We start from the raw sequence: 72089 nt of genomic DNA, 5'->3' as shown, positions 1-72089 counted from the left end.
GGAAAGGGAAAGGGGTAAGGAATCAAAGAGAAAATAAAATGGTAAAGGACAAAACTGTGGGGAGAAAGAAGGAAAAAAGTAGAGAAAGAAATAAGATGAGGAAAGAAGAAATAAAAAATAAAAAATTGTGACTTTCTCGTCTACTTTTATTTACTTTCATATAAATAGAAATCTGGTTCTTTCTTTTTCCTCAACCCCTGCTCCCAGTTCCTGAGCTAAGAAAAAACAGTTATTCATCTCTTCAGGTAAAAATCTTTCTCTAGTTCATACTCAGACATTGAAAAGATTTGCTTGATTGCTTTTTTTAAAAAAAAATTCTTCTTCAATGTGTTTTATAAGCAAGTCAATATTTATTTTGCTTTTCTTTCTGTCACTGAATAATGCCAGAGATGTTAGCATCCTGTAAGTCTTCTCTTGAACAGATATAGATAATTGAGATCCTGCGTCAGCAAGTTCATAGATTTAACTTAAAACATATGCTCAGATTCACCCCTATGCAGCAAAGTCCTGAAACTCCCTAGGTCATCCACTGCTGAATCAGAGTCACACAACTCCATGAGGCATACCAGGATTTCAAATTATTCACATCAATGCACATCATTTTGTATTTGTCAGCTTAGAAACACACCTGTTAAAAAATAAAGAAAGAAATCCCCCAGCTTTGCCTCAGTAATGTAAATGATTCTGGGGGGATTTTTTTAACAGTATATATGCTTTATTATTTCTTCTTATAAAATATACATTAAGAAAGTGGGATATAGAAAACAGAACTCTGTTGGTCTACCTCTTACCCCTCTTAAATCGGTGGTAAAATCTATCCCAGCTTCAATAGGAGTTATGGGGGCAACATAAAGTGTCTTTGAGACTTTCACTTGAAAAGACAGATCTGCAAGGGATTTTCGTTACACATTACAGCACCCATCTGAAAGATATATTTTTTGTAGTAGAAGATGCATTCCTAAGCTAGATATCTGCTTGCTTATAAAATGCACAAGAAAGATGGGATCCCCAGAGGCATGCTGAGCAACCACTTCAGGAAATGTCAAGGTAGAGCATATGTCTTAAGCTCTAGGACTCTAGGACTTATTTGGGGTTAGAGGAGATGACTACTTCTGCTTGGGATTCACCACTCTAAAACCCTGAGTTCCAAGCACCTTCTACCGACTAATGAAAGGAGGTTCCTCTTCTGGCTGTCGGTAATAAAGAACCTGAGAAACGTGCATCTAGTTTTCTTTGCCACATGGAGCTACAATCTCCGGCCTCCCAGGGGAGATCTCCATGCTCCCCGGTTAGGCTTTCCATTCTGCCTCAATAATTAAGCAATCATTGGGACAGAGAGAAACTGAGAAGTACTTGATAGTCATCCCCCCACTGAGAAAGAAGAAGCTGGGTTCCAGCTCGTGAACCAGTGTATGTATTTAATACTAAGCAATCATTACAGCAGTGACTGGAATCCAGATCTCCCTTTTTCCCAGGTGACTGCCTTAAGTACCAGACTCTTTCTCTCTACTGAAAAGCTTGTTCTTTCACCAGCTTAATGAATATTTAATCACTCTCTGTGAAGTGGAACATCACATCTCACAAGGAGAGACTGTGAGCAGCCAACCCCAGAAAATCTACTAGCCTGATGCTTAGAACATTTTGGTGAGAGATGCAGTTTCAAATCCCTAACAAAAAGGAATGAACTGAATCACAGTTTTCTACCTTAAATGAAAGCAACTTCACAGACTTGACTTAAAGCATATGTGCAATTCTACTGCTATGCAACCAGCTCTGAAGGACTGTCACAGGACCACAAAACTCTGCAGCAAATCAGGAGTTAAAATTAGTTCCATCAATATACATCGTTTTGCATATACAATAAATGGGTTGGACAAAATAAGTTTAAAATATAAAAGCATAAAATAAATAACATAAATCCAGCCAGGATTTGTTTGACATTTTTGAGATAACTTGCTGGATAAGCCCCAATAGCTAAAGGAACACGTTCTCTAAGAAATCAAAAATTGCATAGGTATGTGCCACACATATAGTGGATCAAGATTTAGAGAACTATCAGACTGTCCAGAAGTATATTTTAGACTCTTGGACAATTTTAATAATGAAATATTATTCTACTTGGGCTACTTGGGCACAGACTCAAGGAAGTATATCATCTCCTAATTCTTTTTAGCAACTAGGAAAATTAAGAACGTTAATTAGGCAGTCACAGACTACTTAAATTGGATGCTTAGGCTTCCTAATTGAGTAGTGAGAGAGAGCTAGGCACTCCTAAAGAGCAGTCCAGAGAGTTTACCTGCTGGGAGCAGATTCTCCTAGAGCTAGTTGTTAGGAAACTTTAGCCACAGAATATATCTATATCACTCTCTCTCTCTCAAGCTTGGGCATTGACATTCAGAGCTTAATTCAGTTGCCTGAACATAGGCATCTAAAGCTATCTGAGATGTTGTAGGGTAGCCGTCCTACCCTCCAGCTGCCGCACAAGAGGAATGAAGGTTTCTCTTGCATCCTGTTTCAGGCTTACCAGCTCCATAGCCCAGTAAACCTAGGGTTTTTCAAACTGTGCTAGGGACTTAGGTGTGGACAACAAAATCAAGCCTTGAGCAAGGGATTCAGCACCAGACCATAGGCAGAAACATAAATTTAGATGACTACAAGTCAGCTAGGTGCCCACATGAATGGAGTTCATGGGCTACTGCATGAGCTCCACATTGGTCTCGCTTTGGAGTCACGTCATATCTGAGAGACCGTATCTTCAATAAGCTGGAGTGTCTCAGAGAGCACTTGATGTCAACAAGTGGAAAAGTGAATCCAGCATCTACCCAATACAGGCAATATAGTCTGGAGAACTATTCAGGAAACCAAATAAAGCAAGAATTCAAAATTTTTAGCTGAGGAAAAACACTTGAAAGAGCAGCTTTGATATGATGATGATGACTGCAATCAGTTATAGTGGAATAACACTACACAGCAGAATATCTGAGGAATCAGAAAGAAGGCAGGCCTGAGGACCTGCTCCTCAGCCCTGATGGTTACGGTACTCTGCTGGAAGGAAAGAAAACCTGGAAAGTGAATCTGCCAACATTCTTTTTGTAAAATACTTGCCTATTTTCTTTTAGATAACTATTGAGTAAAATTCATAAACAATCCCAAAAGAAGAGACCGTTTTCTGAGGAATTCCCAGTTCCCAAGGAGCATCCCCGCTATCTTTGCACTCCCAGTGATGAATGAGTAATGAGTGTTACACAGTGGTTCATGTGTAACCATGAGAAAAAGGAAGGACTTTAATCCATTCTGACCTGACAGTGTAATAGATAGGATATTCCTCAGGATGTAGGAGATGAGGTTCAAGTCATTTCAAGCTGAAGCAGATCATAAACACAAATCTTGAACAAGTACCTGTTTTTTCTTCCTTCGAAAAAAAAAGAGTAGCATCAGCTCCAGCTATCTTTCAATGATCATACTTGACACCTGCAAACCAATAAGGTCCCTTGTTTCTGTGGCCTGGCATGAAGAAACTTTGTTGAGTTTGAGGCCCAGGAGCAGTGGTACCTCCAATCATGTCTATCAGTTTATGCTTCTAAATCCTAATTAAGTTCCCTACCTTCCCAGTGAAATCCTGAGGATGAATAGGAGTCAGGAATGTAAATATTTTGTGGGCCTTCCAGGATGAGGTAGCAGCTGAGCAAAAGGTTAAAGCATGAAATATTGAACTTGGTCCCCAAAGGTAGGATTCAGCTTACTTAACTTTAGTTCTACAGCATAAATGTCCACAGACGGGCCAGTCGCCCTGGGTTTTCTTTATAGATAGCAAAGAGAAACAGGCACTTCAGGGGTACAAGTCGTCTCTCTGTAAAATCAATGTCTAGAGCTGGTTAGCTAGGGACATTTTCTCCTAAATGTATCATTTAGTGCCATTCCAGATGCCACAGGATATCATGCCTGGCCTCAGCTGCACTTTGGGAAGTTTTGGGGTCTGGTTTCGTATATACAGGTCCCACACATCTTATAGTATCTTGGATACCCTATAGCCTGACCAGTGGCACTTGGCAGCCCTATAAGAAATGCAACCAAGCTCTCTGAGTCTCCTAACCTAATGAACATAATCACCTGTCATGGTTTAGTCTGAGATTTCCACATTGCCACCCATGAAGGACCTTTGTAAGGCAGGAATAATGACATATTTAGCAGTATCACCTGGTGTAATTAAGGAAGAATTCTTCCCTGAAGAAGTAAAGTCATATGTATTTCATCACAAAATGTTTTAAAATTTAACATTTAAAACTCAGCTCTTCAGTCATTTTGAAAAATAAGCATTTTACAAAGCTCTTTCAAAAAGGGAAACAAAAATCATCTGTATACTCATTAAGTATTAATATTGAAATGTAAACCTCATAAACACACAGTTTTACCTTAAATCAACAATGTTGTATTTTTTTCATTTTTGTGATAACTGTGCAATAGTATTATGGATAAGCAACTACTATAAATATTTCACCTTAAAGTGATTATCAAATAATATTTTAGATGTATTATTCTCTATTACCTTTAAAATAGGTAAAGAAATAAAAATGTGTGTTAAATATATAAGCGATACATAAAGGAACTTCAGCAATTAATGGGTTAGGGTTAAGGTTTATGTATTGTAGTGACGTATCCTTCTTGTTTGATATGAATATTTATTTGTTCATTATAAGGGAAAACTAGGATAAAAGATATCCTGTATTACTTCTGTTCTTCTATTTAAGAGCATTATGTTTATAAACAGTGTGATGGTAGAAACATGTTCTTGTTTTGAAAACTTGACTCCTTTTTAAAGTATTTGTTTCTGGAGATAGCATCATTGTTTTTGTTGTTAAAACTCTTAATGTCCTTTATATTCATACACACTACATCTTTTATTAATAGTACAGTTTAACCAATAGTTATTATAATTCTCCTTTGCAAGAACTTGCAAAGTGTTGCTTGGTGTTAATTAGCTATGGAAATAACTTCTACATTCTCCAAACTACCAGTTTCTCCGGAGTCTGACAAAGTAGATTTTCCAGTTTCTGACAAGGCTACAGGACTAGAAATCTTCTCCAACAAAGGAATAAAATTTTGAGTTTAAAGATTCTCCACTGAAACTGTTTGATATAGTTCCCCTTCCAAACAAAATAGTTCAAGCCTCTCTACTGTATCTGGCTCCTGGAGCCATATGAACATGCATATATGCATGTACAGAGTTTTGTACACTATATTTGTACTCCTGCCTGCCTTTTTTTTTCTGGTCAGGTGACTAATGAAATCACAATAAAGTTTCACAAGAGGGAAGGCTTCATCCTCCCTAGCTATAATCCTCTAGAATAGGAGAGAGATCCACACATGTCAGATCAGTGATTCATCCTACCTGCATGAGATACCAGACCAAAGATGGACTGAATTCCCCTCAGATTTTATCTCTTTCCATCTCCATTTCATCTCTTTCCATTGACGACTAGCTCAGATTCAATGCCTACTTTTGGCATGTCTAAAGGTAACTGAAGCAAATCCCCACCTAACAAATTATTCTGGCCTAAAGGAGAATATCAATATAACTGCATCTACGCAAAAGAATTGGTTACATCAGCGTAGTTAGTGCAGTATAATTTCTTAGAATAGTGCTGCACTCCCATCCACTTTCTGTTGCTGTTTCCTCGCTACCTCTCATCAAGAGCTATCTATCACGACCTCTGTCAGCTACTTCTACTTTGCTAATGTGTCCACTCCCAGAAACCACCCCTAACTCGCAGGCCCAATGGCACAGCATACTACCACAGTACCGTGCTGATCGGGTCTAGCCTTCTCAAGCACTACATGGCACCTGGCCCTCACTCTTGTCTGGGCCTTGTGTGGTGTCCATCAAAGCTTAAGTCAAATTCTGGAGTGAGGAAGGGTGAGAAGAGAAGGCACACTCTGTTTAATGTATCTGAAATGTAATATGAGGAGTGCCCATCAAAGTCATTTTTTATGGAAACATAAGTAGTAAAGATTAAAAAATGCTAAAGAGATATTCTTACCAAAGATATTTTGCTATTGATTGCGGGGGAAATGGGACACTTCTCCTTTCTGTCTATCTTTTCTCTTCTCCTTCCCTCAAGGCAAAGAAAACAAGCTGAGTCTTTGAAAAGACAATGAAAACTCCCAGCACACCATACCCAGCCCACTATTGTGCTGTTTTTTGTTTCAAATGAATCACTATGAAGTCATTTATGAATTCCCATCGCTATACATATGTAGCCAAAATAAATTCCTGAATGAATGGACTCTGTTTTTTAGAGACATAGCTGAAAGCCATGTAGACCTGGTCACAACGGATGAGATAAGGTTGACAAGCTCTTCATAACTAGCCTAAGTTTGCTGTCTATTCTTCCAGTAAGGCCAGCAAAAAAGATAGGCAGCTCCAGAGAGCTATTCAGCTCAGCTATCATAACCAGCTCTCTCCAGATTAAACAAATCACAATCCAGAAATGCCTACATATGTATTCACAGACAGTAACAAGAACCTAGCTGTTAGCTTAAATGAGACAACTTTCTTTTTTGATTAAACCTAGATGAGATGAATAGTACCCTTGAGTGTATAACTTATTGACCATTTTCTCTGGTCGCAAGGTTCACTCTGTGGTGACTGATGTACCTAGCACTGATACCCAGCATGACAGATGTGCATTTGAAATCAGTCAACACATGGATTCCATCAGATTTGCATTTGGGCCATTAATTGCAACATGTTCCTTGGGGTCTCAAACCTGCAGATGCCTTAGTAGTGGTGGTAATTACACCTAGTGTGATGGTGGGTGAGAAACACTTATTCAATCACATACAAAGCACTGAATAGAGCAGCACCCAACCTAAGAGATAAAACACAGGATAGAGAAAAAAAACACTGAAAGATATAGACAAAGGGATTTCTGTGATGGCAGTAAATACGATGTTTACTCCATTAACAAATGAGGGATGGGACAGGAGGAATGACCTGAGTTAAAAGAGTAAGATACACATGGAAAGACAAGGTGAAGTGACTGAAGGTCAGAGAGGGTAAGGAGGATATTTTCCTTATATCACCTCTAGGCAGTATCACAGAAACATTTTTCTTTGAGATCATTGGGCATTTCCATGTGCTGCTTTTAAACTGAATTTGAAAGAAAACTGCAGTTTGATACTGTTGATTATTGTCCATTAGAGACTGTGTAGAGACCGCCAAGCTCATTGCACTTCAAATTGTGGAATGAACTGAAACTGAGATCCTGAACATGAAAGGCTAGGTTTTTATCCACTATGCTAAAGAAATAATTTATTTCACACGATTAAGCAACTGTGAATGGAATGACTATGCAATGACTAGAAATACATTGTAAATATCAGAGTTGCCAAAAATCACCGAGAAACCTTTCAAATAATCTGAACTGGAGATAGAAAAAGCAATACTGAATTTGTATTGATGAAACAATCATTAACCCTAAAAACTTCACTTTTATTTGCATTGAAGAAGCAGCTGACTATATTTTTGTGATTGTCATTATTTTTACCTTACCAAAACTGTTTAGCAGGTTGGCAAGTTTGCCATCTAGGAATATACAGCTACACGTATGTATCTGTGTGCGTTAAAGCATGTGTGCTGGGAAATATGCTTTACACTTTAGGTTCCCTGTGTTGTAAAATACTGTCCATATATTAATCAAATATTTTAAATACATATTTTAAAAGACCACATGCCACATTAGCAGCTTCTAAGGACTATTACTTTGAGTAGTCCTAACTGAAATCTGTAAGACTCTCAGAGAATGAATTAAATATTCAGAATCTGACCCAAACTGCTATTTCCACAGATCACTGTAAAATATTATTTGCATTTCAGTATCGTGAAAGGCTGTTATGACTTCTATTGCCTATGTATTCTGTGGCTTGTCCTAGCCTTTATAGATGAGCTATAAAGCTAGATAAAGCTAGTTCCTTGGAAGTTTAACTTCATTAGCCACATAAAACTGGAACTATTCACATCATTTTCCAATATCAATGGTCTGAAATTCTATACTGGGCAGGCAACTTTAACTGGAAAACTGAGAGAGGCTATTTAATACTGAAATAAATAAGCTGGAAGCAAGTAACTGTGAATCATTAGGATGGTTGAGAAAAAATAAACAGAAAACAAGTAACTGAAAAAGCAAGGATAAAATTAAACAGTAATGATGATTTATAGTAAGATACTCTGAGACATGACAGAAGTCTCAGTACACCAAAAGGAAAATCTTGTTTGCTCAAATTATTTGTTTCTTCTGTCTAATGAATGTAATTCTAATATACAAGTGATAACACTGGCATTTCTTTGAAATGTTGATTCAGTTTAATTATGAAAATCACCAAGGTATTTTCTGGCTGCTGCATCACTCCCTGTACTAAGATTAATCACATCAACATCATTCATTTAATCTTCAAAGAGGAAGCAGTTGTCCACAAAAGCCTTCAAATAGCTTCATTAGTGCAATTTTTCAGACTCAAACACTTAGCTGGCAGCATATGATTGAGAGTAAGGAAGGTCATTATATTCATCTGTTTCCTAATTCAATTTATTTTTTTAGCATTTCTACATTTTTATATGGATATGTATAAGCTCTGCATTCTTGCCCTTTGTTTTGGACAACCAAATCATACACAGTTCAAATACAGACAAAATTATTGCTGGCCCTCATTCTTTACTTGGTTTGCAACAGGATGAGTTTGAACCAGAATATGTTCCTCTCCAGAGCCCAGGACAGATTTAACATACAGATTGTTGTTCTCACCAATCACTAACACAGAAGATGTTAAGGTATGTTTACTTAAACATGCAATCAGGGTTAAATAGGTGAGACACAGAGCAATGTACCTAATGTTGTCAGTGGCAGACTGAGACCTATTAACAATGTTTCAGAGCATAAAAATAAGGCCAATCTCTATCTTATATTAATATTTAATTATATGCTAAGAGAATCATCCCCTTTAGTCTCCCACGTATGCTGAAAAGGCCTTCCCTGTTACTGCTTCATGTTACTTAAAAACTTCTCTAACACAAGTCTTTACAATTTCATAAAATCATAATATCCAGTGTCCAATTAGCTGATTTTGTGGCACAGTCTTCGTGCAGTTTAAATTTTCAAAAAATGCAGTATCACAATCCAACATATTCACGCAGAGTATGGCAACTTACCACCAAGACTGTGATCACATCATGGTCAGGCATAATTATCCTATTTGCATCGCTCTAAAATGAGCCACTGATCAAAATGTGCTTAGTTCTATTGCTTAGGAGCAAAACTGTCGGTTTAGTTTTGAAGCTTTATAAACCAAAGACTTTATTAAAGTTTCCACTAAGTTTCAACTACTGCTGCTAAGCCTGTAGTTGTCACTGACTTGTGCAAAAATCAGTCAGAAAAAATGAAGCCTTGAAAGGTGAGGCAGCAAGTGCACATATTTTTATCAAATAAATCATTTAAAGGAATTTTTAAAATTCTTCCTTTTTATTTTAGGTAAGAAGAAAGATCAATTTTATGTTCAATAAAAACACTTGCACAAAAAATTTAAAGAACTGGTCTTAAGGCTGTGGTGAAATGCCATGATTGCAAAAGTGCTAAGCATTCAGAAGCTCCATAAAAGGATGGGAAAATGTATTTGAACCACAAATGCGTTAACTATTGGATTTAGTTTAAAGAGGGGAGTGCAGGATAGTTTCTCACTTAAGTACTTGCATTCCTTTCCATGGTATATAAATGGCACTCATGCGCCATCCTTAGATTACAGCGCTAAAATTAATTACTGTATAAAAGTACAGTATAAAACTTAGACTGCATGTAATTCTCAGTCTAACCACTCACACAGTGCATAGGGGAGGCTTTTATAATAACGTACTCCCTACATAGGGATGGATTTACTTCATGCTTATACTTAAAAAAAAGTAAAATCAATATTCTCAAAAGTAATCTTACTAGCTACTGTGTATGTCACACCTGCACCTCTCTGTAGGTCTGAGTCCCCTAACTCCTGTGTGGGATCAAGACCATAGGGGGCCATCGTATTTTTGCCAGGTAAAATCAACTGTATAACAAAGGGACTTTACAAACAGGGCTTCTGTCTGTGAGTCATTCTACGAAAACCGGTGGACAACTTTCCCTGGTGAGGTCCTTGAGTAAGGAAGAGTCACACAAGGGGACGTCTCATTCCTGACCAGGGCTATATTCCTGACCAGCTATAGCTGTGGAGATCATTCCACTTAGGGCAAAGGACTGGATGTGATACTGGAGCTACGGAACAGGATAGTCACAGTAGCAGATACCACAGCTGAAGTGACATAGGAGTGACAAGATTGCATCTTCATTGGCATTTATAAGGCAGTTGTCATCTAGATATTTTAAACCATGATACCCCAGGCTTAGTTCAAGGTGTTGACTACAGTATATTTATTGCTATTCCAATATATTTGTTAGAATTTTCCTTTCAGGAGCTGCTGATTTCTGTGAAAGATTCTTCCTAAGACAAACAGCAAGCGTGAAGTGTGATCCTCTGCACTTTCTAAATACTTTCCATAAATTGCTTTCAGATCTTACAACTGGATCTTGGCAGTACGATGCCACATTGTTTCAAGCTATGAGTAACACAGGGAATGACCAGGGTGATCCTGCAAATTATCCTACTTCACTGGAAAACTTAGGAATTGATACATACAGTAGGCTCATTTCTACCTGTACCTTCCCTCTGCAGGATATGGGGAAAAAATACAATTATTCTACTGTGCACTTTTAAGCAGAAGTCTCTTAAAGAGGAACAACTGTATATCCCTGTAATCATTCCATCCACAGAAGCATCTACTGCCATAGTTTGGTATTTTAAAATCAGTATGTTTCTAATAACTTTGCCTTTAAAAGATTATACTCCTTGGCTGACATTTAGTCTCTGCCCTTCACACTTTCTTTACTCTTATATTCAGACCGTGTTTCCCTAGGGAATCCCAAAACTTCTAGGTGTCAATCAAGCCTTAAAAGAATGAAAACTCTTCAAATAGGTCTTGCTGTGGCAAAGGCGGTTATTAGGCACTACTCTTGCTCTCCTCAAATCTCAGTTTCCCTAATTATACCCTCATTCCTAATAGAATTAAATGCTGAGGCCAGCCAAGTTGTATGTTGCAAGTGCTGCTTCAGTTAATAGGCAAAGATATGAAAATAAAGCTAATCATGGAAAGTATTTTCACTGATATCCACTGATATTAATATCCAGCTCATATCATCCACTTACATGCATGTATTCATTCATTTTGCTTGCTTTTCGTCTTAACACTAACTGAGTCTTTACTATTAAACTAGGAACAGGCCCCTGAGTGAGTGACAATGTGCAGTGTGAACCAAGAATCAAGCAGAGGTGTATTTATGTCTGAAAAGTTAACTGCACAAATACAGATAATCTGGAACTGGTAAAGGCTGCTATGAATACAAATGTGTTTAGATCACCACTGAAAACACATTGGGATTCACCCCTTCAGGGGTCTTTTTTTTTTTTTTTTTTTTTTTTTTTTTTTTTTTTGTATTAACAATACACAGGGTTTCAATCAGAACTGGTACCAAGTGAAAAACCTTCTTCACAGAGCATGAAGAAGTAGAGATTCACCTTTCTGACCACCTTCTTTCCTGTCTTCTATATATCCTCATAAAATATTTACTCTGCTTCTGAATGACCACTCTGATTATCCTTAGACTCCTTTTCAGATTCCCTGATGATGTCATGGAAATGTTAAACCCATTATGCTAAGCTAGGACCTCCATCTACTGTGACCTCTTGGCACAAGCTTCTAAGGACAGCATGATACTTTTACATAAAAGTTAGTCTTCCTTCAGGTCATCAATAGATGGACTGATAATACATCAGCACTTCAGTCAACACTAATAAAATTTAAGCAAGACCATGCAAAAAGTACAAGTCCGTTCTGCATTTGCAATAAAGTGATTAAAGTGTCTATTATACACTACAATTATTTTCTATTGGAAAATAAGCATTTATAACATTTCACAGGTCCACCCCATAGGTAATATATGGCATTCCTTTTCTTTAAGCTATTAGGGAAGTGATTAGTGACTAGCACCCTGCTCTAATTATCTTTAATGTAGTGTTTCAAATTGATCATGCATAATGCAATTAGAAATCATAATTAAATTAATTTATATTGATTTAAGCCTTTACAAGTTGTTAATAACTATGGCCCATTACATTAATTCCTACAAGCCAACATTAATATTTTCAATATGCTGAAATATTTCACATTTTCTCCCCTTCCTTGTGTTGGGCATTTCATTAAAGAGTTTGCAAGGGATAACTGCCCTGTGCAGCTGCCTGACAAGTTCCGGCGGCGGCGGCGGGACCCCGGCTCCTCCCCGGTGCCTGCGCAGCAGACAGGGCCCCTCGTGAGTCGATATTTGGGGGCACTAATCGATAGGTTATTTTAATACGGAAATAACGACCGGTGCTCTGATTGAAAACGACCGTTTCTATTTCCACGGAGACTTAAAGATCTCCCGGCAGCCGGTGAAGAGGGAAGCTCAAGGGAAAGGAGTCAAACGGCGAGTGGGAATGGACGGGTATTTATTAAACAAAAGAATTAAAAGAGAGAGAGAGGAGAGAGAAGAAAAGAAGAGAAAAGAAAAGCAGCCAAAGCGGGAGCTCCCGGGCAGCCTTGGCTCTGCCCCGGGAAGGCGCGGGCGGCTCCCCGGCCCTCGGGGCCGCCCCACGGCGCCCCGGCCGCCGGGGGCGCCCGGCCGCGGAGGCGGGCGCGGGGCGGGGCGCAGGCGCGGGCGGCCCCGCGCAGCCGCCGCGGCCCCGGCGCGGAGGGCGGCGCGGGGCGGGCGCAGCTTGCGGGATCCCCGGCGGGGCCAAGGCCGCCCGTCGGCGGGATCCGACCCGTCCGTGTGAAACCGGCCTCTCACCCACCGAAACAACTGATTCCTCCCTTTCCGACCTTATTTCTTCTGCCCCCCACCCCCCACCACCACCATCACGTACCCCCCCACTCAAAACGAAAGGGCCCTAGTGAAAGTTATTTCCCCTCACTCCAATTAAACTTCTGCGGCGTGGCCCCCTTTTCGAAAGAATTATGCACGAAAATAAAGGCAGGAAATCCTCCCGTGCAGGATATCACGGGCTAGACAACTCTCTCCAGCGGGTAATAGCCCGATCCTATTCCCGGTCTGACACCCTTCAGTCAAAAACGTTCCAGGATCAACATAAGTTTTCCAATGAGAGATATCCCACTATTAGAAAATCTTGCAGCGGGGAGCTGACAAATTATATATTAAAAAAACCCACAATTTATGCTTAAATAGCATTTCTTTCAAAATAAAATCAGGGTTTGTAAGCCAGGATGTGGTTTGAGAGATATGAATTCTATTATGTGTACAATTTAATCACGGGGTATTTAAAATAGACATTTCCATCTAAAATCCAATCAGAAATCAACACAGCACCTCGAGGCATTAAGATGATCATCTCCATTTTGCATTTGTAAACTGGTAGAAATAAATGTGGCTTGTGGATACCAAGAGGTCAAGTACGGCTGCTCAAATATTTTTCTTACAAAATGACGGATTTATTAGACAAATAAGTAGCCCGGCTGATGCAAAACCCCCAGTGATTGAATTTTGACGTTGAGTCAACAACAACTCGAACTACATCAGTGCTCCAAGATTTAGTTATGATGGTAGAGATTACTGAACAAATAGGAGGCAGAAATGAATACAGATTTCCTAGGATCTGCCCCTGGCACCCTCTTCTTGACATTCCCCTCCATATGCTATCCCTATTCACACTGTATTCTAATTAGAGGACGGGGCTGTGTCTTCTAATTTTACAAGAACTTTTAAATAATTAGTCTGGTGTGTGTTAAAAGGGAGAGCTTCAGACATAAGGGGATTTCAGTCCCTTCAGGATCTCTCCCCGGCTTTGCAGTTATCACAGTCCCTTCCGTGAGGAAGGGTGGAAAACGCCTCTGATTTAATTGCCAAAAGATAGGAACTCTGATCAAAATGCTCTAGGTTGATACACGCTTCCTCCGGTCATTTCCAGCCCATTCAAACAGGGGGGCTTCGGTGTCTTTTTCTTTCTTTCTTTCTTTCTTTGAGGGGGGTCCTTTTGGATTTTTCCCCCTTTCCACTGGAAAGGACGTGAGGGTCCAGCATCCTTGGGAAAATCTTTTCGCAGAGCCAAACCTCCTGCGAAACGAGGTAGGGCTGCAGCCTGCCCAGCCTCGGCAGCGGGTTTTTTTTCAGGCTGAACGTGCCCCCTGCCTGCTTCTCCCCTGGCTGCCCTGCGGGTGCTCCCGGTGCAGGGTGCGAAGTGGGTGCCGGACCGCCGACGTGAGCTGCCGGAGAGCAGCTTCATTTCTTCAGCGTTTGGGAGCGTTACTTTGACTTGCTAATCACGAAGGGGCGCTTAAATAATTGAGAGTACGTTTAAGCATAAAGCAGTCAGTTTCTAATCTTTTCAGGGGGGAAAGGACTAATCTGCACCTGCTGTGAGAGCCTTTTCGTTTCTTTTCTTTTTATTATTATTTTTCCTTATTTATTCTGTATATTACTTCCACACCAAGCTGAACCTGATGGCTTCAATTACAGTTGAACCTTGTGGAATCCATAGCATCCTTTTTTTTTTTTTTTTTTGTCTGGTTCACTGGTCTCCGCAGGTATAAACTTCTTTCTCCATGGAACAGAAGGAGAGGAATCTTGGTAGACACCGTTTAGCTGAATTTATATGTGTGTGTGTGTTATTTTTAAGAGAAGCACTTTATAATTCCCAGAATCTGCAGATTTGTCTTCTTTCCATTGTCTCTGCTATATCTCGCATATGTTTACAGAAAAACATATGTATGTTTATACATTGACTGCCACGATGATCTGAATTCTAATTTAGTCAAGGATTTCTCGAAAGTGGGATTTTCATGTAGTTTCTCTCTCATTTAGCATTTGGGGAGAAATTGTTTAATTAGCTGTTATCCCAGTACTTATTTTCACGGCCGATTTTTTACGCTGGATAGATGCTTCTCAGAGTATTGACAAAGTTAATTCCAGATTTATATTTCTGTAACCTACTTAGGATGAAAAAAAAAAATCTGTCAAATTAAAGTGAGTCCTCCTGTCTTGCCTGCTCCCAGCAAATAACTTGCAGCACCTAATAAATCCAGATGGAGTTCCTCATATAGCCCGGTGCAGAAATAATTATTGTCCTGGCTTGTTTCATGTCAGAGGCCTCTTCGGCTCATCTGTCATGAAACCAATTTCACTTTATTTACATCCATTTGCTAGTTTAATTACTGTGCTGATGAATAGCCTGAAGGAATTAAGTTACGAGTCTTTGGAAACCTAAAACGACAGATATATGGGTTACCTTTTAAATAGAAGAAGAAAATGATGGGTGTTGTACGCACCAAAATTTAAAGGTAATAAGAGTCTTTCCCTAGCTAGGTGGAAATACAGAATCAACTGACATTCAGCCTGTGCATTTACCTCTGTCTTGATATAAAGTATTGCTTGGGAAGGTTTTCCTGTTTTTGCAGGTTAAATGCCATCTGTATTAAAGAAAACCTCCCTGAAGGTGGTTGCCAGCTTTAGATCTAAGCACAGATGCGCACGCTATTTCTCCATCCCCTGAAAGGGGGGAGGGGGAGAGGTCAGAAAATAAGCCTGTCTTTAAAACTGACTTCAACATAAGCTATTTAATGTAGTGTACAACAAAATCGATAGGCTTACTGTACTATACTTGCCGTCTCAGAAATTGTCTCAAGAACTTCTTCGCTCTAACTTGTCTCTCTGTGATATGACTGCACTAACAGAGGGAATTTTAATGAGCTAGGATGATCTTATGTGTTTGTGTGTGTTTTTTAATGTAAACAAAACAAAACAAAACAAAACAAAACAAAACAAAAAAAAAAAAAGAGTTTCTCTGCATGTTGCGGGTCCTTGAACAGCCCATGTCCTAGTCCGGCGTTTTTCATCCATTTTCAGGGAACATGGGAGGCCCTTTTTGAACAGAGATAAGTGGGATGCAGCACGATGGGATGGACCCAACCTCCCCACACATTCCCCACGGAGCATCCAGCTGTAAGATTTTGGTGCCCCGAAGTTATGTCCTGTACTCCTCCCCCTCTTCCTCCTCTTCTTCCACCAAACGCTTTGCTCATCCGCTGTATCTGTATTAAAAAAAAAAAAAAAAAAAAAAAAAAAAAAAAAAAAGCTAATCTAAAGTTTCAAAACTTCACGAGGTACATGTCAGAGGGAAATGTCGGTCTGTTTAATGCTGCCTCTCATTCATCACCAAAGGTGAAAAAAAAATGTCCGGCAGCCTCGGGATTTCGCTGGGGTATTGCTTGCCCGAGCAGGGTCCCGACCTGCCAGCTAGGCACAGGCCAACAGGAACCAGGTGTGACCCGGGCGTGTACGGTTGTTCATGCTAACCTTGAAAGGGGGGAAAAAAATCTCAGACGTCAAATATCCTAAGCAAAGAGCAGACATCGGTACCAAGAGCATCTTCCCAGGCGCAAAGCCTTCGCCTTAGATCCGCCGGCATATCTTTATTCGCCCCGAACCGCGGAAGTTTGGATGGGCCCGCAGGTCCCGTCTTAAGCGCTGCTGAAAGAGTCTGCAAAATTCATGCACGCAAGCGATTTCCCAGCGCTCTCCTACGCTGGCTGCTCCTCCCTCCCCCCCACCACCACTCGCGGGATTTGCGCGGATGTCTCGGAGGAGCCCGCAAAGCTCCGTGAAGACCTGGCGTGCTGCAGCAGCTAACGGGGCACCCGCGACCCCAGCTGCCGGGCTGGAGAAACACTTCCCCGCAGAGGCACCTTCGGCGAGGCTGCAGCCCCAGGGCCGGACGGGGATGCTCCTTGTCACAGAAGTCGACTTTAAAACTAAAGCAATTTAAAACTAAATCCTTTGCTGAGGAAACGCAGCGCATTTCCCTCTCCTGCCCCGGCTCTAGCTATCGGCTGGCCTGAGCTGCTTACACCAGGGTATGAAAGAGCGGATCAAAAGAGAATCACAGCTGTGTGTTGGAGGTACTCTGGGTCTTTATGTCTAAGAGAAATGAAAGGAGAAAGTATCCAGGAAAATAGGGTGGGGTATTAGAAGCTCGCTTTTCCCTTCTCCCCCCCCCCCCACCCCCTTTGATTAATAGATCCATGTGGCTAACGGCCTGACATATGGTGTGCGAAGCAGCTTGAGATGGTACCTTAGGCATACCCTACGGCCATTAACATATTAGAGGCTTCTGTGCAGCCAGACAGGCAGGCTTCGCCCCGCGCCCGGCGCGCAGAGCCCGCGCCCCCGAGCTGTCTGATGCGCCCGTTCAATAATGCATCGGCCCTCCGCTCCCAGGGAGCCGCTGCGGGCGCTGCGGGCCGCGCACGCACCGCCCGGGCCTCCGCGCCCTCCCCCCCCCCCCCCACACACACACACCGCCCCTGCCCCCGGCGCCGCGCCGCTCCGCTCCGCGGGCGCGCACGGCCGCCCGCCGCCGCGGGGAAGTCCGCTTGGCGGCATTAACCGGCGGAGCCGCGCTGCTTGCGAGCGAAGACGAGCCAAAAACTGCTCCATAGCGCACGGATTTCTTCCCCCCCCCCTCTTTTTTCTTTCCTCCATCTAACCAGAAAAAAAAATGTTGCTATAAATAAAAGCTTTGCAACGGAGAACGCTGAAATTACCGTGCGTGAAAGGCGGTCACATTTAAAATGCAGTGCCAGCTCGGAGAGCAGAAAAGACAGCTTTCTGCAAATAACCGGAAAGTTGGGAGACTCTTCCCACAACAGAATGGCATCTCCGGCACCCGGCAGCGGAGCGGAGAAGCCAGTCCCTGCCGTGTTGTTTGGGGACGAGGATTGTAGTGCACAATACAGCGGCTGAGAATACAGCAAAACATAAGGTTTATTTAATCCGTTTCGAGGAGGTTGACAGAAACATAAATCACTCCCTGCACTTTGCCTTTTAGTCTCCTGTAGATAACTGCCCCAGCTCTTTTGAACTTTGCTCTGTCTGTTTTGTTGGGAAATAAGCGCTAACACTAGATTAAACGTTTCAGGTAGCTTCTCCTTCTGATTTCAGGAAAATAGTGTTAATAAGGAGCTTTGATGTTGTTTTACTTTCAGACTGTATGCCTTAAGGCGGAAAAACGCATAAAGGTAGCTGGGAAAGTAAACTGCCAGGAGCGAAGAGCACCCTCTCTTTCAAAATCCTGTAAGTACTCCTCTCTCCTACATCAAACCGATCCTATGCAGAGCAGGACTAGCTGGCTTGAGATTTCCTCGCTTTTACAAACATCTCTCATTTCAATGCACATACGGCTGTATGTGTGCCTGTGTTTGCATGGGTGCACTCTAGTACTACCAGTTGGTAATGAGTCTGAAGACTATAAGGGAGGATGCGAATGCTTCATTGCAATAGCTGCTTTCCCACTCACTCTCCTTACTAAAAATATAAAATTCCGTAAAGGGAGGAACTGGAGATTTGCAATGAGGAGTAAAGCCGGTGCGACTGCAGACCTCCACCACATTGAAGTAGCCCGGAATAAAAAGTTTTGCACACTGCACATTTGAGGTCTTTCTAGCTATTCCGCCAGTAGCTCCTTTCTATCCTTTCGGGAGCACCCAGCACATCAGCATAGCAGATTCCTTGCATACGATCAATACATTTTGCATAGCAAGCGTCTCCCTCTCGCTCGCTCTATTTTTGTTTGCCTCTCGCAGGCGGAGGGGTTTCTACACGGGGCATTTCTTTAGGAAATTAGCGCTGACGCTACAGAGTCTCAAAAGCAAGTGTGCACGGGAGCTGGTGCTAGTCACCGCTTCCACAGGGCAGAAATTTCACGGGAGCGCACCCCAGAAGCCTTTCAGCATGCGGTTCGCTTTCAGACACACACAGCTTGCCTCTCGCCAGCCTCCTCTTTTGCCTCCCCTCTGCTCTCTCTCGCTCGCTCGCTCTCCATCCCTTTTCCAGCGCCGCTTTAATAAAGTCACATAAGTGATTGAAATTAACATAAATCATTATTAGTTATTAGGATTTGCTCTAAATTACTCTGCGAATATAACACCAAACCCCATCTGCCACTCCTGCTCTCGCAGCAATAGATTGCAGATAAAATAAATGTCCTTACCCCATTAGAATGTTCCTGTCTCTGTAGCCAAAAGCCAAACAAAAGCAATAAATACCGAGCTTTTTTCTCTCCACTATTCAGCTGTGACTGTTTTCATCAGCTCTTCCTCTAGAAAAGCTCGATAGCTGCCTGAAAATATTGCATTTTATATCACCAAAGGGCGATTAATATTGCATTAACTGTATTTAACATTTTTTAAGCGCGAGTAATCTGAAATGAGTAAGTTTCTGTTACTAAATACAGGGAATGTCAGAGCTGGTGAAAACAGCTTAAAATATCTGTATAAACAGATTATTTGTTTCATACTTTGTATTTTTATAATGTTATGGTATAGTGTGCTCTGTTTGAAGTAGCAGAAGCCATGCTAATGGTCTGTTTAAAGTATTCTGACACTGTCTGGAGACATCCAAGTCTCTGCCTTCATTAAATGTTTATTGTCAACACTTCAGTGAAAAAAAAGTCTTGTGTAAGTGAATTTCCACTGCTGGATGCTGTCAACACTTTGTTTTATTCTGATCCGCGTGTACAAAAGTTTGTATACATTATGCTGAAGTGAGGAGAGGCAGAGATTTAGTGAGATATAATTAGTTACCAAACAAACTTTTGTTAGTAATTCGGTTTACATAATGACCATAATCAAGGACTAAGTTATGTATATCGGCGCCTTGTCTTCTTTCTACGCAGCCTGCACAGAGATGTGTTCGTGTTGACATGCTATCCTCTCGTCAGGAAACATCTTTTTAAAATAAATACATAAAAAAACGAGAACAACAACACAGCTTTTACATATTTTAGCTTTGCCTTACACCTTTTAAGTTGCTCGCTTTAATCCGGGCGAGGGCTGAACGTATGTCTCTACCCCTCTTTGCATCTCGGTATTTGCAGTGTGAACCGTGTGTTTGCTAACGTTCCCACTGTTTTAGAGCGTTTTGCCCCCGCACCGGAAACGGATCCAGGCGACAACCTCTGTAACCAGAAGGGTCGGTCAGCGTTTCCACGGAAAGAGTCTATTTTGAGACTTGTAAGACTCTGTTGCCAAAATCAATGCGAAGTTACCATTTTTCTTCAACTTATCAGCGCAGTGACTTTTTTTGGGGGGGGGGTATTTAATTTTGATATACGGGCTTTTAAATACTGCGCTCCTCCGAGCTATAAACGTCTGCATGACATCAGGGTTTTTTGTAAGTCGTCTCCCCCTCGCCCCCCGCCAACATATGTTTTAACCGAGAAACGCTCAGTGACCTTCCCCGCGGAGGGAGCGCAGCGGCTGCCGCACTGAAGGACTCGCTGCGCGGCCGCCCGCGGAGCCGCAACCGCAGCCGGGCCCGGCGCGGAGCAGACCCGCCGCTGCTCCCCCCCCCCCCCCCCCCCACACACACACACCGTCGCGTTAAGGGTGAGGAGAGCGGCGCCCTCCGCGGAGGCGCAAAGTCCCCCGCACCCCCCCCCCCGAGCCGCCGCTGCTGCGCGGGCGCGCAAAGCGCGCGCCAGAGCCCGCGCAGGCGGTCGCGGCCCCGCGTGTGCGGAGCCGCTTCTTCTTTGCCGGGGCTTTCTGCGCTTCGGCAAAGGTGGCGAGACGCTTGTTTGATACGTGCGACCCTATTTTAAATCAACTTTCGAGCCGCAGATTTCGCTCATCCAACCATCTATCCATCCAGCCATCCCTTCATCCACCTGCTCTGCCACGGAATAAAGAGACTTGTTCGCAGTTTCACCACCTGGGTCCCATCTCTGCTACAACTGACCTATATATACATATACATATACATATATATATATATGTATATGTATGTGTATATGTATCTTCATCCACCATCAACCCCGCTCTTCTCCCAAACGCAGTCTCCTTCAGGTGCGAAGGGGTTGCAAAGAGGAAAAATAATATTTCCCAAAAGCGGAAGGGGATGGGGGGAGTGGGAAGGAGGGGAAACGAGGAGGGGGGCTGGTGCAGCAGCACGCCTCCCATCAAGCTGTCTTGACAACAATTACTAAAGTTTTTAATTAGCCTCTTGTTATAATTCATTTTATTAATTTTCTAAATCTCAGCCCATGAATTATTAAAGGCGGCTCTGTAATTGTATTTGCAGCAATCCTTTCGCAATGCACGTGATCGAAGCGGCTCTGCAGAACCATTGCTCTCCTGGCAGAGGTCCCATTTATACTGAGGCTGGAAAAGGGGCCTAGGCAGCAACGAGCTCTAATATTTTATCAACTCTTAAATAACATAATTACTGATAATAATATGCTTGTCTTGCAGGTGGAAATAGGTTCCCATGCGGACTGGAATTCTGCCGCTGATCTTTTAAAATCAATTAGGCTTTTCTCCTCTTTGGAATCAGCAGGTAAATATAATAAAGCCTTAAAAAATAGCATCGCCTGGAAAGCAAGACATAAATAACTGGAGGGATTTAAAATCGTTTGGGAAATGCCTGAATAACACAGGGCAGCAGCGGTGGTATCAAGCTTTCCGCGATCAAGTCCGTCAGAGTTAAAATAATTATCTTTCGACAAATCTATCTCTCTTTGGAGGAAAGAGGGGCGGGGAGGAGAGCAAGGCGTATAAACCGTAAAATCTGTGCTGTAGGACACTTCATTCCCCTTCTGGGGAGCCTTTTTACTTGTTGAAGCAGGACCGAATTAGTCTTAATATCACAGGAGAGTAAAAATCAATACGATCATGGCAGTGGGTGTCTGTTATTCACTTATGATGGCCTAATCTAAGTTGAAAGCAATTGGAGAGCAAGTGTTAAAGAGAAATTCCAGGAGTCAGTCCGCGTCTTACGGGCTTAGGACTCGGGAATCACAAGAGTAAAGCGGCAAGACGCATCAGATGTGGGGTGGAGGGGGAAGGAGAGGCAAGCGACGGCGGTACCGAAGTTTCCCTGGGAAGCGGCTGCAGGTTCTGAAGGTACCAGAGGTCGCAGCCTCCATCCAGCAAAGGCCTTTCCCACCATTGTGAGGAAAATATTCTATATCTTTTTTTTTCTTTCTTTTTTTTTTTTTTTTTTTTAGCAACTCATTGGACTTCTGTGTGCGGGCGACTGCATACTGCTGGGAAATAAATGCGAATGAATTTTCTGCCTCTTCGTTTTTTCTTTCTCACTTTCTCTCTTGGAAGCTAAACTTTTAACAGTTGCTAGGTTAGTCCTTATAAACACTTATCTTATATACACTTATCTTTTTTTTTTTTCTGAGCTGTTTTTAATGAGGCATTTATTAAAAAGGCCTCATCGATATTTTTATGAAATACTCAGATTCATCCAACAGAAAGCAGAACATTCCGGTTTTGCACAGTTTCCTACCATAAAAAATAGGAAACTCTGCAAAGCTTTTATTTTCATGATCTGTTTTATTAACATATTATTTTTTTCTTTGTACTCGATAAGATTGTAATTATTACAAAACAAAACTCCTTAACTTTTCGATACATACATTGGTCATTATTGTATAATACAAATGTGTTGTCGCTTGTAACATTTCCGTTGTTTGGGGCAGATGAAAAAAACCCAACATTTGTAACTAATTTTATTTGTTCATTCCTGACTCTCCAAAAATGATATCCGGTAATACTTTTCTATAAAATAATATTTTTACAAATGCATTTATTAAAAATTCTGATGACATTTCAAGTTAATAACAACAAAAACAAGTCAATTTCCGGTGGACGAGATCTATGCTTTTAAAAATACCTTTAGTGCTTATTTTTTAACATCAACAGTTGTTTAAAATCACAGCTTTTTGAACGTATTATTCTTTTCTGAACATCACGTGTCTTGATTCACAGATTTACCGGCGAAACTAAAAAGATTTGGCTAAAATATGTCTACAGAAGAAATAATCCCAGCTATTAAGTAACTTTTTACATTTGGCATCTGATCTAGTCACAGGTCATCAGAAAATAGAAAGAGGTTCTTTGATCACTTGAAGCAGTAGGTGGCATCCTATACGTTCCTAACGAACAATTGCATTTACAACATAAGGAGAGATCAGTTTATGATTTTCATATTTATTAACCCAAAATAAAAATATTTTGTTACATAATTAAGTGCAATTAGGCCAGTCAGAACAACATATAAACCTGAAACCACCCAAGCTTTTTTTTTCTTTATACATATTTTGTAGGTGCATAATCCTTTCCAGCAAACTGAAAAGAAATACTTCAGAAGTCCTTTTTTAAAAATTTTACTTTGATTTATATTCTGCAGTTATAGAATAAACTCCAAGAAACACACGCAGCTAATATATAGTTAATTTTATTCAGAGCACCGATTTTCACATAAGAGCTATCTCAAAGTAATGATTTCTGGATTTAGCAGAAAAATACATCTCTCACTATTTTCTTTTTGGTAGAATTAGTCTTATCGTCTAACGGCTATAGCTTGAATTTACCAGCCGTGTCTCGGAAATAGATTTTTCTAAATGCACCCAATAATAATAACTAGTCTGTTTTCACGTTTGCTTTATTTGTAAGTATGCTGGGACGCATCTCCCTGTTGTATTTTGGCGTAGAGAAATATTTCTGATAGAAATAAAAGTAATTGAGTAAAGACACAACCCAGGAGAAAGCTCAGCAAACATACATGGACAGGTAGATTATTCAGTGAGACATTTCAGGATCCACACGTGGTTGCAGTTTGTAACCTTTTTTTGTGCATTAAAGAAAATATTTACAATCGTCTTTCTTCTTTTTTTTTTCTCTTTTTTTTTTCTCTTTAAATCTAAATACAAGAACGTGACAAGAATGCTTGTGTTTTCGGTGAAAACAGGCAGTTAAACTGTGAAATTACACCATCCACAAAAGATTCTACCAGAAGCTAGTCTATTTAGTGCTCAATTTCAAAATGCATAGAATGTTTGCGCTGCAAACAATGATACACAAAATAATAATATTATTAATAATAATAATAAAATAAATAGTTAAATAAATAAATAATATCGAGACTTTATCACGGATCTTTCTATGCCTTTCCCACCCTCCCCCCCTTTTCTTTTAGGTCATGCATAATTTCAGTCTATTGTTTGTTTTGTTTTAAACAGGAGGGTATTTTCTGTTCAGAAATTCCTTGTTACTTAAAAGCATTGACAGTCATTCAGTAACAGCCAGACCCAGGCAATGTCTTCTGCACGTAGCTGGTATTTTACCAAATGAGCTCTGATCATCTTTTTATTTATTTTCAATCCGTGAGACATATAATGCACCTTGATTACTGTTAGCATCGTTATTAGGGAATATCATCATCGCTTCCAACCCGGGAGACTGTGATAGTGCAAACTGAACCACCCCCCCAACACACACTCCCCAAAGCCGTCCTCTACCTAACGTTTATTATTTACAATAAACGAGTTTCAAACCCGAGCGGGTCTCCTTTTTCTTTTCTTTTCTTTTTTTTTTCCCCTCCTTCCCCCTCCCCCTTTTCCTCCGTGCGGCTCGGGGGAGTCTGCGGGAGCCCTGCGCGGGGACCGGGCGGAGCGCTGCCCCGAGCCGCGGCGGGGCCGGCGCGGGCGGGCGGCGCGGGGCCGCCGCCCGGGACACCCCGGACACCCCCTCCAGGGCTAAGCGGGGCAGCCCGCTGCTGGAGTGGCATCTGCCTCCTGACACAGCTCTGCAGAGACAGCGGCTTGTCTGTAGACGTGGATAGAAGCGCAAACCACGAGCAGGGAGGAGCGGAAACAAAGGGGCCAAGTAACTTTATTTTTTCTGCCCCTCTTTAGCTCCCTAAGATTATTGAGGCAGCAGCGGAGAGCAAAGAGATTGCTCGGGTCTGGCTGTCCCAGCTGTGCCTGGGGAAGAAGGGCAGGCTCTGCCCCCCCCCGGGACCGCCGCCTGCGCTGCCCCCGGCCCCGCTCCCAGTCCTGACCCGGCTCGCACCGCTCCCCTCAACACAGACAAGACCCATCGCCAAAGCCTCGTGAAAATAATAATAACAATTTTCAAAAAGCATTCAAGGAAATAAAACAAATGCACACACACGCAAAAAATATAAATAAATAAATAAATAAATAAATAATAAATCTCCGCACCAAACCATCGTGGTCCTCATTATCAATCAAGAGAAAAGCAAGAAAAAAAAAGAAATAAAAGAAAAGCTACAGGAAAGTAATGGAGAGACCCAAACCGAAACAAATGTAGCATCTTCACCAAGAGTTTCACCTTCCGGGTTCGGTGGTTGGTTTTGTTTTCCTTCTGAAAGTTGTGATTTAGGTTTCTTGGTTTGTGGTTGTTGCTGTCACGGCATTTACTGGTGTGTGTCTGTGTGTGTTTACGCTTTCAGTTGCTCTTTCTGCAGCGGGGGGGAAGAAGGGGGGTATCAGGCTGCAGGAGTGACCCCCACGGGCTTCTAGAGCATTTTTACCTTCTCTCCCTCCTCCTCCTCCTCGTGGATGTCCCGGTGTCTTTTCGTTTCAATAATTGATAGCGCCCCCCCGCCCCCCGCTCATCGACGAGTTCGTGGATATTTCGACACCGTCCCTCGGTCCGCGGGCGCCCCGCGGCTCCGGCCCCACCGGCGGCGGCGGCAGCGGGCCCAGGCCGCCCCCCTCCCCGCTCCCTCCCCACAGCCCCCACCCCCCAACCTAGTAGGTGGCGGAAAATTTCATCCGTTTCTGCTTCTGTCTCTGGTTGCAAAACCAAACCCGCACCACGTTCTTTTTGAGGTCCAATTTCTCGGCGATGGCGGCGATCTTCTCGGAGGAGGGCCGGGGCTGCACTGCGAAGTAGGCCTCGAGGGAGCGCTTCTCCGGGGCGGCGATGGAAGTCCGCTTGCGCTTCTTCTCGCCCCCGTTGAAGAGCTCGGGCTTGTTCATTTTTTCCCGCTGGGCGCCCTCGGCCTCCTCCAGCCAGGCCTGCAGGATGGGCTTGAGGGCGATCATGTTGTTGTGGGAGAGGGTGAGCGACTCGAAGCGGCAGATGGTGCTCTGGCTCAGCGAGCCCACGCCCGGGATCTTCAGGTTGGCCAGCGCCGAGCCCACGTCGGCCTGGGTCACCCCCAGCTTGATGCGGCGCTGCTTGAAGCGCTCGGCGAAGGCCTCCAGCTCCCGCGGGTCCGTGTCCGAGTCGCAGATGGAGGCCAAACCGGCCGCCCCCACCACGGCCGCCGCCGAAGCCACCTGCCCCGCGGCGCCGTGGTGCGCGGCCACCAGCCCCGGGTGCGGCAGCCCCGACGGCATGTTCATGGCGGCCGGGTGCGAGAGGTGGCCCAGGCCGTGCATGTGCGAGTGCGGGTGGGCCGAGGTGGAGATGAGGCCGCCGCCGCCGCTGCCGGCCCCGCCGCCGCCGCCTCCGCCGGCCCCGCCGCCGCCGCCGCCCGCCCCGTCGTGGCCGCCGCCGCCGCCGCCTCCGCCTCCGCCGCCGCCGCCAGGCATGAGGGCCAGGGAGGGGGAGGTGATGTGGTCGAGGAGGTCGCCGGGCTCCAGCGCCTGGTGGTGGTGGTGGTGGTGGTGGTGGTGGTGCGCCAGGGGCACGGTGGAGGTGGAGGTGCAGGGCACGCTGTTCATGGTGTGGTAGGTGGCGTCCGGCTTGAACGGGTGGCTCTTGCCCTGCGACACGGCGATGTCGACGGCGGCCAGAGCCTCGGCCCGCGCCAGCAGGGTCTCATCGAGGCTGGCGAAGATATTGCTCTGCAGCTGCGGAGGATACAAAACAGAGCGGGGCGCGGGGGACAGGCGGGGAAGGGGGCGAAACGCCGAGCGGACGGCGGGCGAGGGGCAGCGAGGGGTGGCAAGCGTGGCGGTAAGGGGGGACGGGGCGTGCGGGGGAAAGGAGGGAGGTGGAAAGGGGGCAAGTCGGGGGAGGGGAGCGAGAGGTGGGCAAAGTTGGGGTGACCGCGCAGGCGAGCCGGGGCAGTATGCGGGCGTAAAGGGGGAGACCCCAGTGAATGGGGGAAGGAGGGGTACGAGAGGGGACGACACGGGAAAGTGAGGGAAAACAGGAGAGGGAGCAGAATAATAGGGGAGACGGCAAGGAGAAGGAGCCGAAAAGGTAAGGAAGAAGGGAACGGCAGAAAGGGCAAGGAGCCGGAGGAGAATCCGAAAAGGGGGGGGGGGGATGGGGACGTGAAGGGAACAAATTAAAAAAAAAAAAAAAAAAGACAGAAAGAAGAGGAAGGAAGAGAAGGAGAAGAAGAAATGGATCTGTAACTCTCAGCTGGGGAATTGTATCAAACACAAGTGCACATAAAGCGCATTCCTTTTCAGAGGCCGAGTCATAAAAATTAATACAGAAAGTGGATGAAGTCGGAGACTCGTGTGAACACCGCTTTCAAAAAAGATCACAGGCGCTCAGATGATTGCAGAGGAAGACATGAAAAAAACATTAAGCGCCGCTTGTCAAAATGTGCCTCGCAGCGGTTTTTTTATTAATGCACATACACATACATGCAGTATACAGGAAAGAGAGAGAGAAAGAGTGTGTGTACGTAAGAGAGAGGGAGAGAGAAAGAAAGAAAGAAAGAGAGCTGCAGCTGCCTGTCCCCTTACCGGTGGAGTTGGTAGACATGCTCTTCTTATTGCTTCCGAGCTGGAGTGTAGAGAGGGGTATTTGTGCTCAGGTAGGGTGGGATGCATGGCAAAATGCGGCTGTTTGCTGTTCATGGACATCATCTTGAAGGCTTGGCATGTAAATCCACAAACACTCCTAAAGTGAGGGGGAAAAGTGCTCTCCGGGCGCTCTGCTCCCGCCGGGGGACGGCGCGGACCGTGGCGGGGGCGCTGGCGGAGGTGCCGCCGCCGCCGCCGCAGAGCCCGGCCCCGCCGCCGCCGCCGCCGCGGTGGCCGCGCTCGGGTTGCGCGGGCGGCGAGGCTCCCTCCGGCCCCGCCGGCTTCACTTATCTGCCTGCCGCTGCCCGGCGCCGGGCGCGCTGCGTTGCGCTCTGCGCGCACCTGAGCCCCGCATCCCGTGGCTACAGCCGGGCGGGCTCTCGCGAGAGCGCCGCCGCTCCGGCTTTGACAGGCATCAGCTGTCTCCCCCCCTTCCTCCTCCTCCTCCTCCTCCTCCTCCCTCTCCTCCCTCTCTTTCCTCTCCTCCCTCTTCTCCCGCCGCCCTCGGTCCCTGCCTCCCCGCGCCTTGTTGCATCTCCCGCAGCACTCGCCCGTCTCGCCGCGGCCGCGGCGCGGGGCTGCTCTTACAGCGGGGCAGCGGGCGGCACCTGTAGCTGCCACATGTGCGCGCAGCGCTGCGCGGTGCGGTGCGGTGCAGCGCGGAGGCTGCGCTGCAGAGCGCGGCGCGGCGCGGCGGGGCGGCGGGTGCGGGCCGCGGCCGCCCTCCTTCAAGCAGGGAGAGCCGGCTGCAGCGAGGCAGCGGGCTCTTCCTCCGCGCAGCCCTCAGCACTGAACACAAAGGTTTATCCCTCTTTCCGTAGCCGAAGAGAGCTGTAAGGTCTGTGCTCAGGGCAGAAAGTGGCAGCTTTCTGCCCAGCCCTCTTACTTTCGAGAATTATAAATCGGATCATTGAGAATAATCACGGTGACAGACACTTGTTTGAAGCAGTCAGGGTCGATTGATTTCCATATAATTTCATTTCCCCTCGTATAGTTTTGTTGCAAATATTATTGTGTCAGGCACCGCTTGTGACAGCCGCTTAGCCCACAAGGAGCATGTGTTTCTGCATGGGAAAGGCTGCTGAAATGGGACTGGGCATTTCCTTATTGCTGTCGAACAAACCTTCGCTCCTTCATCGTGGGAAAACCCGAGTTTCTCTCCGGTGTCTGAAGCACAGAGCAATCACAAAAAGGATTTTCTTTCCTTCCGACCTTTCTTCCTTGCTTGCTTCCTGCTAGCTTTCTTGCTTGTTCTTGCTTTCTTGCTCTCTCTCTCTCTCTTTCTCATTCTCTCTTTCTTTTGTTACCTGGGCACTTTTTATGCAACAAGAATGTAAAGAAACGGGTCGATTCTTCCTCACACAGTTCTAGTCTGAAATAAAAAGAAAGAGTCTGGGGAGAAGGTCTCACTCCCTTTCCGTCTTTTCTCTTTCCTTTTCCTTCTTTTCTCTCTCTCTTTCTTTCCTCTGGTTTATTCTTTGAATACTTTTGCATTTGAATGAAACGAGCAACAATAGCAACAATAGAGTTAAGGACTCATGGTTGTTTTTATGAATGATATTTGGGGTTACGGCCCAGTTTTAGAGCAGATATTTATCTCTCTCTCTCTCTTTTAGCTGCTTATGAAGTTGAAATCGGTTGGAGGCAAAACTGTCGAGTGAATGAACCTGTTAATTTGTCTGTGGGATTAATGTGAACCCCTAGGGACGGTCCTGGATGAATTCTGTCCCCTGGGGCACGCTAGAGCGGTTCCTCGGTGACTGACCAGATGTTACTAGTTTTGTTTCAGCAGGGCTACAGACAGGCACCAGACAGAGGCAGCGGGGTGTTTGGATCAGTGATGTGACAGCCGATGTGCCTCGTGTCAACCCTGAAGTGCATCGGAATTGCCTTATTTCTCCTGAACGCCTCTTCTTCATGTATATAAGCACATCTAATAGGACGTTCAGGCACACGCACGCACACACACATCACAGACTAAAATCCCAGGTAAAGTCCACATTTGTCTTCATAAACCTTTCCCCAGTTCCTCATGCAGGCCGAGAGGAAAGGAAGAATGACTGTCAATTACTTGTGCGAAAGGGAGCCAGGTCTCCATCCATTACTGTGTCCCCGGGGATCGCTGAATGCAACCTCATCTCTGAGGGGGGTGAACTTGAGACCTAAAGACACTGGTCTGAAGCGCAGAAGGGATCTTATTTATGGAAATCATTGCATCGGAATAGCCGAATAATACTTTATATGTTTTTTTCTTTTAATCATGACTTATTCCGGTTATTTCTAAACTACTATGCCTTGTAAACAAAAGATCTCACGGGGAAGGAGGGGAGAGGAGGTGGAAACTGGGAAAGACCACTGCGATTTGCCAAGTTGCTCATAAGCGACCAGCTCCAGGGAAAAGGGTCAAGCAACCTGTCTTTCCCTGCTCATAAGTTAGCAACAGCGAAAAGCCAGCCGGCGGCGCACCCATCGGGCTCCTGTAGCTGATCCCGGGGCGGGAGGGAGCCTGAGAGCTGGGCTAGCTTGCAGGAGGCAGGCGTGCGGCGGCAGCTCCGGCCGCTGCCTGGCATGCGGGGGTTGGCGTGCGCGGCCCCCACCAGCCCGGACTCTGTCAGAGCAAGTGCACCAGCTTTCCCCAAGGGAAACTCTGCGAGCAAGGGAAGACGGTGCGATGCAGACTGGGGAGGAGGTTGGGGGGGGGGGGCAGTGCGATCTCTAGGTTATGCGATGACCTGCCTTCCCTCCGACTTGCCGGGGGGGGGGGGGGGCTTGCTTTGCACCTGCGGTCCCCTGGCAGAGATCCCGGGTCAGGCCTGCTGGGACTACAGCTCCTCGGGCTATGCCCCCCTCCAGCAGCAGGGACATGTGGAGGGGACGAGGGGAGCATCTCCCCAGCCCCGGACAGACTGGGCCCCCTTTGGGGGCTGCTCTGTCTCCATAGGGCGCCCTCCGAGGGGCTCCGCCCGCCCCTTGGCTGCTTGGACCTCGTCTGCAGTGGGGCAGAGCGAGGGGGCCTGCGGGCCGGAGAGCCCCCAGGCCCCCAGGCGCCCCCAGGCCCACACGTGTGCGGTCAGCCCGGGCTCAGCCCTGCCCTGGAGCAGCGCAGGCAGCCGGGTGGCAGCCCCGGCCCTGCTTGCTGCCCTAGCAGGAGGGCAGGTGCTGAGGAGAGGCACCTTCTCCTTGGCTGGAGGGACACCACCACCACCACCACTCTCCAGTACTTTTAAAACAATCTCCTTTATTAATGTGCTCAATTTCTTCAGCCGAAAGCCGAATTCACCCACCACCACCTCTGCTCCTAACACCAGTCACAGAGCAAAGAGTTTCAGAGCTTCCAGTGTGGCTGGGAGCATTTACTCCTGACCGGTTCTCCTCCGAAGGACCTCTAGCAGGTTTAAGGCTCTTGTGCTCTCTTTCCCCCAGTGCCTTCTGGAGGTGAGGAACGGGAATTTTGTCTCCATGCCTGCTGGATTCTCCTCGGCTTGGCCAACAGTAGAGCTTGATGGAGTCCTCCTTGGCTGGAGCCGTTCCCGCATGCTAGCTGCACCTCACTCCTCCACTACAAGGCATGTTTCCCCTGCGGCCGCGGGCGGGGATGCCGCGCAGCTCCCCGGGCGCCCTGCCGCCGCCCGACCCGCTGCCAGCTCTTGCCTGGGCTTTTTCCTGCTTTTCCCACAAGCACAGGCTCGCTTAGGAAGTGGCAACCAACTTTTTTTCTCGTCTGATCTCTAAGAGGTGCAGGGAGAAGAGGTTAGAGGGCACGGGGATAAGAGGATTTTTAAAAAGCTCTTTTCACAAGTCTTTCAGATGCTGTTCGGATCTGCCTGGTTCTCACTTACGAAGCCCGAGGAGAGAAACTTTCCCCTGTATTTCTTGGGACCCCCCTCTCTCTCGCACTCTCTCTCTTTTTTCTTTTTTTCTTTTTAAGTGCTAATATTCAAAGCAATGCTTTAAGTTGCACTCCTCTCCCGTTTATTTATTTTCTTAGGATAAACGCTATTACGAGCCTGATCCTACCCCCGGCGGGATCTCAGCTGGCCGCCCGGTGCTGCGCGGCGGCCAGGCTCCGCTTTGCCTCGCCTTCGCCGCTCGCCGCGGGCTCCCGCCCGGGGAGGCGCAGCCCCGGCTCCCCAGGGCTAGCCGAGTGCCAGCCCGCCTTGTCGCCAGCCCCACGGCGGCGCCTGCCCATCCTCCCCTCGCCGCACACTCCAGCTCCAGCCGGCTCCCCAGGAACGGGGCTTGAGCCAGGCGGAGCGTCGCACGGGCCTGGTAATAGATTTTATCTTAATGCTCGCTGTTATTTCTATTCTTACCGGGTCCAGCCTCATGAATACTGATGGCAGTATACTCGCAAGCTTTGAGGGTCGAGTTCATTGGAGACACGAGCACGCAGTAGCCCTATTTTTATGGCCGAAGATGTTCAATAAAACGAGAGAGGCAGATACACATATATAATACATTTGCTTGTCTCCAATAGTTTTCTTCGGCTTCAAATGCAAGAAATAGGCAGATTTCCTTAATTGACTAAACTGCCTATCTCGAGAAAGTAATAAAGTAACCCCTTATTCCCACAGTGAAACGATTTATAAATTAATTACTGTAACCCATTGTATTTGATTTCTCTTTTTAGGATTCCCCAAAGATGAATATACTAAAGCCTGGGATATTGAGTTATTAACGTCTGATCATAGTCTGCTATATATCCTGACTTAGAAGAAAAAAAAGAGTCAATGTGGAGCTTATAGAATTGCTCACACTGAACCTTCTGGATATTTTTATTCCACTAAACATCAGCTTTACATGCTTTACTCGCGGTATTTGTCCTACCCCGACTGTCAGTGAGAGCACTGAGAGAAAACCTACAGTACATGTGTTATTTGGTGAAGTTCACAGAAAGTCAATATCCCATTTAGTGTAAAAGCTATTTTCCCTTTAGATGATAAAAATCAACCTTCAAAAAAAAAAAAAAAAAAAAAAAAAAAAAAAAAAAAAAAGCCTTTGGGTGAATGCGCAAAAAGTATTTCCATGTCCTAATGAGGACTTTCCTTACATCAGCAAAGACCTGCTAATTACTGATGTACAAGCTGCAATAATTGCTTTTGCAGCCAAAGTGTAGAATGTTGTCATATTAAAAATTGAAACGCTTGATGGTGATTTAAGTCCCAGGGTATTTCACGACGACCCCTTTCGGGAAAGTAAGGAGACTGGAGGAGCTAGACAGAGGTCCAGTGGAAAACATTGCAGGTCTGCCGCTGTTAAAAGTTTCTCGTTCTTTCTTTTAAGTGATACGGAGTAATTAAGAAGTAAACCGAGGAGCCCCTCCAGCAAAATACCTCCTAGACCATGTTCGGTTTCAACCTCGATTCCGTGGGCAAAGCTATTGCGGGCTTTTACATGAGGGTGCGATCGCTCCCTCTCTCAGGACACCACCGTCTCGATCGGGCAGCCGGAAAGCCCTGGTCTCCTCCCATCAGCAAGACCCGCGGAGGGGCTCAGAGGTCGAGCGTAAGTTAAGTTTAACCGCGCTCCGAGACCTGCTCAGCTGCCAAAATCCGTAGCGGAGCGCTCGCCTCCCTCCGCCCTCCTCCACTCCCCGCACAAATCAAAGCACGTTCCGAGGGGCTGGGAAGTAGTTGCCTTGTCATGTAACACATTGCCCTGATTTATTATAAAATTTTAACGAAATCATGCATATTTTAACAGCCTTTAATCACTGCATGAAAATTTAATTCATGAACTGTAGCGCGTTTAAATAAATGAAGTGTTAATTCATTAGGATTAATTAATTTGTTAAAGGATTGTGTGCAAGGTTAAGGTGGAAGAAAAACTCTTTGTTAGTTTCGCGTCTTAATCATCAGGTTTTGTTAACAGTAAAGGGGGAAAAAATGCGCAGGGTGTTTCCGTGCTCAGGGTGAGCTGAGGCGGGGCGGGGCCAGGAGAGGAAGACGGGAGTCAGAGAAGTGCGGCGCAGACGGGGGAAGCAAGTCTGCTGCAAATGCAGGAGAAAAACCAAAACATCTTTGTAGCTCAGGTCGTCGGAGCTGGCCGTGGCGACTGGGCCGATTTACATATTTAATCCTAGCTGAAGCAGGTGAAGGTACAGCCCGGCCCGAGGAGCCCCGGCAAGAGGTGGTCGCGCAGGTCCCGCGGAGGAGCGGTGCAGGGGGGCAGCCCTCTTCCCCTCCGAGCTGGGGTCCGACGGGCTGCTGGGAACCCGCGCTAAAACTTCTCTCTCCGAGAATTGGAGCCAGGATGGGAGGGGGGAAATTAATTCTATTATTTTCAGCCAGCTTAGGTTCACCGGGAAAGCCTTTCTGCAGCTCCCGACCCCCGCGCGGTCCCAGCGCATCTGAGCTCTGCGGGGCGGCTGCAACCGGGACATGACGCTGAGACCTGCCGCAGAGTGAAACTGACACGGGAGGGGGCCGGGATGAAACTGACACGGCGGGGAGTGCCACTGACCTGTCTCGCTGGCGCCCGCGCCGCTGGGCTGCCCCCGCCACCGCCACGCCGCGACCTGGCTGGCAACAGACCGGCTTGGGCAGTGTCCGCTGGGTTTCCCTGAAAAATAGGGGAATGCAGAGACAGCCTGTAGGAGCGTTAGCGAGGAGACAGCAATTTCTACCAAGAAAAGCTGAAAATTGTCAGGAATACCAAACTTCAGGTTTTCAGCCTAGTTTAATCCTCCCCTACTATCTCTCGCTACACTCATGCCTATGAACGCTTTTTCTCTGCCAGCTGTCCTTTTCTCTCCTTTCTTCAGCTAACGAAGATGCTTTTCAAGCACCAGTTAAGTGGCATTGAAGCAACAGCTCGATCTGACGGAAGAACTGATACTACATCTCTTTAACCCTTTCCGATTAAGGGTCAAAGTGGTTCCCAGCCGGCAAGTTATCACAGAGAGACTGGGGCGCTGCAAGGCACCGAGCAAGCGGAGGGCCAGGCAGCAGCTCCGTTCCTCTGGCCAAGGCTGGAGCCTGGAGTCATGGTTAGAAGGGATTATCGCCTTTGATTGCAGGCAGTTTCCAAAATAACTGTTATTCCTTACATCCAGTACCCTGGAGATGCTTTTCCTCTCACCTAAACTTAGGAGGAGAAAGGAGACATCTAGGTGTCCTCGCATGGGGCAGTTCTGTACCAAAAGCAGCAAGGAAGGACTGCCAGCTTCGATGTTTGGAGAACATGTACCTTACCCACAGTACAGAACAGGTGCGTAAAGACCAAGCCTATGGCTCCCGGGAGTCAGCAGCATTCTTTTTCAGCAGCAACACTCTTTCATGCTGTACAAGGATTAAGGTCAAACTTAGTTTGTTCGAATTGCCTTTAAATAACATCATTTGGTGAGGGAAACAATTGTAACACAAAGAAGAAGGGAAGAAGACATGCAAGTTAGCACATCTTCTATTGGGTATACAAGCAATGCATAGTCCTCTCTCCTCCACCCCCTTTTTAAAGTACTTTCAGAAAACACAAAGCATAATAAAAACAAACACAGCTCAAGTTAGTGTTTGGTGCTTAAAGGCTAACAGCCTTTCAACTGAGGAAATGACTGCAGAGCCAGCTGTTACCGGGCCCTCAGAGAACAGTAAGGTACCGTTTACTTGCTAGACTGCGTACAAGTAAAATTGCCTAGAGACAAGTTAAAAGCTGACCTTACAGTCTCACTCTTAGGTGTAACCCAATAGATTTTATGGGAATGAACTGAAACCAACATTGATCTACATCACTGCTGTATTATCAAAGCTCCTGGAAAAAGTTCTCCCTTGTTAAGACCTGAAAGTTGCCTAGTATTTAGTCCAGCAAGTATTACTAGATGAAGTGAAAATTTCATGAGCCATTAAATACCGTTAGACATCATAGACCACATCTATAAATCACTTTGAACTATTTAACTATTGTCTTAAAGCTTCTAATAGTTGTTTTGGACCTTGCATATTCCAGTGCTTGTACGTTACTACATAACTATCATAAAAAATAATAGTAGTTAAGCCCTTTCATTCAGAGGACATGGTAAGTAGCAAGAGATTAAGCAAGCACAGCATTAACAAAATTCTTATGTATGGTTAACACACTTACAACTGGAGAAACCCTATTTCAGTGTATATAGGCTTGATCTGTAGGCTCTCAATGCTCCACTCTGTCAACTTAAAGCCAAAAGGAATGCTATCTACATTAACCAGAAAAAAATTAGAACTGAGAATGTGGCAGCTATAACCACTTCTTAAAGATACTTCATAAAAAAACAAAGTCACAAAAAGCAAGACTTGTATGTAAGAAGTCAGTTAGCTTAAGCTTTGCAAGTCACAAAACACAAAAAGCTCCTATTGGACTCTACCACACTGACTCACTGTGTCTGCAGTTGAGATCTGAGGAAACAGAGATAGCTTGGAAAGTCCGTGATTGCGGGCACTACACCAACTCTTTTGGCGGCATTAAGAAGTCACCGTGCCTCAGCTGAAAGGCTGTAGCTGACAAGGGATGTGTTCCCAGACTTGAACGGAAAGCAGCTACTTAGCCTGAAATGCCTCATCTGCTCCCTCAACTTGAGAACGTGATATGAAATTTAAGACCTTGATCTTTGGTTTTTTTTTTGTTTGTTTGTTTGTTTAAACTTTAGGCTTTTTTTTCTATCCATTCTTCTATCCATTCAGCCACATGACATGTAAAGTTAAAATATACATGTTGAAGGATAATCCAGTAAGTGGTGTTTCCTGTCAAAAAGACCAAGAAGTGGTATTATTTTCCTTTATTCTAGTTTGATTTCAGGTAAGATATCAGTTTTATTCATGCTCTAATCAACTAAAATGACTGACGTATCAGAACTATTCCAGAGTGTGCCTTGAAACCCCAAAAGGTACGCTCCCAAGCACAACGAAAAAAACTCAATGACTTCATCACTTACCACATCTTTATCTTTGTGATTGCTTTGCAACACAAGGATATTTGAAGACAGTATTTAGGAGAAGTCTGAAACTCTCTCATCACTTCTTACCTCTCAAAGAGTCAAATTAAGGTAACATTTTTTTGACTTCTTAGAAGGAGCTAGTCAAATCAAGTAGCAGCTCATGTCTAGACAGTTTAGTCAGTTTCTTAATTTCTGAAAAATCTAAGTTAGAATTGAATGATGAGACTTTTCTGTGAAGATTAAAGTTCACATAATATATTGAAAGTAATATACAAAAGCAAAACGCCATACTGTCTGTCACCAGGAAAGGGTGCTTGCTTCTATGGCATGAATGTTAAATTTTTGGTAAAGGTGTTTCTCAAAACACCCGAAGTCCTACTTTAGAGTGAACACACAAATTGTACAAACATGTGCACATATTACAATGTGAAACATAATTCCAGTTCAAACTGCTTACAGGATTCAATGGTTTGCAAAGATGAGCCTGTCTATTGAAATTTTCCAAGTGATTATTTTCCAAGAGATAGTCCCCTTTCTATAAGGGGACTAAAGGCAGTGTATGGATTTTTCATATCATAGCTATTGATGAATCAAGGATGTCTGTTTGTAATACGCGCCATCAAGCCCTATACAGGGGAAAAAAATTATATCTTACAGTTGAATATGTCTTTAGAAAATTTTAAGCACAATAATGCAAAGACACTAATTTTGCTTTGCTGCTTAATTAGGTCTTCTGTCTGTAGTAGGCATCACATTATATTGACCTATGCAATACTTTTTGGAAGAGTCACCTCCAGAGAGGCCGAGTGCCATTTCCATCAACTGCATTGACGCTGCAACAAGAATGGTTAATATGTCTAACAAGGAGGAGTAAGAAAGATTTGATTTTTTTTGTGAATAAATTCACATTTACATCTTATAAAACTTTGATATTTTCAAAATTACAAAAAAGAAAGTTTCCCAGTTCTTCTTGTGCTAATTCAATATTTGAGGCAACATCAAAGATTACAGTGCTTATAACATCTTTTATTCAATTCACATAAAAAAGCATGCAGTATTAATGTAAAATGGTACAGTATTAATGTAAAATGTTCAGTGCACATTAGGTAAACAAGTCATTAGCATACAAACCCATTTTTATCATCTATACAGGCATACTGAACACATTTAGAATAACAATGCTTTTGGGGAACAAAATTAAAAACTGTGCTTAACTTCCAAAAATACAAGCCATGTTTGCAATCTTAAAGAAGAGACATTTTCTAACTGAAGTGCTGTAACCCTGAAAAGAAAGAGGCTGCTACCTTATAACTATTAAAACAAGAGTTTCAGTACAGTACAGTGCTATGAAACAGTCTAAGCAGCAAAATTTTCTGTGGGAGACAAGTTTTATGGCAAAATTGACATGAATTTCATGAAACCATAGTATAGCCAGCACCTGCCTTGCACGCACAAAATGTAACCTTCAGTAATGGGAAACATAACCTTTAAAGCAAATTTTTCCCTTATGTAAATGGCTGATTTGACAAGACCACTTAGAACTATCCTATTCAAGGAAGCTGTTAACTGTGCTCACAACTGGAAGGTCATGTAACCAGACAACAAAAACAAAACAAAACAAAACAAAACAAAATATATATCCAAGTAAACAAAATGCTGTGCCAAAGAAGAGAATGTGGAATGGTTCTTCCCTAGGAAAGAGCTTGTTAGGGGCAAGGGAACATTCAGTTTTCAGTTGGTCAAAAAAGGACATGACCAGATTGCATGGAAGTCATTAAAAATGAGGTTCACTTGAGAAATATTAAGCATTCACAGGTTGACAACTTTGAGTCATATTTTACTTCTAGTTAGAATCAGTTTTTGGTAGTTTTTGATGGACTAGCACTAGAAAGGCCGCTCTGAATTTTCCTCTTGGTTGACTGACTGACATTTTTATTTTTCCTTTCAGGAATAAAGGGAGAAACCCAAGGAGTGTTGAGCTGATTGTGTAGGTCAGATGACATCTTTAAAAAGCAGGAACCAAACTTTTGATCCTCAAATAGCCTCTGTGAGTTACTGAATAGTAAACTCTGGGAAAATTCTCTTTGAAATAAACAGTTTGGAGGTTTGATTTCACTAGCCGCTACGTTCTGGCCTGCAAACAATGGGAAGTGGTCATTCATATCTAACTCAGATGGGGATGGAATGGAAAACATAGTAGTTTTCCAGCCAGTTCTGTCAACTGATGGGTCACTTGCCTCTGGACTCTTCATACTCTGTTCCTCATCCATTTCTTCCAGTTTCTTCTCAGTTTCATTCAGAAGCTTAGAGCACTCTGTTGACTTTGAAGAATTATCAAGGTCAGAGGACTTAAAATTATAGCATGGACTCTTGCTATTGTCTGATTCAGACATCATTGAGTCCAACTCAGAAATTTTATCGAGGTAGGCAGCATCCATAGATGCCTCACTGGAGGTTCTTGTGCGGTTCATTTCAGATGAGCAGAGAGTATGCAACTTTTTAGGTAAACATGAACATGTTTTATCACTGGACTTTGCTGGTGTTTCATCTGACTGACTAGCTACTGTATTTTGCTCTGATTCATCAAAATCTAAGTTCTCAGCAAAGTTTGCTGGGCAGGTCCCCCAGAAACCTGATTTTCCTGTAGTAAAACAGTTTAGCTTCTTTTCACTATTACAGCTGCTTATGCTGTGTTCTGGAGAATCTTTGCTGCAGTTATCTGAACTGTCACAAAACTCTTCAAATTTCAGTTTTCTCAGAAAGGTTGATGGCTTCCTTGTGTTTTCTTTTCCCTCAGGAGTGTTCAACTGAAGGCGACTGAGAGATAGAAAAGGAGTGCATGGTGCTGGAAGCTCATAAAGTTCTTCATCCTTAAATGGGGTACATTCCTCAATTTTATTCCACTGCTGTTCTAAGCAGGCATCCATATTTGTAGTGCCTTCATCTAGGAGAACTCCCTGACATCCTGGAAATAGCTCTTTCTTTGAAGCACACTGGGTGTTTGGCCCATTCAGACCATCTTGACTAGAAGAACTTGAACATGTTCCACCACCTGTCAGCTGTTCAAGACTTTCAGGACTTTGACTGGTAGTCAAAACTTCTTTCTCTAAGCATTCAGCCTGGCTTTTCAAATGTGTCGTGTCTTCTTCAACGCTCTCAGGTACTTTAGTATCTGTGGAAAGTGCTCTCTCACTAACTGTACTCACAGTTTGGGTTCCTTCACCTGCGCTTTTCAGCTGTAAAAGCTGACACTCCATTTCTTCTATGTATTTATCACTTCTTTCCAGTGCCTTTTTTAGGCGGTTCATTTCACGTTCACTCTGTTCTACTTTGGACTGAAGTGCAGCTACTGTAAACCTACCAAACCTGCAAGATGTGAAAAAGAAAAAAAATACTAAATCAGAAAAAGACAGATTCTCCAGGTGCATTCTGAGCTAATTTCAGGGAAGGACAAAGCTACTATACATTGTGTTAATTTGACAACAAAAACCAGAACTGCAAATTGCTGCTATTTATGAAAAAAAAATCATCATATATATGTATAGGTGGGGGTGAATATCTGAAAAGCCAAAATTAAACTATTAGCAGTAGCAAGGCAATAACAAGCAGATTACCCTTCCAGGGGCTGGTTCTATCAATTCAACTCAAATATGCATGAAGAATTATCCCCTAAAACAATGGCAAAGATTTATGATAACATTTGAACAGTGGTCCACATCTTGAAATATTTACATTCAATCATTTTCCTACAGTACAGCAGTGTTTTACAATACATTTCTTACACAATGTCACCTTGTCAAATATAAAATGCCAATATGAAATTGCAACAGTCCTTTGTGGTGGTTTTAAATACTTACATAGACCATTTCAATTATGTTCCTGTTAGATATACAGCTTTTCCCCAACCATCGCATGGATGGTACTTCCACTTATTTCAGAGCTACTTGTTTTTTGAGCCTTACACCTTGAACAATCTAATTTCTTCCTTGACTCTGATATAAAGAAACACCACTTGTGGTTTGCAAAGATTGTGTGTCTGCGTGGCTTCTAGCTTGAGCACATTTTAAACTGTAAAGATACAGACCTCATCTTCCCCCCATCCTCCACCAGCTTTCAAGACTGACCTTCCCCAGAGGGCAGGTGAAGGTTTCAGCTATATGTCCTGACTAATTCTAACCTGTCACTGACAGGTGGGCACAAGGGAATTCCCTGCTCCATCCGAGACTTTCAATTTACAGAAAGAAAAAACAATTAAAGTTCTGGTATTATTAGGAAGGAAGGAAGAGTCTGCAACTAACCTAAACTCTGACACATATGGTGTTTATATCACAAAGAAATGACAATTCTTCATGTGGGATTATGCTAAGCCCTACCTTCAACCTTGCAGCTCCATCTTACAGCACAGGTTTATATCCACTCTTTCAGCACTAAGACTGCCTGGTATTCCTCTCCTGTTTCTTAGTCTCTCTCCTTTTCTCTCCCTCTCCCTTCAAAGTCAGAGGAAATCCCCCTTCCATCCTCCCCATAACTTCCCCATCCCATCCCCTCATTTCATCATTAGATGTACCTACTGCAACACTCAGACCAATCAAGTCTGAAGGCACGATCTGCGACTACTTCTGACAAAACAGCTACAAGACTATGCCTATATTTCCAGCAAGGCAAACTGTTTTGTTTAGTTAGCAGTAGGAAACTGCTCTGCATCTGTAATTGCAATGCAGTCAAGTGGGTAGTCATCAGGGAGGGGAGGAAGGGCTATCACAATCACGGAGCAAGCTGGACATTAGTGACTAGATCTGAGACACTTAACTGTTCGACTGCTTCTGAGTATTTACAGGACTGAGGATTTTGGCATAGCCAGTTCAGTGGCGGGTAAGAGTCATGCAACAGACCAAGCCAGTTCTTCTACTGAATTGCCACCAGCTCACATTTTAAATCAGATCTGCCCAAGTTTTCACACACTTTATGTACCTGCCACTCACTACTTTGTAGACATGAAGTGGCAAGGTAGCGGTTTTATACTTAAAATAGGAAAGTTTAGAAGCCTCAATCCCCCATCCACTCCAAGAGGTTGGTTCAACTGGAATTCTATCGAGGTGAGAACTCCTTGTCCCCAAGTGATAATATAAATGAAGATGGCCCACTTTTCATTTACTTACTCATGGGCAGCAAGTTTTCTAACTTCATTGTAGCAATTCCTCCATTTCTGGTTGTGTGCAAGAGGGAAGTGGAAGAAAAGGGTGTGCAAGTCTTCCTCCCTCCCCCATATGAAAGCAGACAAAAGCAGAACCATAGGGAATTCAATGATTCTGCATTGTATTTTCATCTGAAGGAGGTTACAATGTACACATATGCAACACATTTTGACCTATTACCTCTTTCAATAAAAGGAATTCAGATTTTGGTTTAAAATATTAAAGGAGCCACTGTAGCATGGCAAGGGCCAAGCAAGAGCCTCCTTGCTTCCTATATCAGGCAGATTCAGTGTTTATTTTGCCTTCCTCTAACAGACCTAATCACATAGCCCTAGAGAATCAACAAAACTTATATTGCTTAAAAAAGCATGTAAGAAATGACACAAAATCACAATTAGCTTAAGAGCCAAATGAAACGTGAAAAAATGCTTATAAAAAATAAGCAAAATTTTCTAGGATCGGCTGTACCAGACTGACCCAGAAATTGAACATGTTTACATTTATATGCATACCTCTCAATTCTTTTTTTAATGAAAGAATGGTGTAATATGTTTATTTAATGCAAATAGCGTTATTGACAGCTTGAGATTTGCTTATGAGGAAGAACTGTATTCTCAAATGCAACTTAAGAACAAGTGTCCTCAGGTTAAAAAAAATACAGAATGTTGTTCAAAGCCAAATGGCTTCAGTAATATGTTAATTGTTGTAGAGGTATGTGTTTGGGAATTTTGGTTTTTAGAAATGGAGCATCTGACATACTGCCTGTAGTTAAGCATCACAGCAGTAGCTGCTTTCTGTTCCTGCTTTGACACTTGCATGCAATTATTTCCCAGATTTTCATGGATTTTTAAGACAGCCATTTCACAATGCACATATTTAAACCAATGAAATACCTAGGTCAAGGATGACTGAGGTGTTTAGTGACTTGCCTGGCAGATCAGCTAAACATTTGTAAGACACGCATTTTTAATTAAAGTAGTCAGAACCCTTCCCATCTGCTAAACCACTATCCTACGAGCTTTCTTCTTCCTTCCTCCTCAACAGTATGCTGAGCTGTCATATCCAAAAAGCGCCTGATGACAATAATAAACATAGACTAAAGTGTGATTACAAGAAAATAATTTAAAATTTGTTCTCACACTCTAGATAGTCATTTTCCCTAAAGTATCTGACCCAGTTTACACTTGAGAATGAGTGGAGACATCCGTCAGTAGAAGTACAGGTACTAGTACATTTGTAACAGGGAGTCATTTTTATAACTTCACTCATGAACAAAGTATTTTCAATGGCAGGGTTTTGTTCTTTAGTCATTTCCACCTAAATAAGGAGTTTGTATCTCATTATATCTGTTCCAAATACATTCTTTCTATTAAAACTTGAAAGGCCAGAAAAAATAGTGCTTAGTTAAAAGCATCCTCATATACAACACACTTTGACTTACTGTCTCTCTAAATAAAAGGAACTCTGATTTTGGTTTAAAATATTAAGGGAGCTACTATATTTCAGATGGGATTTGGATCATTCAACACAGACTCTACCTAGAGACATTTTTGATGGCTTAAGGTCTTTAGCTGACCCCGGCTTCCAGCTGTCACTCTAGAAGGCTACAAATCTCACATATGTCCTGTATCATAGCTGCCAGTCCTTGGCATATGTATTAGATATGGTATACTGTCTTAGGTGACACTGGACACCTATTATTAGGCAACTGAACTTCATGTTTCAGGACCTTTCTTCTGCCAGGGTCCTTCCCCTCATCCGAACAGTGTTCTAACTTGACACCAGAAATCACAAAGTTAGCAATCAGCTCTCATCTGCAGTGTCATCGAAGAACAAACAACATAGCTATATTATTTGACATTCTCCCTTTTCACATTATTCCGTGATTTCCCTTTCACAGTTACGTGCGAGTACTCCTGAAGATGTCCATTTAGAAGCTGTGTAAGTTTGGGTTCAAGTTTAGCAGTCTCTCACCAACAACAGATCAAAGACAACAACAGACATAGCAGGTCTCTCTAGTCAAGCTCTCAACTCCATATGGACTTAGCATAAAACCACAAAACCTCACATAAATATTTACCTTTGTGTATGTTAAGCAGCTGCAGCAAATAGACTTTTCCTATATAATCACATACAGAATAGTGAGCCTGCCAAGATACCATTGAAAAGAGAATTTTCCAATTCTAATCATCTGATAATCCAGACCGGGGAACAAACAGCGACTCTTGCTCATGTAACTGAGATAACTTCCAAAAGAAACTAAGGGTGGGGGAGTGGGAAAATACAGTGTATAGTCAGGGCTCCTCACAGTTTGAAATTAGGGCAATGCCAGAGCGCATATCCAAACTTGCTCCCATTTATATGTATATTTTGACTTGGGGTCTGTAGTTAGAGGCAAAAACAACAACAACAAATTCCCCCCCTCCTCCCAAAACCCAGGAAGTCATGACAAACAGCTGGAAGCCCTACTAGCTTCCACAGCATCTCTCCTGTTCTGTGATACCATGTACCAGAAACAGTTGGATGAGAATGAGTTTTGCAACCATCCTTTACACCAACTGGCTACAGAAAGGTGATCCACTGCAACAACTTGACAATATCCCATGTTATACACTATTTTAAGAAGATTGTGTACAATAGTTGCATAATCATCTTTAAGCAAGAAAGAAAATCCTTGTTTATCAGATGAGGCCCTTTCCTGACAAGGCAAAAAAAACAAGTCAAAAAATAGACTTCAACTATATTGCTCTATTTAAGATCTGAAACTAGAAAAAAATGGATCAGTAATGGAATTTGGTTACACTGAGTAGAAAAGCCATAGGTATAGGCTATTATTGCTTTCCATTTTGCAGATCAGGCTGTCTGACAGAAAACAAGTGTGCAACAACCCTTCTTGAAAGCCAACACGTAGCAGAAACACTTAACATTGATAACTGTCTAAGCCTGTAAAAGAATAATTTCTTTCCAACATGAGCTGATACTGGGCAATAAATCCAGTTCACAGACTACAAAACCATTTCAAGAGACATGGCTTTTCCATGGCTTCCTGAGCACCAGGGAAGTTTATTTCCTTCACATCACATGGGTAAAGCTAAATTTTCCTGTTTGTTGAACAATGGTAGAGTAGCAGTATTTAAACAGAGGAACAGTCCAAATAAGCTAGTCATTTTGAAAATAGCTTCTCTTTTCACTTAGGACAAATTCAGATAGACGCACTAAGCCTCTTAAAGCACTTGCACATCTTTCAGTGAAGCAGTGCTTGTCTTCTGCATAGGAAAGCCAGATTGCACCAAGGTTGGTGAGTAGCAGGCCACAAAGGATAACTTCAGAACTACTCAAAAAAAGGCTAAAACCAGCTAAAATCTGCTTAAGACTTTAGACTTTTGCACACACAGTGGGTGCTCTCTCAGGGTATAATGTCATGATTCAGGAACTCAAAGGTGTTTTGAAGGCTACAATGCTGCATTTAATTTTTCTAAGGCTGCTCTGCAACTGGTCTTCAGATATAACCACTCCTTTGGGACAGCAAGTTTGCAGGAAGATAGAGAATAGACCTATTTTCTGTCCAGTAAGACAGAAGCATTCTTTCTTTCTGCACTCAGGACATGTGTTACCAGAACCTCATTTGTAGGCTCAGCAAAATTCAGTGAAATACAGACTGAATTAAGTAGTGTAGCATGAATGGAAATATCTGATTTGGGAAAAAAGTAAATGTTGTATACAACGATCTGAAAAGTCAATTGCCTTAGATTTCAGTGTGGAGGTAACTGAAGTCACAAATCAAGGCAGGATAAAGAGTAAAACCAGACAGAGAGTGAACAAAAAACCCTTATATGAGATAATGCAACAATTTTCTGTATGTCACAGATAATTTTTCAGACTGGGATTTTAACTGGCAGAAGAAATTAAATATTAAGGGAAAGGCCTCATAAGAAGCTTAGAAGTCTGTTTCAAGCTAATTTGAATCTAACCATTCATAAAATACACTATACCCTGGAGTAGACAGACTTACTAGCTATTTTCCTTCAGGTAAAAAGCAAATATTCCTTTGCCAAAAATGCTTTTAAGTCCATTGTGCTCTGCCAACGGACCTAAGAGTTTTCTATTTTAAGTAGAGCTAGATGTAATAAGGCTTTATCATTCTGCAAAACTTGAGTTTCCAAAGTTTTTGTGCTAGGTGAAGAACAATCATCAGTTTGTTTTGCCTGAAAAATGGCAGACTAATTCAGGTCTCTGGTAAGAATCAGAGTCAGAAACCTATCCCTTTTTGCTCTTCAGAATATATCCCAGTTAAAAGACAGTTTGGTATTCTGGCTAAGGTCTTGGCCTTCCCATCCGTGTTCTGATCTAAAATTGAACTGTGGGTCTGAGAAATGTTTCCCTCAAAAAAAACAAACAAACAAACAAAAAAAAAAAAAAAAAAAACACAACAACAACAAAAAACTTTCAGGAAAAATTTTCTGATGAATCAGTATTGTCAATTACAAATTGTGTAAAAAAAAAAAAAAAACCAACAACAACAACCCCTGACACTGCTGCAATGTCAAATTTACTGACATTTGTGACATTTTCCAGCAGGTTTTAATGGACACAAATACACAAAAAAAAAAAAAAACAAAAAAACAAAAAAACAAAAAAACAAAAAAAAAAAAAACAAAAAAACCAACTCAAGACTATGATAAAGGGAAAGTTTCTTTATTGACCATTGAAGAAGGCTAATTATATTTTTCCTGTGAAGTAAGTCAGAGGTTAAGTCTGTGTTACAAAGGGACCATTCACCTGCCATCAGTGTTCTTTTGCTATAAAGCAGAGCCTATTAAAATCTTTGGGTTGTAACATTTAGCTTCAGTGTCCCTACGCACAAAATGAACTACAATTTGGGCTAGTGGGACTGAATACTGATAAATCCTTTTACAAATAGTTTAATTGATGCAAGTATTACTTACATAAACCAGTGGTTTAAGCATGATTCCACATCTGGCAGTTTGAAGTTTATTAAGAGTTATATCACAAAGAAACAATAGTACTGACATTAAAATAGGAAGACTCACTACTACTTAATATTGCACTAGAAAGCTATTCAGCTTTCAGAACAACCTGAATGAAGTACAACAAAAATAACTGCATGAGTAAGTCAGTGTACCTGCACAAAATGACTATAGTGACACTGCTGGGATCTAATATTTATGTCTTCAGTACTGGATTTCATAAGCAAGATAAGGAAATAGACTTATTGCAGTCATTGTAGTGTGTGAAGCCTACCTGAAAGATCTTTAAAATACCAGTTAAAGTTTGCCACGGGAACTAGAAGAACCTTCAAAAGCAGTCTCAATGTATCTGTTAGGCACAAGTTTTTTCTTGTAGTACATACGCAAACACACCACTTCACTGAAAGTGGAACTGAAGTTTAAGTTGGCTGAAGCAGGGTACAGACGCACAACTTTCTGAACAGCTAAAATGTTGAAGTTCCTGAACCACTTTAAGCCTAGTTCAACTCATGTACTCCAAACAATATTCAGGTACAGTTTTGGAGTTACCATGGGCAAGAAATCATTCCCAACAAGCAGGCAAGATGTGACTATTTGCTTTGAAGATGGGGCGGGGGAGTTTTAATAGTACAAACATGGACAGGCCTTGGCACTGTCCAGTTTCCAACAACATCAGGTACCTCTCAGAAGGAAACTGATAAGCTATTTCTTTTAGGTGACATGGGCAAAAAATAAGAAAATACACAGTTTGAAACAAAAACTATTTTTCCCCATATATCTATTTTTTTTCTGACCAACTGGAAGGTAAAATGTGAACAAGTCAGAAAACATCATGAAATTCCCTCTACTGGAAGTTTACTTCACTTCAGTAATCAAGCTAGATGATCTGGTCTCTTATAGCCTTCCTTTTCTAAGATTTACTTAGCTGCACCTACTTTTCAGATTTGCCATCCTTGCCAATTCACCCTAGAATCATATGGGGAAAAAAGATGTTTCACAAAAATCCCTCTCCATCACCAAGACCTTAAAGAGTTCTAGAGAACATCAGGTCAGAATGCACTTTTGCACATTTAACACAGTAGCACAAGGAGCAGGCATTTCCTTTCCTGTGGTTTTGAATGATGAGTAGGTTGGCAAGTGTGCGCTCCATAAAGATGGATTTCTTCTTCAAACAAGTGACTTGTGAGCTAGAACGAAATCTGGAGAGCTCTCCTCTCATATTACACATACAAAAAAGCCCCTCCACCAAAGTCATTCCCTCTGCCCCCAAAAAGCACTGTATAAACCTTAGACTAACGCTGCCCCTAGCTTTCTAAGATCTAAACCAGGAATAGCTTGACTGAAGTCAGGAAGGCTATACTTGCAGAAAACTAGTGAGAGCAAAGAATGCAAATTTATAAATAATATCAAGTAAGGATCACAAATCAGAGAAACGGTCATGAAATAGCTCCAAAAAGAGGCACCTTAGCACACAACTGTAATTAATATGACAGAATTCCTGTTTTTTGAGGTCACTGTCACTGACGTTTTAACCGCTTAAGACAGAAAATTAAACAGACATCAGTTCTGGGAATGATGTCCTCATGCTACAGAATCCTGATCCTGCAAACTTTAGAAAGCTATCAGGGACTTTCTTTGAATTAGGAGTTAAGTCCATAGAATAAGTGCTGAAGGGAGTGTAAGGAAGAAGAAAATGAAGCCAAACACAAGGAGCCAGAAATTCTGTACTCTGTAACAAGCTTTCTACTTTGACAAAAGGATACCAGATTTAAATGAAATTCTTCTATAACAAAATAAAGTTAATTGTAGAATTCAACCAATAAATCCAGCTCTTTAACACTGTCCAGATAATACAAGGGCAACATCATTTGCAGTCAATGTATATTTTTTCACTGAAGACCTGTTGCAATTCTTTAAGTCGTATTTATCAGAAATCTAGGAGTATAAATACCACGGTCTACCTTGGAGACTCATATACAACCCCTGGTACAATACCACAGTTTTAGGCTAAAGTCCTACAACAGTTAAACAGTCTATAAATAAAATATGGTAGCTTTTAAAATATTTACATACTTTTGGGGTGATCTACTATCAACTTCAGCTTTTAGTCGCAAATTCTCTCTTAAAAGGCTATTATTTTCCATGCTCAGTTTCTTATTTGCCTAAGGAAAAAAGTAAAAAAAAAAATTAAAAAAATAAATAAGTATACAGTAAAACAGAAATGACTTCTAATATTTATAAGACAAGCTGTTTCTGCTTTTTAAAGAGACAGAACTAGAAATGTGAAGGCAGGAAACAGCCCTCAGACAGGGACACCACTTAAAAAATTACCATGGGAAATGGCTTGCAAAACTGAATAGCGAACAGACATTTTTTATTTATATTCCCAAAATACATTGCAAGTGTCCTATCTAGGGAAATAAACACAGCTATGTTAGTTAGTACAGAAAGTCATTAAGTGGATGTACTAATGGCAATTCCGTGTTTTTTTTTTTCCACATGACTAAATACTTTAAGTACATTAACATTACAATGTGCAGGTATCAGCAAAACTGATGTTGAACAGCTTCCCCCACCCCAAATTAGAGTAAGATTACTTTTTTTTTTGGTTTATTATTTTAAAAGCACAGTTATCCTATGGATGTAAATCCATTATGACAAGCTATTTACAGTCTTTCTTCACTTTCTTCTATGACGTTATGATTAAGACTCCTGATTCACAGCCCTTCTCACTCCTTGAATTGAGGTCAATCCCTTCCTCTCAGTTCAGTGGACACACTTGTTAACAAGATACTTCATATCAAGAGAAGTTTTCCTGCTGCCGTGTTTCAGAACAATGAATGCCACCATCGTAACAAGGAGAAAATACTCTTTGCACTTCATAGTCTGCTCAATCTCCACATGCTGAAAACAGCACCAATGATACAAGACTCGTAATTCATAGCTTCAATGAGATGATACTTCCACTGCATACTAAAAACATAATCTGGGGTTAGATCCGAAGAAGGAGTTAAGCAACTGGTCTGTGAGTTAAACGCACTTCATTGGAAGCCTCAAATTGTGCATGAAGAGAGGCAGAAAGCAAAACAGTTATGCAAATATCCCCAGTAAACATTAGGCAGGCACTCTGAGTTTGCCAAGAGCAAATGCTGAGGACAGCATGTCTGGAAATCTCTGCTAGAGGTCTACACACCTAATTCTTTTCCCAAATAGCTTAAACACTAACTTTAAATGACTTGAAGTAGCCAGAGGAAGTGATACATAACTGTAGACACTAATCTATAACAAAAGGATGAAGGGAAGCATTCCAGTCACCTTTCCAGATGAAGCTAAGACCAGAGATATGGAGTATCCCCCCTACCACTGTAGGGGACAGGATGACTTAGAAATCAAGGGCCAGAAAGAGTAAATGGAACTTTCTGGTAAAGATGGGACCAGTCCAAGGCTTGGATGTCCAAGTGTCACATCACCCTTTATTTTGTATATTAAAAACAAAACAAAACACCCTCTAAGCTACCCTGAAAGCAAGGAATAAGAATCCAGGACTCCTTGTTTCTGAAGGAGAACCAAACCATTCAACAACACAGACGAAGCCTGCTCTCTTTCCAGTGACATAATTCTAGCTCAAACAGGAGATTGCCTGACCTGAGTAGAGCTGATAGGGCTGTGCAGAGCTGATAGGAACACAGTAGCACAAGGAGCAGGCTTTTCCTTTCCTGTGGTTTTGAATGATGAGTAGGTTGGCAAGTGTGCTACCTGTCACATAGTAAAGTAGAACCAAACCTCCCCAACCTCCTGCTTCCTCAGCAAGTGCTTTAACCTCTAAGCCAGTAATCTGAAAGGGATCTCCAGCCGTAGTACAACATCTAGTTTGATGACTCCATGTAACTGCTAATGAGTGAATTTCATCTGCTTTTTTAAGCTTGTATCACTGGTTTAGATTTGCTCTGACTCGATTCAAAGTCACAATGCTTACTTTGGGAGTCTGTGCCCATAGATACTGAAGATGGAAAATGGCCACCATCTCTTCATTCAAACTGTTTTTTAAAAAGTGGCTGCATCCACATTTTCTAATGGATCTTGTTTCACTGGGAAGTATGATGGATGCTTTAAGTTCTTGGGTCAGGTAATTTATGAGTAAGAAAGTTTCTAGTTCCACATCAAGTGTAACAGGAAAGGGGTGCCACACTGTTCAGACTGGGCACAGCTAGTGCACACTCACAAGTGAAGAAGGTTAAAAGAAGAGCCAAGTGACTTGAGGTACTTCCAGAACTGGGCAGCTGTCTAGCAAGAAACAGATGGAAAGAGAGTGCTCAGATCACAGTTTTGGACTTGGTCCCTAAAACCCATCTAAATCTTTATTTGGATCTAATCCTTAAACAAATCCAAGGACTCCATAAACATAAAAACCCTGCTTTGCTAAGGCTCAAGTTACACTGAGGAAAAAACAAACAAACAAAAAATTCTGCTACATTCTTACTGCTTACTTCTTACATTCTACTGATTCAAGGAAAAAAAATAAGAAACCAATCACCACAAAAAGGAGGCACTACAATTTAGCATAAGAAAAAAGACCATTCCCTTCCCCAAAACCAGCATTGCTTAGCAGACAAGAATCCCCCTTTTCCAATTACAAGTTGGACGCTCCTGGGACACTCTTAGGAGGACAGGAGATATGTATCCTGACTTGTAAAGTTAAAGTCTGAGTTCAATCAAGTTACTAAAAATAGAATTTTGGAAACTCAGTTTGATCCTTTGTCTCATTTTTCCTGTTTATCATGCAGGGTAGTATCTAGTCTAATCAAGATCAGAATTAGCTTTAGACTACACAGAGGCAGAACTACAGGCATCCCATGAATGACAATAGAGTAGCAGAGTCATATGATGTGATCCCTTGAGTAATCCCTGTGGCAGAGGAAGAGTTAAAAAAAAGTAAAAAAAGAAAGTAAGAAAAAAGAGTTAATGTATCTTAAATACATAAAGCTTTTGCAGGAGGCAATCCAGGACTGCTAACAGAAGAAATAATTATAGCATTTTGAATAAATGCAAGTCAAATTTTCTCCAACTTGCCCTTCAAATTCACATTGAAATTTTGTTCTCATTCAATGTTTGAGGCCATTCTTCTGGTGCCCGTAGGTAGATTTTGCAAGATATTTTTATTTAGTTGTATTTTCACATGATTCTTTATCTCCCGCACCCCTCCTTCTGCAGTCTGAAGTCTTGTTTATAATGCAGTTAAGGTGTATAAAAAAGCTGCAGGTTTCCAGTAAAGGATCTTTTGGTTATAAGATGCTGAAGCTTGTCTATTTTAGGTCAAAGGGTCAAGTTACTCTGTCTCAGCAAATTGCACCAAAAATATCGGCTAGCAAGGAGGGCAATAGTGCAAAATCTGCCTCAGCCAATTGTACTATGTTTCGCCACTGAACGTTGTAAAATAGATATATTATATAGATTATTGCAAGCCTTAGAAATCTGGTCATCAATACTGGAGACAAGTGCTGCTATAATCCAATTACCAAGCCATAGAATGACAGAGGAGTTGAAGAAGAGTCACATACAAGACTCACTACAACAAGCAATAACATCTGACATTTGCTAAGGCTATATGGAAATACTATGATACACCAACAGTCACGGGAATTCAATTTTTGCCCGGCCTTTTGGATCTATGAAATACCCAAAGGTCATACTAACTCTCACCTCTGTTTAACCAACAAGAAACAGTTACACTGCAGCACAACTGAAGAAACACATATTTATTACCTCTTTCAACTTTTCCACATTATCTATCACTTTTTCACATATATCATTGGCAGCTTTAAGCTTTTTGCTCCATTCCTCCAGGGTTTCTGGACCAGTGGTACTTGCTTCATCTGTTGACTGGCTAGTTTCCTCATTTTGGCAAGATAAACCTGACACTGTAGGATCCAGAAGAGATTTCAGCTGCGTCTGTAAACCGAGATTTTTACCTCTCAGATCTTCCACTTCTTTTTGCAGGCATTCTATTTCATCCTGAAAGCACCAAAAATTAAAATATCACAGGAATTAAGATAACAAGTCAGATTAATCAAACAATACTGGCAAGTTCCCACAGCACTTTAGAAAAGCTGGCTCTCTGGCAAGCCCAAATGCATGCCTTTACTTACACAAAGCTAAGTATGCTTACGTGCTGTGCTTCAGGCAGGATTTCATCAACACATGCTGAAACATAATGCAGGTTTTAGTGAAGGGAATTCTCCGACTACATACAGGACACTGAACAAGCTGGCAGGCAGACCACAAGCTTTAGAGCATTCAGCAACAAGGATCCTATTACTAAGGCACCCTGTGAGATGATCTCCTGCATAAAGTGTGTTCTTAAGGGTATCCTCTGCTGACTCATTTGCTGTTAATTGAGCATAACATGCAAGAAACATCCTGAAACATCATATGCTAAGATTCTGAAAGTCTCTAGATTAAAAATGGACGCAACACTGCCTGGAAGAGGTTGGTCAACAGTAATAGCTGCACCAATGTAGAAAAAGTATACGGAAAAGATTCTCAATGACCAGCAAATAAGGTTATTAACAGTGTAAACTGGGAGCTACAAAGAAGCACTGACTTCAAAAGCCTGCTGTTTAAGGGGCGAAAGAAATATTTTTTTTTCCTGAAAGCATGTCTCCTGTATTGTCTACCAAGCTAATACTTGAGTTGCTCAAGCAAGCCATATAATGGCATTTACAAAAATCCAAGGCATATTTGCATTAATCAAGCTACTTTTTTTTTTCCTAACATGGGAATAACCATTTTAAAATTGGAAGGGTTTTTTTTTAGAAGACATTTATGTTAGCCTATCCCCCTTTGGAGGTGACTTAACAGAAATAGAGAAACTTTCTTTTCCTGACCCCTTTATAAAAGAAACTGCACTATAGGCATACCTATCATAAAAGACAACCTAACTTTCATAATAATGGGGATATACATGGTGTCCATTTCCTTTCTCTCATTCCCCTTGCTATGAGACAGGTTTCCTGAAGAAATATAGGATGTCTTTATACACCTGCTACTAAGGAAACAACAGCTGAGAAGACAAACCAAGCATACTCCTTATCAACAACTTTTCCCTTCTTCCTAAGAGAATATTTTTCAGTAGGAGAGTGGAGACAAACTGTCAAGCATTCATTCATTTTCAGAAGACAAAAAAGCGTTAACAATTGAAAATTAACCAATGCCAATAGATTTCAGTGGTCTATATCCTTTAAAAGCAAATTTAGCCTTCCTGAGCATCAAGGAATTACTTCAGAAGGTGTTTGCATTTGTAAATAAAAAATAATAATTAAAAAACCAACATAATGCATAAAAAGAGAACCCTCTCATCTGGGGACGGAAATTTCCATGCTACCCAGTAACTGGCTATATGTGGCTACCTGTAAGTCAGGCAGAATTTCACTGTTGATTTCAACAGGATCTCTCCAACCAACAGCCAATTCTCTCTCTCCTAAACTCAACCTGAAGATGGGATTTTAATGCAGCCAAGTTCCATGCAGATTCAGTACCAAGCTTTGCTCAAAATAAATAAATAACAATCAATAAAAACAGTACCAGAACCCTGAAAGCAAAAATACCTTCTGTACACAGTAATTTACCTGTTGTTGTTGTTCATATGGAAGGTCACAACACTTCCCATACACCTACCTCATATTCTTTGTGGAGTAATTCAAGCCTAGTTTTACGCAGGTGTTTTCTGACTGCTGGACTAAACACAGGATCACTTTCACTTGTTCCTCCTAAAGCAACACAGGAAAAGGAATCACTAATACCATTTCTTTTTCAGTCATTTCAATGTTACTAACCCACCTTAGAGTGTTTTTCATACTATCAGCTCAAATTACTATGAGAGATTTTAAATTCCTTTTATTTTCAGAACAGGTGACAGGGAATATCTATTAATGATGCTTAGATGTCAAAATACTCTCAAAGTAGAAAGACAACTTTTGAAAATTTTCAAACTTGTATTTCTATTGACAGAATCCTATTTTACTGAAAATAATACTATTAAAAGAAGGCTGGTGAGGGCGTAAAAATCAAGCTTCAATTATTAAGCAGAAAACTGTTCAAGTTTGTAATGTAAAATTCTTTAGACATATTTTTCTCTCACAGAACTAAATAACAAAGCTGTTATTTTTACCTCAAATCAAGATCCCAGTATTTCCTAACTCTAGGGAAGTTCAGATCCTCATTCAAGTTTTATATCTTTGACTTCTTTCCTTATTAGGAGACATTTTCTTAAAAAAAAAAGAATAAGACAAGGGAAAACAAAAACAGAAGACCACAGGCCCATTCAAAATTCTGTATTGAAATATTTTATTTTCCAGCTAAATAATGTCCTCTTAGGTCAAAAGGCTGCAATACATGGGTAGAATAGTTGAAGTGAGGTGCATTTTTCTTCCAGTTAAATGAACCAAGATTAAAAAACAAACAAACAAAACCCCATCATCACAGCTGCTGGGTACCTGCTACCTGTGACTAATCAAGTCATTAATATAAGTATCATCTTAGGAAGTTTTATTTTGTTGTTACGTAGCCTTCTAGAAATGTTTAAAGTCGATTCTTCCCTAAATATTGATAGCAAAAACACAAAGGAAAACATATCCAGACATCTCTGAGCTCAAAAGTTCAAAGCTAAAATTGTGCTTACCTATAATTTCCTTGCAGGGATTTTCAGGTGTGATAGGAATCCTGCAAGCTGGACACTGATTATTGTTCTTCAGCCACACATCAATACAAATGGAACAGAAGACATGGTTGTTGACACAGATGACTGGGTGACGGACCTTTTGGCATTAAGAAAAAGAGCAAGCAAATAAGGTATTCACAACATCTTTAAAACCTTTACAGGTAATGAAGTATGAAAACATACTACCCCAATTCCTCAACACAAGCCTGGTCATAAACGGAGAAAAGACTATAGTTCTACTAGAAGTGATCTCCTGACTCAGAGAGCCAAGTTCTCCACTATTGGTGGCACCAAAACTGTAACAGTCTTCACAAAACTAAGCTCCTTGATTCTAAGAGCTCATCGACACACAGTGTGGTAGGCATGCTTCCAAATTACACCCCCTGACCTCACTACCCCCTAAAACTGCAGTCAACCACTTCAGTGAAACGTACTTGCCTCCCTAGGTAGAAGGGGACCAAAAGGCATGCATTAACTAATTTCCAAAGGTGAGCGAATGGGGGATTGCTTCTGGCAACAGCCAACACTTTGCTTTGGAAGAGGCATCACTGAAACAGACAGGATTTCAGATTACATTTAGCCTGAGCATAATCAGCTGCATGGAAATAAACCTTAAAAACGATAAGGGCCAAATCCACAGAGCAGAAATATGAACCAGTAATTATTAATTCAACCCTCCTGCTAAATATGCATTACTGCTAAATAAGTCATTACCTAAGAACGAGGCAGCTGAAAGCTTAAATATTCCAATCAGATGCAGATCCTTTCAAAAAGCTTCCCACCCTTCCAAAGCAGCAGTGTAAACAAACATTTAGAAAATATTAATGACAATGCATTATTCTCTCTTGTCACTTAACTATAAATCCTGCTTGAAAGTGAGTAAGCACAGAGGCACCAAATATGATACAGAAGAAAAAAAAAAAGTTTCCCCAGTGCCTATGTTTTACTGAAGCTTGTGTTATAGCTTACAGTAATAGGCACTCTCAAATCTCTCAAGACTTACCATTAATATCTGTTAGAGTTCTTAAAAATAATTATTTGATTCCTTCACCACTATCTTTGTCCTAAGATCTATTCTGAGACATACAGGCAGTAGTATCTATTACTTTAGATTCTACTATATTGCTTTTATGAAGCACTTAAAATCCAAGTTCAAAAGAACTCATATAACTTTTAAAAAGTCCTACCACCCTAAAGATTTTCCTCTCATTTTGCTAGAAAAGTAGTCAAATTAGAAAGATGAAATGTTGGCAGGGAAAAGCAAGTAACTGAAAAGGACAACTAATAACCACTTTGGAAAACACACTGGATGTGTCCTGTAGTAATCATATCCACACCAACAGTATTACTCAAGTTAAAAAAACAAAACAAAACAAATCACCCCAAAGAAAATCCAAGTATTTTATCACTTAAATACACATCGACCTGATTCAAGGCCCAGATCTGTCAGGTCCTTCCTCAATTTACTTTCTGTGCCTATGTCATATTACAGTATTCACAACGTTATAAAGACTTCCAGTATGACAGTCCTGAGAGCCTAAGGATTTGTGTGTACACAAACAGAAACTGAAGTTACTAAAGGTGTGAATAGGAAAAGGCTAAGTGATTTCTCCAAGGGTCTGCAGTCTCTCACCTCTAATTGAGGAGGCTTTTTTATGATTAATGCAAGTGTTCACCCATCAGCTCTGAAAGCATTTAAATATTACAATTTCTAACATTAAAAATATATCTTTGTCATTTACTTAAAAATAAAAATAAAGAAAAGCCTCTTCCAGGCTTCCCACCAGCAGCTAAAAGCAAACAAACAAAACCCAACCAACTAACCAAACAAAAAGAAGCAGAAAACTTTCTCTGGAACGGCAGCAGTCTGATAAAAGCTACATAGCTATGACAGGATATAAAGTAAAATAAAATAACAAAGTCTAAACAGTAAAAGACTGTTCAGGTCTCCTCCCAGGGGAGCAAGAGATCCTCAAGTTACCCTAACCCTGACATGAAAGTGCACTTTTTGCAAGTGAATAATTACTCCTATGTCTAGCAAAATAGTAAGTCACATTTATTAACCCCTAGGGTACAGTACGTCTGATTTACACACCTTTACAAGTTTCATTTCATCGTTGGGGTTTATGATTTTTTTGGTAGCTCAGAATCCACACAAAGCAATCCACGCAACAACAACAGAAGCTGCTGGTGAAAATCTTGTCAATAAATACAACGGTTGGACTGCAACTTCTCTTCATGAACTTTGTAAGCCACTGGTTGCCACAAGCTGGTAGTGGGGAGGTAACCCTATCTACTCATTACTAAAGAAGCATTAGATTCTACTTGAATTACTGAACAGCTTCAGTTCCTCAGTTGATCACAGCTTAAAAAAAAAATACAGCTTATTTGGTAAGGCTTGGGAAGGTGGGTGACTTTCAATAACTTCCGATTTTTTTCCATTCAAAATGCATACATTGATTATATTACCAGATGTTGGCAGGCCTTGAAGCCTCAAATCCTGTACACATCTATGTCACTCTGAAGGCACTTACGGACCTTTAAGCAGCATTCACTGAGTAGCAGGCATATGTAGAAAAAGGCTTGCTGATATTCCTGCATGAATCCCTAGAAATCTGAGAGGTGTTCAATGCATACAGAATTGTATACTCAAGCCCTTGCAAGCTGTCAGCACTAAAACCAACAGAAGAGACCTTCTGTCATTTCAGAACTAGTAGTCCTAACAGTTTGATGCAGACAGAGGAGAAAGGCCTGAAACAGTGGAAAGTTTTTCCGAGTTTCAGTCACTTATACACTGATCTGCTGAATTATGAATAAATTTAAGAAGGCTATTCTAAAAGAGCATTCAGACTATAAACATGAAATTTATTCAAGCAATTTAACTCTTGTTATAAATGCTTATTTACCCATTTTGTAATATACTTTACATACCAACAAAATGGATTGTTTTTCACTTTCCCAAGATTTCCACTTTATTAAACACAAGGAGTACATGACATTTATTCAGTAAGTCTATTTGATATGTCTTTTTACTGTCTTACCACTATGCATAGTGAAACACGTTAGTTAAAAGTTTCTATTACACATCAAACTCTTTGCAAGTTTTGCAGACATTTATGAAGAGAAAGGTATTTTCTGATTGCAGGATGGGTCTTATACTACGTGCGAAGCCTACACACAGAGCCTAGACCACAGAGCTACTAGAATGTGTCAACTCTCTATTCCACTTTCTGCTCCCTTCTACAAAACAGGACAAAAACTACAAGACTGCTCCCTCAATATTAAACAAAACAAACTTTTCTTTCTCTAACCTTACTCTTGAAAACAGAAAAGCTTCTTTCAATGAAGTTTCGAGCTGCAGACAAAGAAAAAGGGCAGCCTGAGCAGCCCAACTTTGCCAAAGTTTAAATATCTTGAGACATTTCAGAAAGAAAGCATTCACTGACCTTAATTACAGATGTCACCGTAAGATTCACTTGTAATGTTGATATATTCGTTCAGTGCAAATACCAAGAAAGAGTGTGGAAATCTCTTCTGGTACAAACTTAGCTACATCAATTCCTGATCGATTTCAGAATTAAAAGTGGATGTATGAAACAGTGGCTTGAAATGAGACAATGGCTTCACAGCAATATACAAGTGAATATATAACAAGGCTATTGAGTGCGTAGATCACTTTGGAAGTGACTGGGAACAGATTCAAACTAGCAATAAATTACCAGCTTGTTTTAATCTCCTTTTTTTCAAAGGAAATCCACTCTGCGTTACAGAAACAGTTATGTTCTCTTCATTCATACTACAGGTATATACAAAAGGAGAGATAACAGAACTACATTTGGGACACCTTATTTGATTTCTACAGTAAAGCCAAGAAATGCATAAACATAGTTGCTGAAATTACTGTGCCCTGTCAGAGTTGAGACATTTGAGAAGATCAGCTGTCTGCCTACTTTTACCACCTGTGCTACACCTATTTTGCATACTAGACACATCAATCCTTTTGTCATTTTATCACACAAGCAGCAGAGATCTCAGAGTACAGGGCAGGTAAAGGTAGAATGAAACTGGATAGTAAATGCTAGAGTATGAACACAAAGGTTATTTTTATTTCCTCCCTTGTAATTTCTGTTGTGATTTAAGAGTTCTGCTTTGCTTGTGGGCACTGGGAAACAAGAAAGAATAGAAATGGGGAAAGTAAATAATTTGAGAGGCAAGTAGTGACAATTATTAGTTTTGAGGGCTTTTAGAGAAGAATGGACTACTGACAACCTTCCCCCTCTGGGGGGAGAAAAGGAATCTCCCCTCTTGGACAAGAAAGAAAAATGAAAATTCTCCTCTAAATTGCAGGAATATTGCTCAATGATTTTTTTTAAATCTACTCAGTTGCATGATTTTTATTTACAAATTGTTTCACTTTGTGATACCGAACCAGGCTCAAACACAAACCTACCCTATGTTTTAAAACATTCGAGCTCTTACAGACATCAGAGGCAGAAAAAATAAATAAATAAAACTCTCCAAAACATTACCCTGAAAGCAACACACTCACATTTTGGAAGGGGGGGGGGTGCCTGGGGGACAACACCTCGGGGGACGTGCACGGTCCCCACTATCTGCAAGGTGGCAACAAACCCTGCCGGCAGCCTGCCCGGGGACGAGATCGACTCCCCCCTCCCCTCTCTGGGGTTGCCCCTCCTGGACGGGGGGGTCCCACCCTACAGCGAGACGGCAAGCTTCCTGTTGGAGACAGCATCGACTCTCCTGGGGGATCCTGCCCTACTCCAAGGTGGGACGGCACCCACCCAGCCCCGCCAAGGGAATCGGCCCTCCTGGGGGCAGGATCCCCCCACCCACCCCCGCGGGGAACCACCATTCCTGCGGACAGGATCCCCCTCGCCCTCCCGGTGGGGATCGTCCCTCCTGGGGCCGGGATTTCCCCCCCCCCCCTCCTCCCGGGGTGGGATCACCCCTCCCGCAGACAGGATCGCTCACCCCAACTTTCTCTCCTGCTCAGAGCCGCAGCCCCTTTCAGGGCACCACGGCCGGGCACCACCGAGCAGCCGCCACCGCCGCCGGGGGCGAGTGCGACCCCCGGCCCCGGAGCACGGAGGCGGCCTCCTCCCCCCCCCCCAATACCCCTACCGGGCCGCGCCTGCCTGGGAGGGAAGGAGGGGGGAAGGGCGGCGGCTGGCCGCTGGCCGCGGCGCCGTTACCTTCCCCAGGCAGATGTGGCAGGTGATGGGCAGCGTGAGGGACAGCGTCACGCTCGGCCCGCTCTGCGCCATGGCGGCGGCGCGGGCCCCGCCAGCACGGAAGTCCCGCGGGCGGCAACGGCAGAACAACGGCGGCCCCCGCGCCAAGCCCCGAGTACGGCAAGCCGGCGAGGCCAACCTGCCGCGCCAGGCGGGCCGCGCGGCGCGCGCTTTTCAAGCGTTCCCCTGGAGGGCGGGAGGGGAGCGGCAGCGAGGCGCCGCCATGGCGCCCGCGCCGCCCGCCGCGGCCCGTGGTTCTCCCTCCCCACCCCGCCGCACCCAAGCACGGCCCCCCGCGGGCTGCCTCGGCCCCCCGAGGCCCTGGCGCCCGGCCGAGGCGCAGGGCCGGTCCCGCGGGGCTTTGGGGGCGGCCTTGGCGGCGCCCCCTCGCCGCAGGTCCGCCTGCCGACGGGGCCCTGCTCCGCCGGGCGCCTTGTTCCCGCTCCGCTGCCGCCCTGCGGCCGGGTGCGCCCAACCGGTTGGACCCCACGAGGTGCCCGGCGCCCCCTTCTCCCGCCTCTGCCAAGTCACTTGACCACGAAGGAGGAAACACCCCAGAATAAACCCCGAGAGCTGCGACGCAGCAGCGGCGCAGTGCTGGGGCCGGGTGGACGCTCCCGCTCCCACCCGCGTGGACGTGGGGTCGCGCCCGCGAGCCAGAAGTCGCTTGCGCGCTACCGCGCTTGTAGCAGCGGCGATCCAAACCGTGGCACCTGGGCGCTGGGTTGCTTCCAGGCCGCCTGGCAGCAGCTGGGAGACGGTGCCGGCAGGACCGGGCTCTTGGAAGTCTGCTGGCCTGACCCCCAGGCCCGGGATTTGTGCTGCTTCGTGCAAGTGTGCCATCGCATGCCGAAAAACTACGGAGCCGACTGACTTAGCATTGCACCGTGTGGTACACGCTGAGAATGCTGAGCAGCTGATTCAAACAAGCGTAAAGTTGTGGATGCGATGATTAACAAGGAAAGTATCTTAGGCCGACATAGCAGCGTTGCGCGAGTGCGTTTCAGCGTGACATAGGTAACCCGCTGCAAATAAAGCAAGCAAACTAATCCATAGTGACATTCCAGTGCAGACAGGGCCCAGCCGTTTTGATTGTAGCATATTCTTAGGTGAGGAAGGACAGTTCTGCATACTGCACGTCTGATAAACCTGCATGTAAACGTGTTAAAATACCTCACTGTTTAGTATATTTCAGAAAATACAGTTTAATGACAATTAAAATGAAAAAAATTAAAAAATGGCATAATGGACGTACCATTAATTGTCATAAGCTGGAAGGAGAGGATGTCTACTATGAGGAAATACTTAGTCCTGGCACAAGTAATCTGCCATTTAGATAGGAAGGCACATGGAGACTTTTCACTAGGGAAATATGAAGTTATTATTTTTTTGAACTTTAAACAGAACCACTGAAACATGAAGTACATTAAGAGAGTTTATCATGCACCGAGCAAAAAGCACAGGAAGGCAGTGAATCCACATTATTCATTTTTCTTATTTCTATATTGATTTTTATTGAAAAAATGTTAACAGTACAAAGAGCAGAAAGGATAAATACAGGAAAGAGAAATCAAAAACAAGGAAATGCATCCTACAATTGATATGTAATGCCCTTTTAAATGAGTCTGGAATAAAGCTGGAACCTTTTCAAAGGCATAACTTCCCCTGCTTCAAAAAAGTGTATGTAACTGGAAAGTGACCTGCTAGAGAACAAGATCTGTTAGGATGAACGTATTTTCTCTCATCCAAAAATAGTTCATGAAGAAGTAAGTTACTTTTCTGAATAGGCTGCTAAAAGGAATATGTTTTCTGTTTAAGAAGGTTAAACTTACTTGTTTAGCAGTTTTCTGCTGAAGTTTGATGCCTAGACAGTGAAAAAATACTTCAAAAATTATTTGTGATCTAATAGCGCCTGAGGTTTAGTTGAAATTTATGGGATGATGTTACCAACTCTTCTGAGGCATAGAAAATATTTAAATCTGTAGTGCTGAGAGAGACACCACAGAGAGAGAAGGGAGCTGGAGGGGTAACAATCTGTGGCAGCTAAGGGGAGCTGAGAAATATAATGTGACCACAGGAGGTAACAAGTGTTTAAAGGGCCCAAGCTAGTTAGCGTGGAAGTCTGTGCAGGCAGGGACGGTGCCTTTTTCATCGAGTCAGTAAGGCTGGAGCTAGGATGAAACAGATCAAAACCTCCCTGGAATGTCCGGAATGTCTGCTGAGACCCGGAGGTGTCCAAATCTAACAAACAGGCAGGAGATCCGTGGTGGGTTAGTAACTGCAGAGAAAGAATGTAAAAGGACAGGTTGAAAAACATGAATCTAAATCACCAGTTGTCTTTTAGGATTAGGGCTTTACTTGTTAAGTTCATCAGCTACTTCATTATATGCCTGTAATCTCAGAAACCTTGAGACAATTAACATTTTAAATATGAAACATTATTTATGACAAAAACGTAAGGGTCTTTGATGAGTTTTAAAGTTTTAAAGGAACAGGACAGGTAAACTGGTCAGAGTACAAAACTAAGACAAGTGTATCTTTTCAATTTGAGACTCCTTTGTGCATTTTTTGACTCTTAAAAGCCAAATGAAGTTACTGCACTTTTTGCTCAAAGTGCATGGGTCTCTCCTATGTTTCAGGTATGTGTATCTTTCAGAACAGTGTTGTGGAGGGAGAGCTAGGAGCATGGGTGAAGGTGCTGGATAGTGAAATTCATGTCTCCTTGATTAATTAGTCCATATGATAAACAGGAAGTAACTAATGCAGTTATATTGGTTCTAATAATTAGAATATGTTTGGGTATAGAGCTTTATGTCATGAAAACCTAACTTGAAGGTTATTGTTTTTACTTGCAAAAATTAACCAGTTTTTTGTTCTTTTCTCATTATGATGAGGTTGAAATGTCTGTGGGAGCTGCCAAACAAACCAGAATATCCACCCTTACTTTCCATCTTTGCAACACTGAAGTCCAGCTGAGTTTGCCACAAGGCTGAATCTTTAGCTTTTAAGAAGGGTTTCCCTGGTGATTTTACATGTTTTGGGGGAAAATATAGTGAAATTTGCCTAAAATCTAGAGTAGAGGTTCAAACATGGGATTCTGGTGCTTAAATTTGGAACTATGATCCTCAGAACAAATTACTATCTGAAAGAGGAGTGAATATAGGTTCCCCCTTCCCCCTCCCCTCTGAATTTTACTGTTGACCCACTCTGCACAGTGACAAGCTTCCTGCATGGCTTCTGACTCACCAGGTCGTATTGCTAGATTCGCAGCTCAGGGACTCACAGGCTTCCTAATCCCTTGTTTTTGATGCCATTCAGAGGCTAGCGGAAATACATAACTCTCAGATGCCCACTACCTATCCTATGTAAGCTCTGTGAACTACTCTTGCTACTTGCTCTTTGAGAGTTGCTGCTTGTCTTTCATTTTAAAACAAAGGTGAATTTTGGCTTTCTCTTTAAAACAGAGGCTTGGTTTTGGCTGTGGAAAAAATGCCAAATGTTGGACCACAAGAAAGGAAATAAAAAGAATGCCAGAGGCCAGGATGTAAATATCTGGCCTTTGGGTAAATGAGCTGGGGGGAGAGTGAGAGCATAGCTTTAGCAATTTAATAATGCTTGAGATTGACAGTCATGTATAAGCTTGGTGCACTTAATCCTCTTCACATAGAAAATAGCTTCTACAGATCCAGTTTTCATTTTAAGTTTAACTATTCTAACTTTATCTCATCCTAAAGTAGAAGATGCCTACTGTCAGGCACCATTGTCCATAAAGGAATTTAAAGTGGCTGGCTCAGACTTAGACACCTTACTTTTAGACATCTAAAGTTAAGTGCAAAAGAATCCATTCTTTATGACCTTTTTTAGATGTTTTTGTTCTTGTCCATGTGACACTTTCATTTTTCTTTCTGCACGTCAGCAAGGAGTCAAACAAGTAAGTAAAAATGCAGGATTGTATTTGAAGTCAGTGGTTCAACTTGCCTGCCTAGAAGATTAGACTATCTCCCTTTTTGTTACTGAAGAACACAGGAGAAGTTGATATCTTGTCAGACTCTTTTTCAGATGAATATTTTATCCGAACAAACTGAGGTGTATTAGAATGACATCCTAGGGCAGAAGTTCCAGAAGTATTATGCTGTGCAGGCACTCTACAGCACACCTATAGTATATATTTTAGCCTAAGGATAAATCCATGGACTCTTGAGGCAGCTGGGCTGAGCTCTGCCCACCCTGAGCTAGAGGCTGTGTTTTTGCTCTGAGCCTGACGCTCAGTCCTGACTAAGATCCTTGGTAAAAGACAGGCTCATTGTCACCATGTAAACATGCACTAAAGCTGTGCCTGTCCTGCTCAAAATAAAATGCAAGAAACTGTTTTCTGATCCTAAGGCCAAGTGGTGCAGTCCAGCTCATGTTCACCTTGCCTGAGCTCTCTTCCTATAAAAGGGTCGGTCTCATCAAATTGCCTATCTGCAGACCTATCTGTGGCATATGGCGTTTTCTGAGCTGTGCCCAGGGGTTATCTGGGGAAGTGCTTTTGTAAATGAGCTAGACAGTGTCCAATCCATTAAAAAGTATGGATAACAGTGCTTTGTATCTTGTGCCTATTTTATTCACTGGCATATACAGAGCCTTGGTGAAATAGGCAATATAACAGAAGAAAAGGGTGAACTTTAGCTACTTTTCATTAATGGAAAATCCCTTGCTAAGCCTGACATCTACGAAGACTTAACTGACTTCAGGAAAACTGTGCTTATATCTAGCCATACACAGAACATCTTCATGGACTATTATTCTGCAAATTATGACTGCTGCTGAACCTCTAATGTTCCTCCTTACATCGGAGTTTGGACCATAGAATTCACGTTATTGAGAAATATGTATGCTGCCACAACAGGACTTTACTGGGTTTCAAATGTCATTATGACAGCCTTATAGTACACCTTATGGTTCCTTATAGCAGCTGAGGATCTGTCCCCTGGGGTGTAGCGTGGAAAGAGGCAAAGCAGTGCAACACACGTGAAAATTCGGGAGAAGTTACAGAGATCATGGAGGTCAGGGACTTCCCTTTTTTTCTTCTTGGGAGTGAGGGGAAGTTGGAATTAACAGTGTAAATCTTAATGAGTAGATTGTGCTGAGCCATGTGGTTCACCTCAGCTGTTTTCCCAGTCTCATATGTTTATCGGCCAATCAAAATGTTCCTTCAAACTGGAGATTTATAATGAAAAGTCAACCCTAATTGAATTTCTTCATTAAGAACACCATCAAACAGATACAGAACACCTTACACCACCTTGTTTAAATTAGATTCATTTTTCTGATTAATTATTAAAAGGAAAGTTTAAAAAATCATAAAATCTTAAGTGCTATTAAAAATTGATTAGGAATGCTTTCTTTCATTGACCCAGTTTGTATATTTTTTAATTTTTTTTCATCAAAGCTAATACATTTGAGTAGCTGCCTCATACAGAAGTTTGTAATCATTTGGTCATCAGTCAATTAATCACAGCTTCATAAATATTGATCTCAGATTGCATTTATTTTTCATTCTTGAAAGATAGTTTTTTATTAATTTAGGCTCGCTCACATACGTTGTGGTTTACACTGAAATTATTTTTAAAAGTTCTATTAAAATTTAATTTGAGTAGCCAGCCAACAATGTAGTCACTGTGCATTGTGCCACCTTTTGGCAGGTTTATCACCTCATCCTGAAAGGTCCTGAGTACCCAAAGCTTATACTTTGCTTTAGCTGGAAGTTGCAGGCCAGTGCCGTCTCAAGTAAAATGAGTAATTTGAGAGTATGTGTGGATTTCTTGGGGCAGAGAAAAGAGGGCTCTGGTTTTTTACCCTTCTCCCCATGACCCATCCCAGGATGGTGAGGAAACCTACTGCTTCCATGCGCAGGAGCTGCACGTACCTGGGAGTGCCCCTGGGGGGTCAAATACTGCACCTCTTGTGCCCAATATTTGCTTTTGCAATAGTTGCACTTGTAAAGAGAAACTCTGTAAAGAAGGGTTTGGGGTCTCTGGACTTGGATGAGACAGAAGCCTTCTCATAGCACATTCCTCAGGCCCGACAGAGTAATGCAATGAAAGCTGCGTTAATTAATATTCCTGGTCAAGTTGCAGCTAATAAACTCCAATTGTCAATTAAACCTTCTGCTTTTTTGGTGTTTAAGAAATGCTAGTAGACAGGAACATATGAGGGGTAGGAATGCACAGCTGGAAAGTGACCCAAAGCCTTCACTGAGCAGGATGAATGTTTTCCCATCCCATCCTTTCTGCTGCAGTTTGTATGCTTGGTTTCCATGTACCACTGAATGGCAGACACTCAACAGTTTCTACAGTGGGTTTGGGTGCTCCATCCTAATCTCTAGTAAAAAGCATTTTAAGATAAGTCACTGTTTCCTAAGATGTGACTTGCGTGAGGATTTCAGAGTGACCTGATCATGCAGCAACCATTACCTTTTACATCTTTGAAAAATCTCTATGCTCATCTTTGATGTCTGAAATCAAAACAGGTTACCCATTGTTGTCATTCCAAAACCATGTTTATTTTGGCACAGTTATTCTGAAATACAGCTTCAGATCATGGGCAACTGAGTGTCCTGCTGTGATTTGCACCATCAGTACAGATTGGAGTCATGTGAACCCCTATCAGCATTGCATATTTTCCATGAGATTGGTGTGTGTAATATGGAGAATGAATTATTTTTATGACTATTCATGTATTGAAGATAGAAAAAAACACTCTTCCAGGTCCTTGAATCCAAATTAATTTTGGAGGCCTATTCCCCAGTCAATCTGTATTATTCATTTATCATATATCCTGCTGAAATGTAGTGTAACATCCTCATATACACATACACATATACACATCCTCATATACAAAAAGTATTCACAACACTTTTTTCCCCATTTAAATATTGAATGGCAACAAGTTCTCAGACCTCTTTCCTTTAAATCTCAGTCTTATCCAGTGCTTTTCTGCCCTTTCACAAAGGTTGTTCTGTAAAGATCATATCAGAGACAGTGTGTGCAGAAGGCATCCAAATAACACATTTGCTGTGATGGTTCAAGATCCTACTGCTCCCAAGCTATTTGCTGCCCCTATTTTTCTCATCTATTTGGTGCAAAAGCAAACTTAATTTTAGCTTTCACTGCCCCAAAGCTGTCAACATGTTAGCAGTAATCAGGTTGATTTTTCATTGTGGCAGATCAAAGAGTGCTTGTATGTATTTTCTGCTCTGTGGACAGTTATTTCCAGTGCAGGAGTGCTTGCAGCTGTATGTGGTGGTGGATGCATTAAGTTAATCCAGTTACATCTTTAAAAAAATACTCGTCTGTTTCTATATGGTACCTAATCAGAATCTGATTCTGAGTCCACTTGCATTTGATACCTTCAAACAAGAAATATGCTAATGTGACCTAATAAATATATCATCTTCTGCGCTATCTGAACCAGCTGTCCGTTTATCCTATGGCTTGACAGATGCTAGTGTGAATGGGAGAAGTGTGTTAAATTTTGTACTAAACTCAGTAATCCTGGACATTCTTTCCTGGTAGGAAAAAAAAAAAAAAAAAGAAAAAAAGAAAAAAAAAGGAAAAGCTCTGAAGCAAAAGAGAGGTATGATTCAGATATTGCACTAGCTTTTCCTGGCTTTTTGCTGCAGACACCTGCAAAATGGCCCAAGTGGAGTTTTCGCACTGAAGTATTGTGTCACTAACTCACTGCTCAATAACTTCTGCACTTCTGAGAATGCATCCTTTAGTTTAATATTGAACTACAAGTTTAGAGAAATGCATCTTTTTCTTTGATTCTTTTTTTTTTTTACTTAATATGTCCCTGAATACAGAGCTCTTTTAGTTCAGCTAAAACTGAAGCTGTGTGTTTCACTGAAATCATTTTAACTTCATAATATATGTAAGAGAAATATACTGTCTTCCTCGCTATATATATAAAGTAGATATTTCTGTTTGTGAAATATGCTAAGTTTCATATTAATTGGATTGAATTGATGTAATAAGTTCAGCTGATCTTTGAAAGGCTTTCAAACGGATTTCTCGTTAAAAATGCAAAAAAAAAAAGAAAAAAAAAGAAAAAAAAAGAAAGTGTTATTCTGAGTTTTGTCAATATAGATGTTTGCCTTTGCTCAGAATCAGAGACCTTTGGGGTGCAGTGGCAGCCAGAGTAGCATGGATCCTTGCAGGAGAAGGATATATAAGATGCTATGGGTCCAGATCAGTCCCAGGCCTCTTCTTGATTTTCTTCTGAAATCTGTAGTCCCAGTTTCTCTGTTTCTTCATTATGATAATGTTTAGCAAAGATGTTTAGTATTCAAGTGATTTCTATTGTTGTCTGTTATGCTAATGTTACAGATTAAAACAGAAACACCCAACTCCATTTTTTAGTGCATGATAGCTTGTCAGACATGACTTCAGAGACTTCAGAGTGCTCCTGGGACACCAGAGCTCAGGTAAATAAGCCTCCGAGGCCAGTTTCAGGAAAAAATGCAGTCTAAGTAGACTGCTGTAGAGATAAGAGACAAAGAGATGGAAAGATATAACATCCATCCAGGAATTGTTGGAGTTTCATAGTTCGTTTGTTATTGTTTTTTAAATCTATCCAAGGGGGATATGTTGGGGCACAAATGGAGAAATGGAAAAGCAAAAGCAGAAACAATTGGAGCAAAGAGCCAATAAGCAAAGGGGAGGGAGAAAGTTCAATGTGAAAAGTGTATAGATATTCTGATGACGTTATCGATATCCATCCACTCCTGCTTGAACGGCAGCTGCAGCTGCTCTGCCAGATTCGCTCCTGGGCTACCTCGTCTCTGCGGCTTCCTCCCACTGTTCCAAGCTCATGTGGCTGAAGGAGAAGGGGACATTGTGCGAGTCCTAGCAGCTGCAAAAGGGGGGGGGGATCTTGGAATGTGTTACTAATTTAAAGAGCACATATAGCCCTTTGCACACAAGGTACACAGCGTTCATCTTGGGTGTCGGAAAGATGAGTGAGAATGTTGTCACAGATTCCAGCATAGGCTTCGCCTGGCTGAAAGGTGTAGGTATCTCCAGCTGAGCTAATCCCAGGAAGCACTTCTGAGTGTCACTGCAGAAAAATAGAGCTTTCTGGGAGAAGACACATCATAACCTAAGATAAACATCCCAGATAGATTAGATGAATCTATTTTTAGAGTAAAATCTAAAAATGCCTAGTTTTTCTTCATTGACTATAAAGGGAGCATAGGACAAGCAGACCAGACACTCGAAATATGTTTTAAAGTTGGATGAGATCAGAATAAAGAGACATCTGTGTTTCATCCCTGTAAATATGATAAGGAAGAAAATGGGAACATTGACAGAAAAATAATAATCTTGACTTCAGTGACATTTTTTTTGTACTCATATTCTAAGTTCGGTGGGTTTTGAATCGAGCAGTTTATCATCTGCAGGGAGAAAGCCCGACTTGCTTACAACTCTGCTTTTCCTGAAAACAGCTAGAGTCTTCCATGCTGATAAATCTGGAAATAAACTATTTTGCCACCAGTAGCTTTCCTTATAAGTGCCACTTGCAACAAAACATTCTTTAAAAAGGACTATACTCTGACAATACTTTTTGGGGGATTTTTTTTCTACATACAGGTACTAGTGTAGCTTGTTTGTTTACACATTTTCCTTGGCTTATGTATTTTTTATTATTAAGGAAAAGAGCTATGATCAGTAAAAAGAAGAGAATAAAGGCAGCTGATGAATGCATATATTTGTTGAGAGTGCAGGAAAGCTGAGCTGACATGTCTTCTGTGCTGAAATACAATTTGTCTGTTAAATGCAGTCAGCAAAAATCAAAGAACTGTCAAATATTTTTGTTTTCATTTTCCTGTTAAAGTTGGGTGTAGAGAGTTAAATAAACGCCCAAATGTTATAATGGTCTCCTGAAAAGCCCCCAGATTTAACAGGAATTGAAGACTGAGTACCCTAGAGGAGGCAGCTTGCAGCGGCTGTGCCCGGCAGGCCTCTATGCTTGGAGCTTCTCCTGACTTCAGCGGGAATTTTGTCTGTACAAAGAGATGAATAGGGACCTAGAATAGGAGCAGAGGCCGTGTTGCAGCTTCACCTGAAAATGAAGTGTATAAAGGCCGTATAAATGTGTTTTTTCTGTAATAGGCTATGGGTATTTTAGATTCAAATTGGACACCTTTAAAGTGGAAGGAGAACTGTATTCACACTGATAACTTAATAGCACATCTAAATGTCTTTTAAAAGACTTCAATTTACCTATTAAGACCAAATAGACTGTCTGTTAATTTGACAGAACATCCGTGTTCCCTGAACTTAGGGCTATAAAAATTGTTCATCTGCTCAGTCACAGGCCATTTAATTTTGGATGCATCATTGCCAGTTGGTTACAGTAATTAGCATTCTCTGTATTGTAGCAGCTTCCCTGAAGCTATGCTAAGTAGGGTTACACTTCTGTATGGAAACATAAGCAGCCTTGTGCAAATGAGCCTGGCCACCCATCTTACAGACAGAAGCCCTAGCTACAGCTTCTTGGCTCAGGGTGCCCTATATGCCCACCTGCAGATCTTATTTACTGGTTATTAATGACATGAGCTGTAGGCAGCTGTGAAAGGCACAGCATGGCTGTTTGAAACCTCCTCTCCAAACTATCCTCTCAGCCTTCTCATTTCTTTGAGTCATACCCAATTTCTTCTTCATTTTTTTAAAAAAGCTCCGCTTTATACTCCTTTTTAATGATGCTTGTGGGACACAAATCAATTCTTTGGATGTAAATTTTGTATATGTATATACATACTGAGTTGAGCTGAGGCACATTTGTTAATGCAGTTAGTTGTCACTTAAAACAGAGGGGTTCAAATAAAAACATTTTGATCACTTCCGCTATTATGAACATTTGCTGCAAATATTTTGGTTTTAAATGTTTTTCCGTATTTCCTAATGCCAAAAGTAGTATTTTAATAGAAACACCAGCTGCCAATACAGGAATAGAAGTAGTGCTGGAATTGTTCTTTTGTAAAGGCAGTACAATAGCTAAAACCTTAAATAAATTAAAGAAAGACCAAGATTTTTGCCAGTTGTTCTGCAGACTCCACACATTTCCTTGTTTTCTGTGTTGCATATCTGTGCTTCCTTTCTGTTTCCTGGGAAACGAGTGGTTGTATTCACTGCAAGACATACACTAGGAATAATTCTTCCTATTTAATCCACTCTGATTTTTACTTCTTAATATACTGGAAGGTAACTAATATTTAATACCATGAAATGTATCTGTGCATGTTTAATGATTCAATTAATCAGAGAGAAACCTTCTTTA

General features: G+C 42.3%; 2 protein-coding genes across 3 annotated transcripts; both read right to left on the bottom strand.

Moving 5' to 3' along the window:
* Positions 1 to 25746: 25746 nt before the first annotated feature.
* Positions 25747 to 27771, bottom strand: POU4F1 (POU class 4 homeobox 1). 2 transcript variants are annotated; one of them, XM_062575999.1, is made up of 3 exons: positions 27649 to 27771; positions 26535 to 26796; positions 25747 to 26441 (listed from the first exon to the last, which is right to left on the bottom strand). In XM_062575999.1, the coding sequence occupies exons 1-3, from the start codon at positions 27769 to 27771 to the stop codon at positions 25747 to 25749; spliced, it is 1080 nt and encodes a 359-aa protein (XP_062431983.1). The 2 variants fall into 2 exon arrangements, with proteins under 2 accessions (XP_062431983.1, XP_062431973.1); XM_062575989.1 differs by having other exon boundaries at positions 25747 to 26796.
* A 9895-nt stretch (positions 27772 to 37666) lies between these two features.
* Positions 37667 to 60826, bottom strand: OBI1 (ORC ubiquitin ligase 1). Its single transcript, XM_062575976.1, has 6 exons — positions 60726 to 60826; positions 55474 to 55609; positions 54471 to 54562; positions 52560 to 52808; positions 48870 to 48958; positions 37667 to 39979 (listed from the first exon to the last, which is right to left on the bottom strand). Exons 1-6 carry the CDS (start codon positions 60795 to 60797, stop codon positions 38467 to 38469), a joined length of 2151 nt encoding a protein of 716 aa, XP_062431960.1. The 5' UTR covers positions 60798 to 60826; the 3' UTR covers positions 37667 to 38466.
* Between the last annotated feature and the right edge of the window lie 11263 nt (positions 60827 to 72089).

This window comes from Rhea pennata, chromosome 1 (genome assembly GCF_028389875.1).
Source record: "Rhea pennata isolate bPtePen1 chromosome 1, bPtePen1.pri, whole genome shotgun sequence".
In the NCBI taxonomy this organism is placed as follows: Eukaryota; Metazoa; Chordata; class Aves; order Rheiformes; family Rheidae; genus Rhea; species Rhea pennata.
The sequence above is the reverse complement of the archived record's forward strand: the minus strand, read 5'-3'. Positions and strand labels throughout refer to the sequence as shown.

Bases quoted from the DNA above. Each gene is read 5' to 3' on its own strand.
- POU4F1 (XM_062575989.1), bottom strand. From the start codon at position 27,771: ATGATGTCCATGAACAGCAAACAGCCGCATTTTGCCATGCATCCCACC. The intron at 26,797-27,648 runs GTAAGGGGACAG...TATCCTCCGCAG, and splicing joins CATGTCTACCAACTCCACCG to CTGCAGAGCAATATCTTCGC.
- OBI1 (XM_062575976.1), bottom strand. From the start codon at position 60,797: ATGGCGCAGAGCGGGCCGAGCGTGACGCTGTCCCTCACGCTGCCCATC. The intron at 54,563-55,473 runs GTAAGCACAATT...GTGTTGCTTTAG, and splicing joins TCCCTGCAAGGAAATTATAG to GAGGAACAAGTGAAAGTGAT. The intron at 39,980-48,869 runs GTATGTAAATAT...CACATCTTGCAG, and splicing joins GATAGTAGATCACCCCAAAA to GTTTGGTAGGTTTACAGTAG.